Source organism: Polypterus senegalus, chromosome 4 (assembly GCF_016835505.1).
Source record: "Polypterus senegalus isolate Bchr_013 chromosome 4, ASM1683550v1, whole genome shotgun sequence".
NCBI classification, from domain to species: domain Eukaryota; kingdom Metazoa; phylum Chordata; class Cladistia; order Polypteriformes; family Polypteridae; genus Polypterus; species Polypterus senegalus.
Genome location: NC_053157.1, coordinates 223,157,556 through 223,211,213, shown reverse-complemented (window position 1 = coordinate 223,211,213; position 53,658 = coordinate 223,157,556). Strand labels below are relative to the sequence as shown.

The 53,658-nt window shown below is 38.7% G+C and overlaps 1 protein-coding gene across 1 annotated transcript; it reads left to right on the top strand.

Moving 5' to 3' along the window:
* The first annotated feature begins 6,791 nt into the window (after positions 1 to 6,791).
* Positions 6,792 to 33,104, top strand: LOC120528059 (killer cell lectin-like receptor subfamily G member 1). Its single transcript, XM_039752049.1, has 8 exons — positions 6,792 to 6,923; positions 10,488 to 10,586; positions 17,140 to 17,382; positions 25,233 to 25,325; positions 28,912 to 28,956; positions 31,522 to 31,664; positions 32,302 to 32,423; positions 32,514 to 33,104. Exons 2-8 carry the CDS (start codon positions 10,490 to 10,492, stop codon positions 32,641 to 32,643), a joined length of 873 nt encoding a protein of 290 aa, XP_039607983.1. The 5' UTR covers positions 6,792 to 6,923; positions 10,488 to 10,489; the 3' UTR covers positions 32,644 to 33,104.
* Positions 33,105 to 53,658: the final 20,554 nt, after the last annotated feature.

The window sequence follows — 53,658 nt, the reverse complement described above, 5'->3', positions numbered from 1 at the left end:
TTTAATTCACTAACACAACTAATTAAAGACAACATCGGAGAAACTTCATTTGATTTAAATGAAAGGTATAACTGGGTGTCATCTGCATACAGTGAAAATTAACATTATGTTTCCTAATGAGAGATCCCAGTGGAAGCATGTAAAGTGAAAACAGTAAAGGTCCCAGTACTGAGCCCTGCGGACACCATATTGAACTTCTGTGTATAATGATGGAGTACTGTCAGCACATTTCTGTACATACTGGAATCGATTTGATAAATAAGAACTGAACCAAGCGAGCACGGGCCTGTAAGCCCAACATCGTTTTCTAGCCTGTGCAGTAAAATAGAATGGTCAATGGTGTCAAATGCTGCACTTAAGTCCAACAACATAATTACAGTGGAATTTCCTTCATCAGAGGATATCAGAATGTCATTTACAACCCGTGTTAGTGCGTTTCTGTACTATGACCAGTCGAAAGCCAGACTGGAATTTCTCAAATAAATTGTAATGCGTAAGGTGTGACTGAAGCTGACTGGCGACTACTTTTCTAGTATTTTAGAGAGAAATGGTAAATTTGAAATAGGCCTATAATTATTTAGTATGTGTGGGTCTAGGTCTGACTTTTTAAGTAAAGGTTTAATGACTGACACTTTTAGTGCATCAGGTATGTGCCATGCAGTAATGAACTATTGATAATGGTTAGAATAGGCTGCAAGAACATCCATTGCACTTTTACTAGTTTTGTTGGCACTGGATCTAGGGAACAAGTAGTGGGCTTCATTTTAGTAATTAAAGTTAAGACTTCCTGGTGAGTTACAGGATTAAAATTACTAAAGTGCTGAATGCAATGTGCGGCAGGGTCTGCTAAGCTAGTATTTGGTTTGTACTGTGATGCTGAGATCTGGGATCTTATATTTTTAATTTTCTCATTGAAGAAGTTCATAAAGTCTGTACTGCTAATATCTGTTGGTATTTTGCACTGTTGATCTGAATTGCCATTTGTTAATTTAGCCACTGTTCTAAACAGTACCCGAGGATTTTTATTATTGCTATCTATCAATGTAGAATAGTATTCTGAGCGAGCTTTAAAAAGGGCTTTTTTATATTTTTTAACACTCTCTGTCCATGCATTTTGAAAGACATGTAGCTTTGTTGTTCTCCATCTGCGCTCCAGTTTTCGACATTCTAATTTAAGAGCTCGAGTATTTTCATTAAACCAGGGAGAGTTTCTATGTGCTTTAATCACTTTTGTTTTAAGGGGAGCCACTGTGTCCAGAGCATCTCTCAAGGTCACATTATAATGTGATATTAGCTGATCTAAATTGTTTTCCATGTTTACATCTGATGTTAACTGATCTAAATGGTTTTCCACAATTACGCTCGACTTACTCAAGGTATCTATAAATTTTGAAGCAGTATTACAATCTAGATGTCGCACTGTCTGGTTGTTCGGAAATAACTTCATTTAATGGAGTAATATTTAAATTTTGAATTTCAACTTTGTAAGTTATAATTAAATGTAATGTGTGGTTATGATTATGAGTTGGACCTTTGACAATCTGACAAAATCCTACTGAATTTAACAAATAATTAAAACATTAAAAACATTAAAACATGACACCTAGCATGGGATGGCATTCCAGCTGGAATGGGTCAAGGATACTTACATGGTTGGGAGGCCTGTATAAAGGAGGCATGGGGGAGACCAGTCGCATGGACTATTGGTTCCCCCGATACAATAGGTGGCAGACTACCTGGGCTATGGTGCCTGCAGGGAAAGGCTGTGAATTGCAGCCCCATGAGACAGTCCTGCTTAGTTCCAGGGGTGATGCTGGGTTGGACTGCAGGGACTGGCCGACCTTACTTTAAGGAAGTTCCTCCTGATCCCGTAAGTGCTTCCACCATACAGCACTGTAACAGTGGAAAAAATCTCACATCTGACATAAATGGTGTCCAACACCTCACACCAGGGAGTCAGAGTCAGGAGGCAGAGGATAAAGCTCATGTGAAGGAGTGGTAGAGAATTTGAAAATATTCTAGGGGTTTTCAAATTTCAAATTTTTCATTTCTAAAAATTGATAGGTAGCACTGTGAGAAAATGATTTACATAAAAATGTTCAATGGAAGTCTCAACACTTAAAATAAAATTTCAGTTACTGTTCATGCAAAAGCCAAAATAAAGACAAATCTTGGCAGACATTTTTTGACCTTGTAAGTAGCAATATTTAAATAAAAGTTAATTAAAGCAAAAAGAAAAAAAAAACTTGAAATTCCTGTGTCAGTTTTACTCAGCCTCTATCTGACTGCTGCATCTGGATTTTTCAATTTCCTACCTCTGTTCTTTGCAGAAAAGTTCAGTTTCAGTCAGATTGTGAGGGAACTCCCTGTGACTCCCTTCAGGTGAGTCCACAGATTTTGAGATTGAAATGTAGACCCTGATTGGTTAATTTAATCTTTATTATTTTAGTCATTCTTCAGGATAACTGTTCACTATAGTATATTTGAGAACATCAAATAGCTGAATTTCAGATTTCTTGTTTGTTCCTATGATGTTCTTATGTGTATGTCTCCCACTGGACTAATTCCCTTCACCATTTTAAACACTTCAGTCAGGTCTCCTCTTAATCTTTGTTTGCTTAAACTGTAAAGGCTCATCTCTTTTAATCTTTTCTCATAACTCATCTCCTGCAAACCTGGAATCAGCCTAGTCATCATTTTCTGGGGTTGACCCAGCGCTTCTGTAGTTTTTGTAGGCTGAAGACCAAAACTGCACATAGTACTCCAGATGAGGCCTCACCAGTGCATTATAAAGCTACTGTCCTGCTATTGACTTGTACTCCACACATCAAGGTGCTAAACTGTCCTTAATGGCTTCTGAATGCAGTCTGGCAGTTAATAGTGTTGAGCCTACTATGACTCCTAAATCCTTCTCATAAGGTGTACTTTTGATTTTCAGATCTTCCATTATGTATTCAAATCTAACAATTTTACTTCTTATGTGTAACACTTTACATTTTCTTGCATTATATTTCATCTGCCACAAATCTACCCAAGCGTATATTGTGTCCAAGTCCCTCTGTAATGATTCAAAGGATTCTCAATTATCTGCTAATCCTCTTACCTTGGTATCATCAACAAATGTAACCAGCTTGTTACGTATATTCTTATCCAAGTCATTTATATATATGAAAAATAACAGCGGCTCCTTTCACTGATACCTGTGAATGCCACTCTTAACGTCAACCTATTCTGATAAGGTTACTTGCACCATCACCCTCTGTTTCCTGTGTCTGAGCCACTTCTGTACCCAAATACACAAAAACACCCTGAACTCTCACTTCTTTTAGTCTGATGCCCAATCTCTCATGTGGCACCTTATCAAATGGTTTTTGAAAGTTGAGATAAATAATACCATATGCTCCACTTTGATCATATCATTTTGTTGCTTCCTCATACAGTTCTTTCATTAATTTACATGTGATTCATGTTAAGCTTACTGGCCTATAGTTGCTTGGATCTGCTCAATCACCCTTTTGATTTAATGGGATGATATTTGCCATTTTCCAGTCCTTTGGAATTTCCCCAGTGCATAGCAACTTCCTAAAATATGCATCAAGGGTTTATATATGTACTTGTTACACTCCTTAAGCACTTGAGGATTAATATTATCTGGTCCTGCTGATTTGTTTGACTTTGGCCTATGTAATCCAAGCAGCACTTCTTCCTCTTCAATTTTCAAATCTCTCAGTATCTCCTCAATTGTCCCTTTTACTGCTTTGAGAAAACTCACAAAGAGGAATGCCTACTAAAGTTAATTTATTTGGCATCTAACTAACACCATATATTACATTTCTTAGTAAATCATACTTTCTGTTTTTTGCACTTCCTCCTTTTTTTTCTAGTATTTGAGATTAGTTGCTATCAACTCTGCTTGCCTTTGCGTTAAGAGTGTGATATACTGTAACTTTTGTTCTTGCATAGATTGTCCCTTTGTTCAAAATCATATGCACAGAAAATAGAAAATAATATATCCTTTAAAAAATATTGGAGGTGTGACAAAGGGACAATGCAACACAAAGCCAATCTTAGCTGTCTGACTTGACCAGGCTATTACAGATTAAACGTCCCTGGCTATCAAGCAGAGCTTCAGAAATGGATATACTACACTTTCCAGATTAATAACTTACAATTACGTTCTGCTGTCCAGGACAAGGTCCAAGTTATGACCATTGCCATCAAGTTCTTGCATTGCTAGATCACACCTACTAGGAATGCCTGTACTTACAGTAAATCACTTAGGGCAAAATTTATTTCCCTAGGACAGTCTTGAATTTAAAACCACTAATGACATATTAATGGAAGTATTTGGGTTACTACTAAATTATATTAAAGTGCTTTGAGAGAAATCGGTCATCAGGTGCCGCCACGAGTGGCAGCCATTACAGCATTTCCGTGTATTACTTTATCTTTCTAACTTTTTTCTCTATTTCACTGATCCCTCCTACCACTTTCTTTTATGTGGACTCGTTCCCTGGACACTTTTTACTACTTTTACTACTTGGACATGGATTTTTACAAACCGAGACTTGTCTATTCAAGTAGTCAACTTCAAGCACTGAGAACAAATGCTCACGCCGGTGAGATTCCCTATTTACCTGACCAGGTAAGAAGGCGGTATCGTGACAGCAGAGCTGGCGCTAAAATAAAAGCCAAGCGTCTAGCGAGAAAGTGGCTCTACAAAGCTTTGGTGCCTTCTGTGATCCTGGGAAATGTGAACTCACTACCAAATATGATCGAAGAACTGGATGCGCTTGTGAAAAATGTCAGAACCTACAGAGAATGCAGTTTGCTGTGTCTTAGTGAAACTTGGCTAACAACTAACATCCCAGATGCTAACGTGGAGCTACCCAGGTTTAGCACAGTTAGAGCAGACAGAGACGCAAGTACCTGCGGGAAGCAGAAAGGAGGGGGAGTCGCTCTTTATGTCAATACAAAGTGGTGCAACTCTGGACATGTAAATGTTAAAATCTCCACTTGCTGCAGGGACCTTGAACTGTTGGCCGTAAGTCTTCGTCCCTATTACTTGCCCAGAGAGTTTGGACACATCATTGTTGTTATTGTTTACATCCCTCCTCGGGCGGACGTGGAGATAGTGGGTGACATCATCCATTCTGCGGTTGCTAAGTTACAAACACAGCACCCTGAGGCTCTTGTGTTAATCGCTGGAGACTTTAACCATGTGACGCTGAACAAAACATTACCTGCCTTCTCCCAGTATGTGGATTGTAACACCCAGGGAAACAGGACTATCGACCTACTGTATGCAAACGTTAAAGACGCATACAGCGCCACCCCGCTGCCTGCACTTGGGAAAGCAGATCATAACCTGGTTCTGCTTCAGCCTCACTACAAACCAACAGTGAGGGAGCTACCTACAACCACACGCTCATTCAGGAAGTGGTCCCCTGAGGCAGAGTAGGCTCTGAGAGGCTGCTTTGGAAATACTGACTGGGATATCCTGCAGGAATCACATAGTGAGAACATTGAGGAGGTTGTTGACTGCACTACTGACTACATCAACTTCTGTATGGACATTGTAGTTCCAGTAAGAACAGTACGCTGCTATGCTAACAACAAGCCATGGATTACAAGTGACATCAAGGGCCTTTTGAACCAGAAGAAAAGGGCTTTTAAAGGCGGTGATAAGCATGAGCTTAAGCGCATGCAGAAGGAACTCCGAGTCCAGCTCAGGGTGGCATAGGAGCAGTACAGGAGAAAGCTGGAGCAGAAGATGCAGAATAACAGCATGAAGGAAGTGTGGGATGGGATGAAGATCATCACTGGCTGCAGCTTGAAGCGGGGTGCCACCATTGAGAGAGACGTGGACAGAGCAAACCAGATAAACAACTTCTTCAACAGGTTTGACCACCCTAACCAACTCTCACCTCTGAGTACTGCACCCTCCACTCATCCTTCTGCTGATACCAGCATAGGAGAGAGTTTCCCTCAACCCACAATTACAGTAGCCCAGGTAATCAGAGAGCTGAGGAGACTTCGTGCCAGCAAAGCAGTGGGTCCAGATGGAGTATCGCCACAACTGCTGAAGGCCTGTGTGCTGGAGCTGGGGAGTCCTCTACAATGCATCTTTAACCTGAGATTGGAACAGGGGAGAGTCCTGAGGCTTTGGAAAATATCTTGCATCACCCCAGTCCCAAAGGTATCATGTCCTAGTGAGCTGAATGAGCCTGTTGCTCTGACGTCACATGTGATGAAGACCATGGAGAAGCTGCTGCTTCACCACCTGAGGCCACAGGTCCGCCACGCCCTCGACCCTGTGCAGTTCACATACCAGGAGAAGGTGGGAGCGGAGGATGCCATCATCTGTATGCTGCACCAATCCCTCTCCCACTTGGATATCTGGATATCTATCTATCTATCTATCTATCTATCTATCTATCTATCTATCTATCTATCTATCTATCTATCTATCTATCTAAAATCCTCTGCCACACTACTAGCACATCAACTGATTTTGCTCAACTGGAAGAATCCAAATTCATTTTCTATAACTCAATGGGAAAGGGATGTACTACAGATAAATTAACTAAAATTGTAAATAATTAAATTCTTGTTAAAAGATCTCCAAAATGTGTTTCAATGTGTAGCTCAGAGTGTCCATTTTTTCACAATTGGCAGACAGGAAAGAAGAGTACACCTACCAAGGGCTTCAGAAAAGGGAACTTGAGGTCTACTCATCATTAGAGAAACCAGAGAACAGAAAAAGAGAGAAAGGCCAGAGCTTGAAAGGTTGGTAGATTTAGAACCTGAAGCCATTAAAGAGGAGCAAATGCATGAGACTGTTCAACAAAGAGTGGTCTGCTCATCCCTGAAGACAGAAGACAGCCAGTAGAAAAGAAGGGTCAGTGACACTGAGGCCAAAGGTGAGTGTCACGCCAGGTCATTAAGCTTTAAGACACAAGTTGTGTTAATTGTGAGGGACCAGTGTTTTATATATAAATATTAAACATCTAAAAGTATTATGGAAAAAAATAAAAAAAACACTATAAATCATTAAAATTATAGCACAATGTTCTATTTTTCTATGTCAAAGTGTGTTATCTATCAACTATTAAAGCTTTCTGTTGAAACAAACCTTAAAATTTAAGGACTGGTTGGAAATAAAAAATCATGAAAATGAGGAAATGACAGTGCACTTTTACTTACCTGAAGAAGTCAATTGTGAGTAAAAGAATAACCTTTCTGTTGAAATGCATTTAGGCTTTACAGAAACAAAAAGAACCACTGGGGGCTGATCAATTTAAGATAATATTATTATTGTACTCGTTTCACTTCATATCGCTGTCCAGTATACTTCCACTTATAGGTATAGAGCTTTAAAAAGCATTAGAAATAAGGTATAGCTGAATTAAATCATAAAATGACATAAATCCATCCATCCATTTTCTAACCCGCTGAATCCGAAGACAGGGTCACGGGGGTCTGCTGGAGCCAATCCCAGCCAACACATGGCACAAGGCAGGAACCAATCCTGGGCAGGGTGCCAACCCACCGCAGGACATGACATAAATTAAAAATACAAATATCACGTTGACCACAAGAACACCCTGTAATATCTTAACAAGGAAACATCCACAAACATTCTCAGTTCTGTCTAATCCACTACATGGTCTCAGGGCACAGGGACCCCATCTGTCACAGAACTCAACACACATACCTATATAGGACCAATTTGAAATGGACAAACACCAGATACTGTACAGTATATACCGTATATTGAATACTGTGAGGAAGATCTTGCCAAACCAATCTTTTAGTTTTTTTTTTTTGAACAGGCAACTGCAATAGTTGACAAAAACAAAGCTTAGAGCGACATTTTTAAAATGGATTTAGGATTTACGTTGGCACAAAGTTTTCATTGTCTAAGCAAGGTGCAGAAGCAATTAAGAAAGTAAATACTGTAAAATATTAGGTGATATCAAATAAGTCAAGGGATGTTATGCTTAGACTATATAATACACTAGATAGACCACATCTGGAGTACTGTTGGAAGTTAAAAAAGAGACATAGCAGCAGTTGTGGCTGTGCAGAGAACAATTAAAAGTATCCCACGATTTAAGGACATGTTGCACTCTGACAGACTTAGAAATTTAAACCTGTTTTGTCTTGCGCAGAGGAGACATTGTGGGGACCCCATGCCCCCAGGTCTTCAAAATCTTTAAAAGCATTGATAAAGTTGATCCGGCAATTATCAACAGCAACAGCAACATTTATTTCTATAGTACATTTTCATACAAATGATGTACCTCAAAGTGCTTTACAAGATGAGGAAAGAAATGTTTATAAAAAATAGAAAAATAAAAATAAGATTAAGTAATACTTAATAACAAAGAATAAAGCAAGGTTCGATAGCCAGAAGGACAGAAAAAACAAAGAACAAAAAAAAAAAAAAAAAATCTGTAGGGGTTCCAAGGCCACGAGACCACCCAGACCCGATTCTACCTAATATAAGTGATCTCAATCAGCCCTCATGGTTTATAGGCTTCATGTGAAAGAATTAGATGATGATGGTCTTGTGGACATCTGGCCTTCAATCCATCAATGTAGGGACTTCATGGTGCCCTGATCAGGTGATGGTGGTGGCACAGAACAAATCAGAAAACAAGAAAAAGAACAGCAGGAAAAGTAGGATTTGGTAAGGGTTTTGGAGCCTTGATGAATATGATAATTAAATGCATAATCTTTTGGCTTAGGGGTGAATCACATTCTCAAGGACATCAGCGGAAAAGTGGAAGTGAATTTAAAACTGAAGCCAGAAAGCACTTCTTTAGGCAAATAGTTGTGGAAATCTGATACAAACCACCGACACACAGAGTAGAAAGAGAAACTTTGACAAAGTTTAAGCATATGGATGAGATATTAGGACAGTTTAACTACTAGCTTAACAAACAAGTTTGGTGGACTTGAATAATCTCCTCTCATTTGTAAAATTTCATATGATCCCATAAAGAAACAATTATCTGGTGTGTTGACATAAATGCTTACTATACATTATGTCATAGTGAGAAAAAAGATGAAAATGGACAGGCAATAGAGGAAATTGGGGAAAATTTAAATTTGGTCTTTTCAAATGATGGTAAAGATGCAAGGATAATGAAGGGAAAATAAAACATGCTTATATTGATTTAATGTTGTTAAATAGTAGTTTGGCTGGGAACTACTAAATCGGTACAGCTAGCAAATACACAATAGGTGGTGATCATTTTCTTATTTTAGTGAAAAAGAAATTATTCTCATAGAAAGAGAAAAATAGATTTTGTGAAGTGGTGCTTTAAAAGAGAAAAATGGGAAGAATTTAGGGGTTACTGTGACTCAAATGAGCCTGCCAAATTTCAGCCTTCTACCTACACGGGAAGTTGGAGAATTAGTGACGTTGGAAAGTTCAATATGGCGGCTGACAGTGGCATCATACCTCCGAAATAAGTACGTATATCGATTTTGGTTAGCACAGGGAAGCCACCTACCAAATTTCGTGAAGATGGGGCCATAAATAAGAAAGTTCAACATGGCGGACGTTGTCGACCGTTTTCGACTGTTATGACCGTTACGTGTAGAATTTTGAAACGAAACCTGCTTAACTTTTGTAAGTAAGCTGTAAAGAATGAGCCTGCTAAATTTCAGCCTTCTACCTACACGGGAAGTTGGAGAATTAGTGATGAGTGAGTCAGTGAGGGCTTTGCCTTTTATTAAGGTACAATTATTTTGCCTCTGGCCATTTTCTATTTAGGAATATACTTCTCTACTGAGACCAATAGAGTTTTGCACACACACACACACACACATATATATATATATATATATATATATATATATATATATATATATATATATATATATATATATATATATATATATATATATATATATATACATACAGTACAGGCCAAAAGTTTGGACACACCTCCTCATTCAATGTGTTTTCTTTATTTTCATGACCAATTACATTGGCATTTTGACATTTGTGGTCAGTCATAATCAGATGTTAACTTCATGATCTATGAATTTTAACACACGGACTTTACTTTTGTATTTTATCTTTTAATAGGAGTGCTTTAAGTGGCTCAAACTGTTTTATTTTTGTTCATCATGTAAATATTACAAATGTGCAGTCTTACCTGGCTGTTGGCTAGAAATGAAAGAAAAGGCATGTTTTAATCATTTGTCATCTGTCCAAACAGCTAATCATGGATCTTGCTGTAAAGATTCTCATTCACAGAGTGCTTGTGATTCTCTCTCTGTATAATTTGTTTAGCTATAAATATACACCAAATAGCTTGTCTTTCTTCAGTCTGAAGTCTTGATGACTGCTCATTTTCTTTACATATATCAAGTTTCAGCTTCATCCCATTCAAGAGCAATGGAATGTTATTAAAAACACATTGATTTATTAATATTATTAAAATTGTTTCTTTACTTTAATCAAACAGCTATGGAGGTCACTTACTCCCAAGTGGAAGATGGTCAGTCAAGTGGACAATTAAGAAGTCAACAGAAAGGCCCAGCATCAGATCAGCAGAGCAGCAATGGTACTTCTGGTTATCTTTCAGTAACTCGCAATATTTTAAATAATTGCTTGAAAACTTCATTAATATACAAGTTTAAGTAATAAGTCCAGGACAAGGTCAAAAATAACAATAGTATAGAATTGAATAAAAATATTAGAGCTTTACAGTACCTGTGGCTAAAGGCTTACAGTGGTGTGAAAAACTATTTGCCCCCTTCCTGATTTCTTATTATTTTGCATGTTTGTCACACAAAATGTTTCTCATCATCAAACACATTTAACCATTAGTCAAATATAACACAAGTAAACACAAAATGCAGTTTTTAAATGATGGTTTTTATTATTTAGGGAGAAAAAAAAATCCAAACCTACATGGCCCTGTGTGAAAAAGTAATTGCCCCCTGAACCTAATAACTGGTTGGGCCACCCTTAGCAGCAATAACTGCAATCAAGCGTTTGCAATAACTTGCAATGAGTCTTTTACAGCGCTCTGGAGGAATTTTAGCCCACTCATCTTTGCAGAATTGTTGTAATTCAGCTTTATTTGAGGGTTTTCTAGCATGAACCTCCTTTTTAAGGTCATGCCATAGCATCTCAATTGGATTCAGGTCAGGACTTTGACTAGGCCTCTCCAAAGTCTTCATTTTGTTTTTCTTCAGCCATTCAGAGGTGGATTTGCTGGTGTGTTTTGGGTCATTGTCCTGTTGCAGCATCCAAGATCACTTCAGCTTGAGTTAACGAACAGATGGCCGGACATTCTCCTTCAGGATTTTTTGGTAGACAGTAGAATTCATGGTTCCATCTATCACAGCAAGCCTTCCAGGTCCTGAAGCAGCAAAACAACCCCAGACCATCACACTACCACCACCATATTTTACTGTTGGTATGATGTTCTTTTTCTGAAATGCTGTGTTCCTTTTACGCCAGATGTAACGGGACATTTGCCTTCCAAAAAGTTCAACTTTTGTCTGATCAGTCCACAAGGTATTTTCCCAAAAGTCTTGGCAATCATTGAGATGTTTCTTAGCAAAATTGAGACGAGCCCTAATGTTCTTTTTGCTTAACAGTGGTTTGCGTCTTGGAAATCTGCCATGCAGGCCGTTTTTGCCCAGTCTCTTTCTTATGGTGGACTCGTGAACACTGACCTTAATTGAGGCAAGTGAGGCCTGCAGTTCTTTAGACGTTGTCCTGGGGTCTTTTGTGACCTCTCGGATGAGTCGTCTCTGCGCTCTTGGGGTAATTTTGGTCGGCCGGCCACTCCTGGGAAGGTTCACCACTGTTCCATGTTTTTGCCATTTGTGGATAATGGCTCTCACTGTGGTTCGCTGGAGTCCCAAAGCTTTAGAAATGGCTTTATAACCTTTACCAGACTGATAGATCTCAATGACTTCTGTTCTCATTTGTTCCTGAATTTCTTTGGATCTTGGCATGATGTCTAGCTTTTGAGGTGCTTTTGGTCTACTTCTCTGTGTCAGGCAGCTCCTATTTAAGTGATTTCTTGATTGAAACAGGTGTGGCAGTAATCAGGCCTGGGGGTGGCTACGGAAATTGAACTCAGGTGTGATACACCACAGTTAGGTTATTTTTGAACAAGGGGCAATTACTTTTCACACAGGGCCATGTAGGTTTGGATTTTTTTTCTCCCTAAATAATAAAAACCATCATTTAAAACCTGCATTTTGTGTTTACTTGTGTTATATTTGACTAATGATTAATAAAGTATCTATCTATCTATCTATCTATCTATCTATCTATCTATCTATCTATCTATCTATCTATCTATCTAATGGTTAAATGTGTTTGATGATCAGAAACATTTTGTGTGACAAACATGCAAAAGAATAAGAAATCAGGAAGGGGGTAAATAGTTTTTCACACCATTGTATATTATATGTTACAGGCATAATAATGTATTGTAAATAATATAATAATGTATGTATTGCAACTCAAGAGCACAGGGAAATGTCAAACATTTGAAGTTCCAGTTATTTTTCAATTTTCAACAAAGGATGTTAAAAATAATGAAGCAAGAGAATATAGCGAATAATCACTAGGTAATGCCTGAGAGAGGAGGTCAGCTCAGCCTGACATCCTAGCAATAAATGGAGGTCTTCTTGTTGTGACCACCCTTATACTGTATTTGGGTGGCCTGTAAGTGGTGGGATTAGAAGGGACATCAATCATTGTCTGGCATTTCTTCTCCAACCTGGGGTGACAATAGAAGCCATATTAGTGACATTAAAGCCCTGTTCTGTATTGACTATGTCCATCTGTATGTGTATATTTACAGACAACTTGTAGTATCAGCCAGTATAAGTAACAGGTGGGTGACTACTAAAATGGATTTTTTGTCACTAACAAAAAACAAAAAAAGGATTTTCACTGGCTAGGACGAAAATTGGAAAGACAATCATGCAAAAATCTGTGCAAAGCCACAACATGACATTCTCTTTTAAAAACCCCCTGGTACTTTACCATTTGACTGCCTCATAAAAAGTTCTTACTTAACACAGAGAGAGATTAGAGGAGTTAAAGGCAGGCAGAGGGATGAACATTCATAACAGGCCTTGGTTCTTCTCAAATATCTGATCAGTCCAATGCATTTCACAGTGGTTATAAAGTAGACAGTCTTCTCTTAAAGTTCTTGAAAGGTTAGAATTTAATTGGTTTAAAAATTTAAAGCATACAGTATATCTCTTTCTACTAAACCAGACTTTTTTTCACTATGCAACACCCAAAGAATATTGGTAATTAAAATCAGATTATTGAATATAAGCACATTTGAAATGTGACACATGAGAGGAGACCATTCAATCCATCAAGCTTGTTTGTTTAGGTTATAGCTAAGTTGTCCCAATATCTCATTCCGATACGTCTTAAACATTTGTGCTCCTAAGCCATGCCTTGGTGTTTTTTTCCAGATTCCCCCAACTCTTTGAGTAAAGAAGTGCTTTCTGGCTTCAAATTAAATACTCATCCACTTAATTTCAATCAGTGTCCATGAAACTTTCTATTTGCTTGAAAAGATTCGGCTGAATCTACTTTATTTATGCCTTTGAAAATTCTGATGACCTGAATAAAGTCCCCACGCACTCTCCTCATTTCCAGACTCCATCTCCCAAGCACCCTTGCTGCTGTCCCGATGGTTGTCATATGAGGACCACTGTCACCTGGCACAAGGAGAATGGAACCGTTCTCTACTCTTGACTCATTCATACTGGCCGGGTACAAAGGTATTTTCCTGTCAATCCGGCCACTTTGTCTTCATCGTCATACAGTACTATCTTTATTATATCTACTACATAAAAAGTACAAAGATCTGTGTGTCCAATCCTCCTGAGCAATTTTATTGGTCAGTTTGTCTTCGGTGATGCAACAAAAGAGCAAGTGCAAGTGTGAGGAGACATGGTATAAGGGGCATAAAGAAAGTCACCTTTAAAGACAGCAAGTGTAAAAGCGGACATGGGTTGAGCAAGCTGCCCTGAAAATAATGGCAGAATTTGAGAAGCAGGCTTTAGGGGAATGTATTTGAGATAGGGAGTACTAGTAAAGAAAAGCTCAGACACATGCATATACTGAGGAAAGGTGAAGATGGTAAACGTAGGGCAGGAGATAGCAAATATTTTTTAATTGTTCTATTACAATATATATGTATATAGCGAGGTACAAATGATGGAGAGGAGAATTAAAGAAAACTTGGGGTGCCAGCTGAGCCACCCAGTTTATTTTTCATTGTCCCAAACAAAGAACACAAATGAGTGTGCAATGATGCAACAAAAACCAGATACAAATGCATGACTTTTTAGCCACTGTGGTTTCTCAAAATTATCATCTGTCTTGAGCGGGTCTGGATCCAAAAGCTCTGCCATATGGGACTCTGTTTTTTTAGAAAGAGATGCCATCCTCCAAGAGAATCTCATTATGTGAATGGCTGGGGTGCCCTCACTGGATAGCATCTTGAATCTATGGAGAAGAAAAGAATATTAGAACATGAGAATATTAGAAAAGTCCAGAAGAGAGCAAGCTATTCAACCCATACCATACCATTTTATTTGTTGAGCGCTTAAAAACACAGCATTACAACTGACCGAAGTGCTATACAGTTGAAAAGAAGCAGGCCTAAAAACAAAATATTAAAAACAAACATTAAGAAAGAATTAAAACATAGATACTAAAAACAGGTCAAAGGACCCAATAAAATAGAGAAATAGGAAGAAGCAAGTGGAAATGAGACAGGTTAAGAATTAAAAGCCAATGTGAAGAAGTGTGTTTTTAGGCATGATTTAAATGTGGCGACTGAGGCGGCTTGCCTAACCACTAAGGGTAGGGAGTTCCAGAGCCTGGGTGCACAGACGGAAAAAGCCCTTTCACCACGAGCTTTAAAACGTGCCTTGGGAACGGTTAGGAGCAACTGATCTGCCCAACAAACAAACCGAACAAAGCTTTCCAACTCCTCCAAAATAACATCAAGTCTAGCTGGAAAGTCCCTAAAGCCCTATTGTCTACCACCCTATTTGGTAACTTACTCCATGTGTTTGTGTTTCTCCATGTGAAGAAAAAGTAAAGTTTGTGCGAAATTTACTCTTATCAAGTTTCTATATCCCAGTTTTCTTGATGAACTCATTTTAAAGTAATAGTCTCAATCCACTGTACTAATTCCCTCCACATAATTTTAAACACTTCAATCATGTCACCTCTTAATCTCATTTTGCTTAAACTGAAAAGGCTTGTCTCTTTTAATCTTTCCTCATAACTCATCCCCTGCAAACCCGGAATCAGCCAAGTTGCTGTTCTCTGGGATTTTCCGAACTCTTCTGTAATTTTTGTAGGCTGGAGACCAAAACTGCACACAGTACTCCAGATGAGGCCTCATCAGTGCATTATAAAGCCACTGCATAACCTGCCATTAGCTTGTACTCCACAAATCAAGGCGCTATATAACCTAATATTCTGCTCTTAATTGCTTCTGAATGTGGTCTGGCAGTTGATAGTATTGATCTACCCAAGAGTATATTGTGTCCAAGTCCCTCTGTAATGATTTAAAAGATTCTCAATTATCTGCTAATTCTCTTACCTCGTTATCATCAACAAAAGTAACCAGCTTGTTGTTTATATTCTTATCCAAATCATTTATATATATGAAAAATAGCAGCGGCTCCTTTCACTGATACCTGTGAACGCCACTCTTAACGTCAACCAATTCTGATAAGGTTACTTGCACCATCACCCTCTGTTTCCTGTGTCTGAGCCACTTCTGTACCCAAATACACAAAAACACCCTGAACTCTCACTTCTTTTAGTCTGATGCCCAATCTCTCATGTGGCACCTTAGCAAATGGTTTTTGAAAGTCGAGATAACTAATATCATATGCTCCACTTTCATCATATCATTTTGTTGCTTCCTCATACAATTCTTTCATTAATTTACATGTGATTCATGTTAAGCTTACTGGCCTATAGTTGATTGGATCTGCTCAATCACCCTTTTGATTTAATGGGATGATATTTGCCATTTTCCAGTCCTTTGGAATTTCCCCAGTGCATAGCAACTTCCTAAAATATGCATCAATGGTTTATATATGTACTTGTTAGCCTCCTTAAGCACTTGAGGATTAATATTATGTGGTCCTGCTGATTTGTTTGACTTGTAATCCAAGCAGCACTTCTTCCTCTTCAATTTTCAAATCTCTCAGTACCTCCTTAGTTGTCCCTTTTACTGCTTGGAGAAAAGTCACAAAGAGGAATGCCTACAAAAGTTAATTTATTTGGCATCTAACTAACACCATATATTACATTTCTTAGTAAATTATACTTTCTGTTTTTTGCACTTCCTCCTTTTTTTTCTAGTATTTGAGATTAGATGCTATCAACTCTGCTTGCCTTTGCAATAAGAGAGTGATATACTGTAACTTTTTTGCTCTTGCATAGATTGTCCCTTTGTTCAAAATCATATGCACAGAAAATAGAAAATAATATATCATTTAAAAAATATTGTAGTTTACGAAACAAATAAGAAGAAAGGAGTTGTGACAAAGGGACAATGCAACACAAAGCAAACCTTAGCTGTCTGACTTGACCAGGCTATTACAGATTAAACGTCCCTGGCTATCAAGCAGAGCTTTAGAAATGGATATACTACACTTTCCAGATTAATAACTTACAATTACGTTCTGCTGTCCAGGACAAGGTCCAAGTTATTATCATTGCCATCAAGTTCTTGCATTGCTAGATCACACCTACTAGGAATGCCCTGCACTTACAGTAAATCACTTAGGGCAAACATTTATTTCTCTAGGGCAGTCTTGAATTTAAAACTACTAATGACATATTAATGGAAGTATTTGGGTTACTACTAAATTATATTAAAGTGCTCTGAGAGAAATCGGTTATAATATCCTCTGCCACACTACTAGCACATCAACTGATTTTGCTCAGTTTGAAGAATCCATATTTCTATAACTAAATGGGAAAGGATGTACTACAGATATATTAACTAACTAATTACATTTTAGTTAAAAGATCTCCAAAAATGTTTTCAATTTGTATCTCAGTGTCTGTTTCTTCACAATTGGCAGACAGGATAGAAGAGTATACCTACCAAGAGCTTCAGAAAAGGGAACTCGAGGTCTACTCATCGTTAGAGACACAAGACCAGAAAAAGAGAGAAAGGCCAGAGCTTGAAAGGTTGGTATATTTAGAACCTGAAGCCATGAAAGAGGAGCAAACATATGAGACTGTTCAACAAAGAGTGGTCTGCTCATCCCTGAAGACAGAAGACAACCAAGAGAAAGGAAGGGTCAGTGACACTGAGGCCAAAGGTGAGTGTCACGCCAGGTCATTAGGCTTTAAGACACAAGTTGTGTTAATTGCGAGGAATCAATGTTTTTGGAAATATTAAACATCTAAAAATATTACGGAAAAAATATAAAACCACTATAAATCATTAAAATTATAGCACAATGTTCTACTTTTCTGTGTCAAAGGGTGTTATCTATCAACTATTAACACTAGAATTACCAGAGCCTACGAAAAAACTCGTAATTCCGTCCCACCTTAAACTGCTTCTTAAATCCCTTCACACCTCTCCGCCAGCGCCCTTTGTCTTCTAAATGTGCTGATAAAGAGAAGCTTGGAGCAGCCGGCTATTCCATCCCCCCACCAATTTAGAACGTGCACGAACTTCTCTCAGCTCATGCCTTGATTGAGTATCTGGGAGTGAAGTGGAGTTTTAGAGTGAAATAATAGATCGTTGTTTGGAACACACGCATTTCATGTCTGTTCCGTTTCTACAGTAATCTGTGTCAACACATTGTTAAAACAGAAACTTTTTTATATTCTAGTAGTAGATGACAAAATGTAGGCATAAACTATATAATGTATGAAGCCTGAAGTCCAAATAGCAAAGAAACATTTTCACAAGAATAACACAATTGCACTTTTATTCAAACATATAACTGCAGAAACAAAAGCCGCCTTAACATGCGACATTGACACCAGTTTACTATAACTGACTCCGTGGTTCAATAGATACAGCCCCGCTTGGGAATCAAGGGTCACGGGTTCGATCCTGCGCCCTCCCTTTTGAGAAGTAAACTGTTCTTAGTCTTACTGTTTTAGAATAAAAACATACATTTGATTTCAGTCTGTAACAGCCGGTGCAATTTATGATCTTTGTAAAGGTTAGCTTTTTTTTTTATTCACTTTTCACTCTCTCAGTCGCGTTCAGAATCAATCCATACAACCCCATCTGACACGGCTGTTTTCACTAAAGGCGCTATAGCTCTGCAGTGTACCACGATGCATACTAACGCCCCCCCCGGTTCTGACACACAAGCGCTGGCTGCCTTCTTCGTATCTCACCGTCACTTGCTTTTCTTTTTATTCAGTTTTATTGAGTGTTCCTGCCAGTCCCGCATGTTGCTGTATGCTTTTCTTTTGCACCCAGGACATGCAGAAGAAAGAATGGTAAAGACCAACTTCGGCGCTATATGCAATCATCAGACACTCCCCATCTGCCCGTGTCGTTCAAACACAGGAACATATATTGGTGTAAAAGTATAACAAAAGTGCACTTTTATTCAAGTGCACTTTTTCCATCGCCTTTTCCTGTAAGAAGCAGTGTACACACTTCTCTCTATGCTGTGGTTTCTATTACACACCTGAAAGAAAGAGACAATACATATGAACATATCCAGCATACAGCAACATGCGGGGACTGGCAGGAACACTCAATAAAACTGAATAAAAAGAAAATCAAGTGACGGTGAGATACGAAGAAGGCAGCTTCGCCAGCGTCTGTGTGTCAGAACATGGGGGGTGGCGTTAGTATGCATCGTGGTACACTGCAGAGCTATAGCGCGCCTGTATTCTGTTTCTTTTGTACTCCAGGGCACAGAGGAGAGAATAGTAAAGAGCAGTAAGTTCGGCGCTATATGCAATCATCAGACACTCTCCATCTGCCCGTTGTTTTGTTATACTTTTCAATACTTTTATACTGCTCAAACGGGCATGCTCAAAAATACACGTGTAATGCCACGAAAAGTGCACGCAGACACTTCATTTGCAAACAAAACAAGTGCACTTTTATTCAAAACTACCTGTATAACCGAAGAAAAAAGAAAGCAAGATACAGTAGGCGATTGATACGACATCTTGCATGGTGCAATGCTAAGAAGTGCAGATTTTCATTCCGTGCTATATAAAATCATCACATTCAAATATTAACAGTTCCCACACACCCAAGGACCGTCCTTCCTACATTTACGACACGTGTACTTGTTGCCGTGTACACACCTCTCTGTGCTATGGTTTCTATTACACTGAATGAGCACCTGACACTGTACTTTCTTCCCTGGGGGAAGGTCCGCATCAGAGAATTTCCAGTTCCTGCATAAATTCACACCGATCTGACGCTGTTCGTTTTCAAATAATATTGCATTAGTGCGATTATATTTTCACATATATTGTCTTTCTTTCAGGTGTGTAATAGAAACCACAGCATAGAGAGAAGTGTGTACACTGCTTCTTACAGGAAAAGGCGATGGAAAAAGTGCACTTGAATAAAAGTGCACTTTTGTTATACTTTTACACCAATATATGTTCCTGTGTTTGAGCGACACGGGCAGATGGGGAGTGTCTGATGATTGCATATAGCGCCGAAGTTGGTCTTTACCATTCTTTCTTCTGCATGTCCTGGGTGCAAAAGAAAAAGCATACAGCAACATGCGGGACTGGCAGGAACACTCAATAAAACTGAATAAAAGAAAAGCAAGTGACGGTGAGATACGAAGAAGGCAGCTTCGCCAGCGTTTGTGTGTCAGAACCGGGGGCGTTAGTATGCATCGTGGTACACTGCAGAGCTATAGCGCGTCTTTAGTGAAAACAGCCGTGTCAGATGGGGTTGTATGGATTGATTCTGAACGCGACTGAGAGAGTGAAAAGTGAATAAAAAAAAAAGCTAACCTTTACAAAGATCATAAATTGCACCGGCTGTTACAGACTGAAATCAAATGTATGTTTTTCTTCTAAAACAGTAAGACTAAGAACAGTTTACTTCTCAAAAGGGAGGGGCAGGATCGAACCCGTGACCCTTGATTCCCAAGCGGGGCTGTATCTATTGAACCACGGAGTCAGTTATAGTAAACTGGTGTCAATGTCGCATGTTAAGGCGGCTTTTGTTTCTGCAGTTATATGTTTGAATAAAAGTGCAATTGTGTTATTCTTGTGAAAATGTTTCTTTGCTATTTGGACTTCAGGCTTCATACATTATATAGTTTATGCCTACATTTTGTCATCTACTACTAGAATATAAAAAAAGTTTCTGTTTTAACAATGTGTTGACACAGATTACTGTAGAAACGGAACAGACATGAAATGCGTGTGTTCCAAACAACGATCTATTATTTCACTCTAAAACTCCACTTCACTCCCAGATACTCAATCAAGGCATGAGCTGAGAGAAGTTCGTGCACGTTCTAAATTGGTGGGGGATGGAATAGCCGGCTGCTCCAAGCTTCTCTTTATCAGCACATTTAGAAGACAAAGGGCGCTGTCGGAGAGGTGTGAAGGGATTTAAGAAGCAGTTTAAGGTGGGACGGAATTACGAGTTTTTTCGTAGGCTCTGGTAATTCTAGTGTTAAAGCTATCTGTTGAAGCAAACCTTAAAATTTAAGGACTGGTTGGAAATAAAAAATGATGAAAAGGAGGATATAACAGTGCACTTTGACTTACCTGAAGAAGTCAATTGTGAGTAAAAGAATAACCTTACTGTTGAAATGCAGTTAGGCTTTACAGAAACAGAAAGAACCACTGGGGGCTGATTGATTTAAGATAATGTTATTATTGTACTCGTTTCACTTCATATCGCTTGTCCAGTACACTTCCACTTACAGGTACAGAGCTTTAAAAAGCATTAAAAGTAAGGTATAGCTGAATTAAATCATAAAATGACATAAATTAAAAACACAAATATCATGTTGACCACAAGAACACCCTGTAATATCTTAACAAGGAGACATCCACAAACATTCTCAGTTCTGTCTAATCCACTACATGGTCTCAGGGCACAGGGACCCCATCTGTCACAGAACTCAACACACATACCTATATAGGACCAATTTGAAATGGACAAACACCAGATACTGTACAGTATATACCGTATATTGAATACTGTGAGGAAGATCTTGCCAAACCAATCTTTTAGTTTTTTTTTTGAACAGGCAACTACAATAGTTGACAAAAACAAAGCTTAGAGCGACATTTTTTAAATGGATTTAGGATTTACGTTGGCACAAAGTTTTCATTGTCTAAGCAAGGTGCAGAAGCAATTAAGAAGGCAAATACTGTAAAATATTAGGTGATATCATATAAGTCAAGGGACGTTATGATTAGACTATATAATACACTAGATAGACCACATCTGGAGTACTGATGGTGGTGGCACAGTTATTTATCAGTCAGTATAAGTAACTGGTGGGTCACTACTAAAATGGATTTTCTGTCAATAACAATAATAGAAAAATATATATTTTCACTGGCTAGGATGAAAATTGGAAAGACAATGAAGCAAACATCTGAACAATGCCACAACATGGCATTCTCTTTTAATTACCCCCTGGTACTTTACCATTTGACTGCCTCATAATTATTAGAGATTAGAGGTGTTAAATGCAGGCACAGGGAAGAACATTCATAAAAGGCCTTTGTTCTTCTCAAATATCTGATCAGTCCAATGCATTTCACAATGGTTATAAAGTAGACAGTCTTCTCTTAAAGTTCTTGAAAGGTTAAAATTAAATTGGTTTAAAAATTTCAAGCATATATCTGTTTCTACTAAACAAGACTTTTTTTCACTAAGCAACACCCAAAGAATATTGGTACTTAAAATTAGATTATTGAATATAAGAACATTTGAAATTTGACACATGAGACGAGACCATTCAGTCCATCAAGTTTGTTTGTTTAGGTCATAGCTAAGTTGTCCCAATATCTCATTCCGATACTTCTTAAACATCTGTGCTTCTATGCCATGTCTTAGTGGTTTTTTTCCAGATTCTGCCAACTCTTTGAATAAAGAAGTGCTTCCTGGCTTCAAATTAAATATTCATCCACTTAATTTCAATCAATGTCCATGAAACTTGCTATTTACTTGAAAAGATTCGGCTGAATCTACTTTACTGATGCCTTTGAAAATTCTGACGACCTGAATAAAGTCCCCACACACTCTCCTCTATACAAAACTAACAGGAGACTAAACAGGTTTATTTCTATGAGGCTGTCAGAGTATGAAATGTCCTCAAGTCCTGAGATGCACCTGATTGCTCTAAAGTGCTGAGGTGTCGTTTCAGAGGTGTTTCTTCCACAGAGATAGGAATGGAAATGGCAATGTTAAAGCAATTCATGAGAATAAAACAAAGTCTGACCTAAACAAATTTATGCTACTGGAAATGTCAGAATCTATAAGTACATTTTTGTACTAAATGCATTGTTTTATATCTGTGTTATCATTTTTTGTTTGCTTTTTTCTTTGTATTTTTCCTTTGTCACATGTCAGTGACATTATAGATGATGCAGTGGATGGAGTATTTACATAAACTGCCTAACACAACAATATGCATAATAACCTCTAGTCAAATTTCACCAAGGCAATGGGGCAGATTATGTCATAGAGACAAATAATAAATCAACTTTTTTAAAAGGAGAAATACTTGCGTAGTAACAAAAATCTGAAGAACTACTACTTAGATGCTATTATCCAAAAGATGTCAACATAATCAAGTGAAGAGCTTCAAACAAACAACAAAACTAGTTAATCTTTAAGAACCTATCAAAGCCATTACCAAGTAGACAGATAGTCACAAAAGAAGGGAGTCAACTAATCCATGTAGGATAAAGATAGTAGTTCGGATTGAGATAGACTGCTCATTTCAACAGAGAGTTGTTACACATGAAAAGAATCTAGATTAAGATGTGAAGCCGGGCTGAGGTGGCGTCACCAAATGCTGTTCATCAGCAGACCAATGTGCGTGATAAGGATCATAGAATCTTACAAGTGTCTCCAGATACATAGATGCTGACCCTTTAACTACTCTGTAGTCAATCATCAAGGATTTGAACTTAACACATGCCACTGCAGGGAACCAGTGTAGCAACCTGAAAAGACGAGTGCCATTAGCTTGTCTTGGCTGGTTGAAGAACCTGATGTGCCACTGCATTTTGTATCTTCGGCAGCAAGTTGGTAGAGCATGCAAGTACTCCTGAGAGTAAAAAGTTAACAGTAACCCAGACAAAGCCTGCACCAGGAGTTGTGCTGCGTATTTCATAATATATGGTCTGATTTTGCTTATATTATACAAAGTGAATCTGTATAAATGAGAGACAGCTGCAATGTGATCAGTGTGGCTTATAATCAATGTGTCAATGTGAATGTGTCAATGTGGCTTGTTATCAATAACCACCCCAAGGTTGTGTAATAACTTGGAAAGTGCTAGTGATAATGAACCAGTGGTAGGTTGCCATGCTAAGCTGGAGATGGTGGTCCTATATTCAGGTTGAGATATTATCGTGACATGAAAAGATTCTCACTTAGACCGTGTAGTCCTTTAGAGGGAATGATAGGTACAGCTAAAAGTCATTGACATAGCACAAACTCTCAAAACACACACTTATACTGGATGTAAAAAGAGAATACATTTATACAGTAATAATTCAGAAGATAATCAATTCAAAATAAAGAACAAAATTTCTAAAACATATCCCACAGTTCTAGAATTTAAAGAGGACACGTGCATATACTATATTACATATAGTGATTCAATAATAAAAATGCATAAAATTGAAAGGCCTTAAAATCAACATGTCTAACACATATGAAGTTGTTCCAGCTATAAAGAGACCGTGAAATAAACAAACAACATGGTAAATCTTTGTGCATAAGCAAGCTTGACTTCTCATTACATCCATAATGGCTAACACGGTACAACACCCTAGTACTGCATAAGTAAAACATAACATTCACCGCCACACTGTAAGAAGGACTTAATTTGTAACTAGAAATGAGAAAATGACAAGGAATGAACAACATATACCATAAGACTAATTAAAGAAATTAATTTACTATTAGAAATATAGAAGTAATAAAGATGATAAAGACCATAATGGACATGATATACTGATTTCCTTGTATACTATAGAAAGAAACAATAAAGAGCCACTGCGTAAGACTAATGAGGTCCTGAAGCTCAAGATTATTGAAGCATATTAGAACGTTAGCACACCAGAGATGCTGAAGTACTTGTAATAAAGAGTAATCAGAATCTATAAAGAACAAAGAAAAAACATAAGAAAATGATGTCTCTTAAAACATCCCAGCATTCACTGCCCATCATTAAGTAGATGGAACTGAAAGCAAAAGTCATCAGTGACCAAGCAAAGGCTGAAAGTTGGATTATTTTCAAACCCTGTGAATAGTTTTTCCCTTGTGTAGTCTGGACCTTCCCTCTTTAATCTGCTTTTGGTTTTACTTCTACAATCCCAAAGGCGTGCAGGTTAAGTACACTGATGTCTCTGAATTGACCCCATGTATGATTGGGTGGGCCTTGAAGTGAATTGTCTTTTAGAGCTGCATCCTGCCTTACGTCCAGGGTTGACAAGATAGGATGCAACGCCCCTGGAGCTTTATTTAAATAAAGTATTTGTCAGATTTTAAAACAATAAATCATTGCAACAGAAACACTCGATAAAACAAAAATCAAAGAAAACCTAACATTTTGTTTTGTTTGTCATTTTTGATTTTTAGAAAATCATAGAATGCCATTCAAGTGGAAGACCGATTGAGACTTATGTCAACCAAGGAGCAAAGATTTGACATTGATGTGTTTAGGAGTCTTGGCATCATTGAATATTTGGTTTAGTCTCAGTTTGAACTTTGACTACAGCTTTACTTAAATAAATAGTTGTTGAAGCTTTGCTACTCAGTTATTAGTTTATAATTTAATTATTAATTATGCCAATCTGCAGAATAAAGATTTCTGATGTCTGGTACCTGGTATTTATAGTTGTAAAAATCTGTGATGGTCATATTTTAGAAAGTGTACCCATTTGTTATTTTATTTTTATCATTTGGTGTCTTTGACTAATATGACTAAATATCCATTCTATTCCTCTATAGAGCACGGAATCTCCTCATTTTGCTGTAAGCTCTTTATGCTCCTCATAATCCTCACAATAGTGATTGGTGTAGTGATCTATCTGTTGGTGAGAGGTAAGTGTAATGATCCTTCTAGAATTATTATATCCTGTTTTGTCAACCTATTAATGTTCCACGTAGTTCACAAACGATTGGTGCCTTCTGTTTAGGACATTGACACTGGAGAGACTTATGTTGTGAGGACATAGCAGTATGCTGTAGTGATTAAGGCTTTGGATTTCAAACCCTGAAGTTTTTGGTTCAAATCCCACTACTGAGACTGTGTGGCCACAAACAAGTCACTTTACCTGCCTGTGCTCCAATTGGAAGAACAAAAGAAATGTAACCAATTGTACTTCAAATGTTTGTAGTAGTAGGGTGTTGTGTGCATTATGGGTGCAATAAGAAGTCAACCAAATGACACCTTTTATTGGCTAACTGAACAGACTGCAATATGCAAGCTTTCGAGGCAGTTCAGGCCCCTTCTTCAGGCAGTTTGTAATCATTACAAATGTGCAGAACATTCCTCCACATGACAGATGGCAGTGTCCCTCTGACCTAAACCTGATCAGGACACCAGCAGGGTCTGGAAATGCAGCTCTGTCAGGGTCTTTAGAGACCACCATTGTGAGCTGCTGGGGAAGACTGCCCTGGTTTCCACACAAACCTAACCTGAACAGGAGACCAGGAGCAGTTACCGGGTTTGGTTTGAAAGGAAGCCCGCTGCCTTACGTGAATCAAGTCAGAGTTGAGAAGCGGCAGGAAACACTCAACAGGAAATGGAGAGGGGAAAGAATTTATTTGTTCTGTATAATTGTGGCTTATTACTGGAGAGGGGATTTTGTTTAATGGTGCTTGTGTGAATAAATCCCTTTTATTTTATTCATATAACGTCTGGTGTTATACTGTGTCTTGGGTTTGGGGCTCTCTCACACAAAATATTGCAGTATATGACAATATATTATATTTATTTTTGAAATATATTGCAGCACATTTTTAAATATATTAATATTGATTCTAATGTATTTTAAAATATTCATATTCTACATTTTTTTCATTATTGTAAAAGTTATTTAGCTGTAAGAAAGAACACAAGGCACAATGCTTTTGAATGCAGTACTCTTTATCACCGCAAACCAAAAATAAAATGTAAAACCCCAAAAGTCTTTAGTAAGTGTAGTGCTTCATAATTGCAAAATCATATGTAGAACATATTTTAGTGCCATTTTTGCTAAACTGCAGTGGCATGAATCCTACCTGTTTGGCTCATTTCTAGTCACAAGCATATGAGTAGAACATGTAGGAGGACAGAGTAACTCAAGTAAGCCACAAACATATTAAAAAGTAATGCAGCAAACTGACAGGGGAGACACAGTTGAGGGACACAATAAGGCACAGACAGCAGGGAATGGATTTGTCACAAAAGAAGAATGATTGTTGCAAGAGATGAAGGAGGACTTTCAGGTGGAGAAGGTCAAATTCAGTTCAGTTCAATACTGGACAGCTCACCAGATGATTTCATAAAGCTTGGTGATCAGCCGCGTTCACAGCAGTAAGCGGGTCAAGCATTCAGATAGAGAATCAAAAATGACTGGAGAAAATATGAAAGCAGAAACAAGAGAATGAATGAAGAAGGAAGATGGAAAGGGAGATTCATGATAAGAGTGACATTACAAAAGTATGACCTGAGGAGAGGTAAAAGGAGGAAGTAGGAATGAAATGAGAGGAAAAAAAAAACAACTCTGATTTCGGAGACAATTCGATGAATAAAGTCAATAAGAGGAGAGAAAACTTTCAGGATGTGAATAAAGGAGAGACAGATTTATTGGGAAGGATGCATTGGAAGGAGATGAATAACTTACTTTTAAAGAAGAAAGAAAAGCTGCGACAAGATGATGGCTGTGTGTTTACTCCAAACCCTTAAAACTACTAATGCAAGTGCTTTCCTTTAGTGACAAATATGACGGTACCATATTTCTCTGTATAAAGTCATACTACATAACCTCCATTTTTTTTATTGTCTGCTTCATGTCATCTTAAGTTATCTTAAGACATGTCCATTAGTACCTTAAAGCTATTGTAAAGACAGTTTATACATCAGTTCTAAAATTTTAATTGTGCAGAATTTCTTATCTTCTTCTATAATACGCTACTGTGGCTGTTTGTTTGTCTGTCCAGGATTTTAAATCACCTGTAGCTCGTAAACCGTTTCACCTGTTGACTTGAAATTTGGTACACATATACTACGTGACATCTACTATCCAGTTTCAGGGCGATGATTTTATTACTCTTTTTATTCTTATTTTATTTTATTGTAGAATCAACTCTCAGCAATGCGCAGCAGGGCGGCCGTGCGGCACATGCGTACGGGCGCCTTTCTCATTCCCTACCACCTTCACTAATCATTCTTGAAGCAGACTGAAGACTTAAGTGCCAGATTAAGTGAAAAATTAAATGTACTAAGTAATTGCAACACAAAAACTAACGTAATCAGTTTTAACGCGAAAAGATGCCGACGAAAGGAGAAGCAGCAGGCCACTAGGGTGGAGTAAAGAAGAGGTGCTTAGGAAGCCGCAAGCACATCAACCTCTGAGCAAACCAATGATAAACAGAGACAGAGAAAGAGGAGGAAAACTAGGAATGCTCAAGTCAAGTGTATTCACTGCATGTTATCATGCAGTATGCCATTACTGGTATGGTATAACTTGAGAAAGAAAGCAGGGTACTGAGGTGCAATGCAAGGATTTTGTTCCTCCTATCCAGGATTTGATGTCTCACATGATATGCTAAAGGCCTGGATTAATTTCAAGAAGCTTCCCTGTGGTTAGTCTGGATGATTACCTGAACGTGATGCTATTGTACTGTCTGGAAGTCGGAAGTGTTCACATTAAAGGCTTCTGGAGGAGGTCACTAAGCCAGTGGTCAGTCCCTCTAAGCCTTTCAAAAACAGTAGAAAGCGGTAGGCATGTCCTGGGCCACAGTTATGGGTACATAGCCTTTTAAAGGGACAGCTCTATGCTTCCGTGTTTTGTGCAGAATGGAAACTGGATGACCAGTGCTTCCAAGGTCTTTTTTAAAAGGACCTTTGATTTCTCTGAGCTTGGAAATAAAAGTGAAGAGCAGACAATGTCTCACCTGACAAGGTGGTTGAGGAGTATTGAATAACATTATAACTGAGATGAGAAGGAAGAGGCAGGTATGCAGGTTCTACCCTGTTGTATTTTGTATAGTCAGACCCCTGAATGGCTTGTTTCCCTTTTGAGTGTAATTCCAAAAAACAGTTTGTTGCTGGTTTTTAGTATCTGAGTGTCATTCTGGATTTTAGTATGGCACAGCAGTGCCCCAGTGGGCACTTATTTTGGTAGTTAATTACTCTAGTAATACTCACTGATGATTTGAACTGATTCAACACAAAGTTCTTTAAAATATGTACTAGAGTTTTTGAGATTGATATGGATGTTTGTTATTAATTGTTTCCATGCCTGCACTCATTCCTCTGTACTGAGTTCCATTTCTAAGTTTATAGTGCCATTATTGTATGGTGAAATATTTTAGCTGCTGGTTGCAAATGTCATCTTCATCATCACTATGTTTGAACTCATCAAGCCTGTGTAGGGCAAGTCTGGTTAACCAACTAAATGTGTGTTATTTTTGATCTTAGGCAGCAAAAGCGGTGGTGGTGGAAGAAATACATTGAACTCCAATGGTACAGCAATTATTTTTAATAATTAACAAGTTTATTTATTTATTTCTTTGCTTCTTGCTTTGCTAATTTATTTTTTGACTTATTTATTTTTAATTTTTTTTTCTTTGGTGCTTGACTCACAAACCTTTAATTCCAATGTCTAAGTCACATCCTCTATCTCTGAATCCATTTTATGTTTTACGAGTTGACCTATTGGAGACTTCTGATGATATCTTCACTATTGGTTGCAAACGCTCTGAGACACTCAGTAACCTAACCAACAAGCCAGCCACCACATATAGCACCATCCCATGCCTAAGCTACTTTGCCTCAAAATAAATGAGTCATGGGCATACCCAGGCCATGAGGACACAAGGTTTCTCAGCCACCTTATGGCATCACAGATGACTTGTGCATTAATGGAATATAACAGCTTATGGTTAACAAAAGCTGCTTCATTCTCATTAGGTCCTCTTATTGCAATGTGAGTGCAGTATAGGGCTCCGATTACATTAGGAGAAACAAAGAGTACTGCAAATTTCTTTTTTAACATTGACAAAAACATGTTGTGTTTTATACAGTATGTGTGCACGCACACCTTATGAATACTTGATGAAGTGCCTCACCGGTCAGCTAATGGGAAAGATATTCCTGACCTGTCGGTCAGTTCTCTGAGAAGTGACACCAGCTATCTGATATAAACTGGCAAAACAAAATAAAGTTCTTCAGTATGTAGCATTGTCCCTTCTGACGGTGCGAGTTGGTTCCATGCTCCCACTTCCTTCTGCTTAAATCCAATACTGTCAATAACATAACTGTTGAGCCGGCAGATGACACAATACCAAGCAAGAGGTAGGTGTAAGGGCCGGTTTATACTTCACGCTCAGAACGCATATGCGCCCACATCATGGCTGCCACGCGTTCCCAGCGTTCATTTCACACGTCCTCTGAGCAGGTCCTCAGAAATTAAAGTGACGAATGCGCGAGTTGCAGTACCAGCAAAAAGTCGGTGGGCGCAGCGTGCTAAAAATCGGAACGTGACATCAGAGTTTCTGTTTACTATCTACCTCTGACAGAAAGCCTCTATGCGGATCCTACGGGATCGATGTGCGTGCTTCGATGTTTGATGAATCGTTCGATGTGGTGAAGCAAAATACTGACATACAGATGCATTCATAATGCTTTTATGTTCAAGCATCGCATATTCCCGATCGTAATGACACGATACATTTTAAAAGTCTCACATACCATCTTTTGTGCTGTCTTTTTTTTTTTTAACTTCAAAACAGTAACATAATGCACAGAGTTGTATTTGAGACACAGAGAAAAAAATTAAGGACATGGTGAAAACGTGTGTTTTGTGATTAAAGTGGAAATTTCGGCTTTAATCTCGAAATGTCCACTTTAACCTCGTAGTTTACTATATTATTAAAGCAGACCGTCATAAATGTCATCCGTTTTTAATCGCTACAAGCTTCTTGAACCTGTAAGCAGAGGCAAGCAGCAATAGATCGCCACGCAGAACACATTAAATGTATGATATTCCAACTCTCTGCAAATTTAGAATCTTTAGATTTATACTTGATATCACTTGTAGAAAGAAATGCAATAAAATATGTATGTTACATTTTACAGATAAATTGATAATTTTGTTTAAATAATGAATACTATTAATAATTGCACACATGGGGGTAACATGGTGGCAGAGCGGTAGCACTGCTGTCTTGCAGGGAGTCACGTCGCTGGTATTACCTGCCTGGAGTTTACATGTTTTCCTGCTGGGTTTCCACAGTGTGTTCCAATTTTTTTCCAAAGACATGCAGATTTGGGGATTTGGTGCCGCTAAAATGACTCCAGTGTATGTGTGTGCTTGTATTCACCTTGCAATGCCCTGTCCAGGGATTGTTTCTGCCTTGTGCCCAATGCTAGCTAGAATGGACACATCCCTGGACTAATGGATTTAGTCATTAAACATCCTTTCAGAGATATTGTGATAAGGTGTCATCAGAATTGAATGGATGTTCCAGGCAATTCATAACGCAGCAAAGTCGATCCTGTTCTCACCATGATAATATCTCACACTGCCACCTGGTAGATTCCTCCAGATTTACATAAAGCACACAAGCAAATATAAACAGGACAACACTAGGGTAGCAGGAGCGTCCACTGCAGCATGTGTCGCATCACGTGAAGTATAACCCCGGCCTTACAGGTTCTCAGTGCTTTCATGAAAAAACACTCAAAACAGAACAGTGTTCAAATTAAAGTGCACTGCTCTTTTCGAGAAATAAATCATCCTAAAAACAATGTCAGTCCGTGAAGTTAAAATCCATGCTAAAATGAGAGTAAAACAAATCAATGGGAACATTGCTAAGTAGTTCTCTTGTGAAAAGCGGACAGACAGACAGACAGACAGACAATGGATTTTATATATATAGAGATTCCATAATTAATTTTAGAAACAAAACTTTCTCTCTCTCTCTCTTGCTTACTGCCTCTCAGAACTGAAAATACTGAAACATTACTGGAGTTGTGCTTACACAAGCTAACAGGCGCTGACTCTACCACATTGCTTTATCTTTGCAGATTCATTAAAGAAGAGCCTTTTCACAAGACTGGGAGACCACTATTACTATTTCTCTGTAGTGGAAAAAACATGGTTGACCAGCGTGGACTTCTGTGCAAGGCATCAAATACCTCTTGTTGAATTTAAGGATCGAAAAGAGTTGGTAAGGAGCAGACATGATGTGCTATTATCGAGCTGAGGTGTGGGAAAGTTGCTGATGTATCTATGATAAAACAAGACACAAAAGTACAGCCAGAAATGAGTCTTGCTTATGACTTTCATGTAACATCTTTTGTCTTCTGCTTCCTCGCACAGAGCAGTATGTTTAGGAAAACATTATAAAAAGTCATCAAAAGTATGAACATCAAACCTGGCCAGCAGTGTGCGGTCTGCAGAAATGCAATTAGTGATCAACATTTCATTTGTAATTGAAGACTTTGCAGCACCAGTTCATAAATCAGAGTTTGGATTATTTCACCACAGGCCTCAAAGGTCACAGTGCTCTTTGTTTTTTAAAAATCTCTTCAATGAAATGTCAGTTAGAGTGAGCTCCAGTGGAGCAGTCCAAGTCAATAAAAAAGGTGACATAAAGAGTGATGTTTATGTGATGAAATGGTTTAGTGACATTAAGATTAATGTGGCACAGAAGACTGATAAGACTGCAGTGTGGCACAATATCTCACTCTATTACTCCAGTGTCACACTTCATTTACTGCCATTCACCCAAACACACTGGCAGCAGGGTGTTCACTATCAGCAATTCAGTCTATTATGATGTGACGTCTCTCTGTCTCCGGCAGGGCGCAGTTTTACAGCACATGAGGAGCCACAAAATGAAGGACAGCTACTGGATTGGACTGAAGAAAAGAGCCACTGGGTCAGTCTGGAAATGGGAGGATGGTACCCAGTTTAATCCACAGAGGTGGCCTTCTTGTTCTCAGTCTTTTTATCACACATCCCTGTTGTGTTAATTCTTAGGGTGTTTCATAGTCACTCATTTCTCTCTTTGCAGATTTACTTCTAATAGTCACTCATCCCAAGGATGTGCCATGATAAGAAGTGACGGCATCAAAGCTTCCGATTGTTTAAATAAAAACAAATTTATCTGTAAGAGTAGAAGAGTGAAGAATTCCACAGGATGAGAATAAATGTGGTAAAATGTGTCCCCTATTATTTGCAATGTCCTTGTCAATAGTCACATTTATACTTTGCTTATCTAATTCACAATAGCAAATGTCTAAATGACAAACAAAAAGAAATTTCTCTATAAAAATTGGATGGTAAATTATGAAAGAGTTGTCTTTAAAGCCAATCATCACAGATGAGCAAGTTTGAAGATATTTCACAGTAAAAATAGTTTTTTGCTTTAAACACAGCCTACATTTTTGTTCACAAAGTGCACACCTGAAGCCCCCTGGCAATGTTCATTGAGCTAAATAACTTGGTGAGTTCTTCTGATGCCATCTTTTTAGACACATTAATGTCAAGTGCTTGTTTGTCAGTTAAATGGAGGCCTGCTGTTGCAGTTTGTTTGAAGGAGTCTATCAGAAAAGTTTCTAAAATTTGTGAGGTTTGCTTTTTCATTTTAGGATTTTTATTTTTAAGTTTTGTATTTCCTCCTGGTGGTCGCTGAAATAATCAACAGTTTATTCTAAGTTTTAACCACGTGTCAGTGTCATTTCCTTATGAATATTTTAGTAATGTGGTTCAGGAGTTAGTGCTGTTCTATCACAGCTCCATTAGCCTTGGTTCAGATCATATCCTGACCAGCTCACTGTTTCTTGTGGTTACTTTGGCTTCCATCCCAATTCCATACTTGTGTGTGTTTAAGTCAACTGGTCATTCTAAACTGGCCCAGCATGACAGATCATTAGCATAGGAGTCTTTATCACAATGGACTGGCCCCTTGTCCATGATGGTCACTGCCATTATGAGCTCCGGCCTGCTTTACTCTACAACTGGATTATGTTATTTAGCACATAGATGGGTAAATGTTCTTTTATTTTAATTAAACATATACGCCAATAATCTAAAGCAGACCCTACAGCTGATCCTTTATCCATTTCTTATTTCACCTTTAGCTTATTCTCTCATTGATAACTCCTGGCGCTGACCTCAGTGCTTCATTATTCAGTTCACAGACCTAAAATGTCTGCCATTCATTTGTTCAATTAAACCGATGCTGCCCTCATCAGTGCCAATACCCCATTTATAACTCAGTAGTCATATGTGACATTTCTGTGGGTGCGCATGTCTCAGTCAAGTCCACCCAAAGCATTAAGGCCCACTTCTGTTTGTCTCTCATTGTCAGTTTTTGGAGTTTTTAAACTTTATGGACTCTGAAATGCAGAAACCATTTCTAAAGCTGCACATTCCCTCACAGCTCATTTCATATCAAACATCCATCCATCCATCCATCCATTATCCAACCTATCACAGGGTCACGGGTGTCTACTGGAGCCAATCCCAGCCAACACAGGGCGCAAGGCAGGAAACAAACCCCAGGCAGGGCGCCAGCCTACCACACGGCGCACACACACACACACACCAAGCACACGTTAGGGACAATTTACAACCCCAAATCAGAAAGAGTTGGGACAGTGTGGAAAATGTGAATAATAAAAGAAAAAAGCAAGTTATAAATTCTCCTCAAATTTTATTTCATTGCATACAGTATGAACACAAAATAATTTTTTTTTTTTTTGTCAACATCATTTGATTTTTAAATAAATATCCATTTTTGCCATTCAGGCTTGCAACACATTTCAAAAAAAGTTGGGACAGTACAGCATTTATCACTTTGTACAGTTCCCCTGTCTTTTAACAACACTTAAAAGACGTTTAGGCATTGAAGAAATCAAGTGACTAAGTGTTGCAAGTTAGTTTGTCCCATTCTTCCTGCAAACAACGTTTTAGGTGCGCAACAGTACGGGGTCTTCGTTGACACATCTTCGCGCCAAACATTCTCTATAGGACACATTTTTCCTTTCAAAATTCGTCCAAACATTCTCTATAGGAGACAAATCAGGGCTGCAGGCAGGCCAGTCAAGCATCTGCACTTTTGGACTTGTATCTGGTAACAGTCTGGATGGTCCTTTTCCTCTTTGGTCCGCAGCACACGGCGTCCATTTCTTCCAAAAAAGATACAAAAAACCGATTCGTCTGACCACAATACACGTTTCCACTGCACAATGGACCATCCAAGATGCCTCCGAGCCCAGAGAAGTCGACGGCACTTCTGGACACTATTTATGTAGGGCTTCCTTTTGGCACAGTACAGTTTTAGCTAGCATTTCCTAATGTAACTACGTACTGTAGTGCTTGAGAGTGACTTCCTGAAGTAGTCCTGAGCCCACGCAGTTATATCATTTATTGATGAATGACGGTTTTTAATGCAGTGCCGTCTGAGGGCTCGGAGATCACGGCCATTCAGTTTAGGCTTGTGCCCTTGGCCTTTGCGCACGGTAATTTCTCCAGATTCCCTGATTCTTTTCACTATGTTATGCACTGTAGAGGGAGAAATGCCCAAATCTCTTCCTATCTGGCTTTGAGAAACGTTTTTCTTCATATTTCAAAGATTTTTGCCCGCACTTGGTGGCAAACTGGCGATCCTCTGCCCATCTTTGCTCCTAAAGGAGTAGGCCTTTCATCGATGCTGCTTTTGTACCGAATCATGATTGCAATCACCTGTTAACATCACCAGTTTCAAAGCACATCATTATTTAGTTATTACACCTCATTACTACCCCTGAATTGCCCCCATCCCAACTTGTTTTGGAATGTGTTGCAAGCCTGAATGGCAAGAATGGATGTTTATTTACAAATCAAATGATGTTGACCAAAAAAAAACATGAATTATCTTGTGTTCATACTGTCTGCAATGAAATAAAAGTTAAGGGAAATTTGTAAATTACTGCTTTATTTTTTATTCACGTTTTCCACACTGTCCCAACTTTTTCTGATTTGGGGTTGTAGAATCGCCAATGCACCAAACCTGCATGTCTTTGGACTGTGGAAGGAAACCCACGCAGACACAGGGAGAGCATGCAAACTCCACACAGGGAGGACCCGGGAAGCAAACCCGGGTCTCCTAACTGCGAGGCAGCAGCACTACCACTGCGCCACCGTGCTGCCCCTCACATCAAACAAGTCAAACTAAATCAAAGGATCACATTTCGAATTTCATTAAAAGATGTTATCGCTAAACATACTGAATTTGAGTTAATTTGTCTCTCAGACGTGTCGCCTTTGTGTCTATACCAGGAAAGTGAAGCAAGTCCATGGTGTCAAAGATGACAGTGGACATGGTGGGATGATTAACATCCGAACTGGGGGTCAACTGAAGGGAGGGGCAATTGTCAGAAATGTTACAGTTTTAATAAATAGACAGTTTGTAATGCATAGACAAGAAAATTGCAAAGAATAAAGTAAAATATAACATATATAGAACGAAACCTATTTTTACATTTAAAAGAGAAAAATGATGGGTCAGTATCTAATGGAGACATTTTAAACTGTTTTGGTAAATAATAAGTATGTTACCATTTGTTTGCTGTTCATGGTTTTAATTCAAATAAATTCTGTATTTTTCAAGTAAAGGCTTAAAAGTCAAAGCATTTGTGTTATTATTACTGAGGATGCCTTTGAGAATCCCTCTGTTCGGAGGTAAAACTTGGTTTGAAGGTAAAGACAGCCACAGTCTCTAGGGCTGAATATGCGTCATACGATATACACAGTGAGACAGGTTAGAGGTTAATTTTATCTGTGGGTTATTATTATAAAAAAATGAGTTTTTCATCCTGCAACTACATGGTGGTTGAATTAATTAATTACAAAGGTAAGGGACAGCAGGTTTTGACATAAAAAAAACAAAAAGGTAAGCTGCACCATTCATTTGAGATGATCTGAAAGTATATTAAAACATATAAGCTGAACTAATGGAATTTAAAAGGCTGAAGTTGTGTCACTGCAATGTGCCTTATTGTCCAATACACTGGCGGGAATCCTCTACCTTACTTTTGTTGTTCTGTGTGCAGTTTGCATGTTCTCTTTGGATTTCATTTGGTTTTGCTCTTTGTACTCCAGTTTTCTCCCTCATCCCTAAAGTATACTAGTGACTCTACTCTGTATGTGTGTGTCTGTGGGTGGGTTTGTCTGCGTGTGTGTGTGTGCTTTGCTTAGAGCTGCTAGGGCTAGACCATAGAGCTCAATGTCCAGCTTCTCCTGACCACCAGGAATCAGATTAGGTTTGTCTGAGAATGGATGTTTGCACAAAAGTCCACAGAAGAAAACCACACAGTCCTGATAAGCACAAAAACAGATGGGGACTGAAGTAGATTTGAACTGTCTGTTGTGTAATTTGATCAAATTGACTTGGAAATAGCATCACTGAGCATGCTCAATGTTTTATGTTGGCAAAGTCTGAAACCGACTGTGACAGAAGATAAAGCTACACCTTTAATTTCAGGACACCATTACAAATGATTTAATATTTTAATGGTAAAGTAATTTGAATCTAAGGTTCACAGCTTCTTTTCTAGTATGCTCTCATATAACGTGAGAAGCACCTACTGAGGTAGTCCTTTCTGTCTGTCCATTTGCCCACATGAAATAGCTCATCTTAATGTCAACTGATTATTTTAAAATTTGGCACTCTAATATTTCAAATAAATTTGTTGGGATCATTCAGTTTTCATTGGGAAATGTTGAATAGATTGTGCAGTGCAAAGTTTTGAAATTTCAAACTCTCTTGTTGAAAAAAATAGGCAAATATGCAATCCCGTGTGTCTTAAAACATCGAAACATTCTGTGCAAGTTAAGCTACAACTTAGTTTGCTATTTCAATTTTATCTTGAGATAAGTTACTTCAACTTGTATAATTTGTATATTTTTATCATTTGTCTGAAGCTGCCTGGATCCTAAGTGCAACACCAGGGAAAGAGGCTTTCATATAAGCTTTCATATAAGCAGCTCATACAGCAGCAGCCTTCTGCTGTTGCTTAAGTTACATTAACCATAAAAACATTAAAAAAAACACTTCTTTGAAAATTAATGGAATAAGAACGTATTTTCTGAACATATATAAGATGGGATTGACTGAAATAATCTTATCTTTGAAATTATTGTAAAAAATTGAGTTTTTCCACCTGCAACTACATGGTGGTTGAATTATTTAATTACACTGGGAAGGAACCCCCCCTTCCCATGCTTTCCCAATCCGTCTACTGACTTCATAGGAAGAGTTACCAGAGACATGAATGTCACTGCCAAGGTAAGTAAACCTCTTGACAAGATCAACACAATCTTCGCAAACAGACACACTGCTGATGGCCGTGTCCCAGCTGGAAAGGGTTGTGTGGTGCTCCCGATATCTATGCAAAAGGATGAAGGTCCAAGTCTTTAGAGTCCTGGTGCTTCCTGTCTTCCTATATGGTTGTGAGATTTGGACTCTATCCAGTGACCTGAGATGAAGACTGGACTCCTTCGGTACTGTGTCTCTTCGGAGAATCCTTGGGAACTTTTGGTTTGACTTTGTGTTGCTCATGGAGTTCCGAATGAGGCACATGACCTGCATTGTGCTGGAGCGTCAGTTACGGCACTACGGTCATATGACGCGTTTCGCGTTGAGGACCCGAGTGACTGGACAGAGGGGTCACCCACGTAACACCTGGCTGTGGCAGATAAAGGGTAATTTCCAGAGGCTGGTACTGGGGCACGTGTCTGCCTGGGGGAGTTGCCAACCTGGATCCCGAGTTGTTTCGTCATGTAGTGGGTGCGGCAACGCACTTTACCAGTGTATGTTCCCCAACTTGACTTGACTTGACTGGGAAGGGGCAGCAACCCTAAGTGATTTATAGCATGGAGTTAGAAAGTGGACTGCCATTGATCTGCGAACAGAAGATTGGAGCCGTAGTGACTGTTCTGGGGTGTTCAGCTACTGCAGGACGTGAACAGGCTGATTGTTCCCCGAATAACAAAGACAGGCAGGATGACAACTTTCACCATCCTGAAAGAGCTGCTTAGAGTTAATACTTATAACTCTTTTAGCTTCTGTGTATCTTCAGACTAGCATAAACATCAATAAATAATTGTAACCTATGGTATTTCTGTTATACAATAAATCAACTTCTTTCAAAGTTCTTAGTTATTTATATAATTTTAACGAATTACTGTGTTTTAACTATTATTAACAGGTAGATGGGGAACTTCATTCAGTTGTTTTCCTGCTATTGTTGTATAATGCAGATAGTGATTTTATATTAGCACTGTTAATTTTATTTTTAAAGTTATTTTTCATTTAGCAATTTCACTTTATTGTCCATATGAGTTGGCATTTAGTAGGTAACTGACTGGCGCGGTTTAGTTACTATGGCTGACACAGGTGGGATTATATTTATTGTACTAAATACATGTTGGGTGGTTATTGGGATTTTTAGATGTTTGGGATCCTGCAGAGGTAAAGACCCTAAGCAGTATGGTGGGTGCTGACAGAGGGACCTCAGCTGATGTCTCCAGGAAGCTTTCTGCTTTGCATTGTTCACTGCCTGTCTGTGTGTGTCCGGGTAAACAAACTTTTCCTTTAGCTCAAAACGCTGATGGGGGGGCTGCTTCTGAAGGCCATTGTAATACAGAAGTCACGGGTTTGTGGCTGGTCACCAGCTGTCACCTGTTACTACAGTGCAAACCGACATGGCTTGTTGTGCTGGAATGAATCAAAGATAAATTAGACAAATACATATTTTTAAATAAAAAAAATTGCATTAAATAATTATTCAACATTATTCAACTCTGGCACTACAATTCATCAGGAATACTCTTCTAACAAATTTACCTTCAGACATTAAAAGAGATTTTAATTCTCTGCTGGGTGCTTCTTTTAAAAATGTTACATTTAAGAAAATTTCAACAACAGTTAGTCACAGACTCCTCCATTAGCACACACCATTTGTACATCACTTGGATTGGAATCTGCTCAGTGTGAAAGCTAATGAGACGGCACAATCCTTTTAATGCTAAGCTTTTAATTACAGTACATGGCACTGTACAATTTTCAAAATCACATTTAATGTAGTCTACTAACAAATGTAATTACATTCTACTGCATCATCACTGTTATTCTTTTACTAGGACTGTTAAAACATATTTAAAAATGTGATAAATGACTCTCAGATGAAGTAACTAAAAATATTAAATGCTCCAACTTTCATATAAGATAACAAAATGCCCGAAAACATCTGAATGTTACACCACTTGGACATTTCCAACTTGTTTATATTGCTGTAAGCACCTGACTTTATATCTGGAGAATGAGTTTGCATGTCCACAAATAACACATTCAAGCATCGATCCATTTCTTTTAAATAAAATGTCTCATTCATCCTTCACATATGTCATGTACATTGAAAACATTTGAAGGAAACCTAAAGCAGCTCAATTCTGTAATACCTTTAAAGTGCAAATGAATTGATAACTGTTTTTTTCTTCTGTCCATTTTCTAAACCCTCTCAGTCCAGTATTCTGGCCACAGTGAGTTGGGACCTCTCGACATCTTCAAACCCCGGGTGGTGTACCAGTCCATCACTGGGCACATTCACTTACACACCCACAGTCACAAAGGGGCAATTAAGTCCTAAATTAACTTCACTTTTTGATCTTAAAAACTGAGTACTTAGAGAAAACTCTCTGCATACAAGGGGAGAACATGCAAACTGAATGTAGTTTGTAAAAAAAGAGAAAAAAACTCTGATTGAAAAAGTATGTCATGGGGTTTACCTCATAAAGCAAAACATTACCCTTTCCTGAAAGTGTAAGCATGAAATGATTTTAGTGATTGTCTGACTCATTGGCCTTGAATAATCAAAATTTACACCATTTTTAGCAGGCATCTTTTCTGCTTGTAAATGAAAAAATATTATCAGGGTGGCCTGAAAAAGACATTTGAAAAAAGGACCAGGGAATGACCAAAGGGAAAGTAGCAAAAGAAGAGTCAAAGGTGACAGTAGGAAGGTCATTAATGGACAGTGAAATAAATGTGTCACTAAAAGACAAAGAACAATGCATGGAGTCAAAATTACAGATAAGAAAAAGAAAAAAGAAAGCATAATAATTGCAAGGCAGTGAAGATTATATCCAAATACTTGGAAACAGGCAGAACAGCGGCACCATGTTTTATACAGGAGACACCATATGGTATATGCATTGCAAAAGGCAAGGCAACAGAAAATTATGATTGAGAAAATGGAAAATTCAAAATTACATGAAACAAAATGAAAATACAATTTTAAAAAATATATGATGTTACCATAAAATAAAATAAAAAAAAACTTTTTACATTAATAGATAGATAGATAGATAGATAGATAGATAGATAGATAGATAGATAGATAGATAGATAGATAGATAGATAGATAGATACTTTATTAATCCCAAGGGGAAATTCACATAATCCAGCAGCAGTATACTGATACAAAGGAACAATATTAAATTAAATAGTAATAAAAATGAAAAAAATTAAAATAGAATTAATGTTCGCATTTACTCCCCCGGGTGGAATTGAAGAGTCTCATAGTGTGGGGGAGGAACGATCTCCTCAGTCTGTCAGTGGAGCTGCTCCTCTATCTGGAGATGACACTGTTCAGTGGATGCAGTGGATTCTTCATGATTGACAGGAGTTTGCTTAATGCCCGTCGCTCTGCCACAGATGTTAAACTCTCCAACTTTAATCCTACAATGGAGCCTGCCTTCTTAACAAGTTTGTCCAGGCGTGAGGCGTCTTTCATCTTTACGCTGCCACCCCAGCACACCACCGCGTAGAAGAGGGCACTCGCCACAACCGTCTGGTAGAACATCTGCAGCATCTTACTGCAGATGTTGAAGGATGCCAACCTTCTCAGAAAGTATAGTCTGCTCTGACCTTTTTTACATAGAGCATCAGTAATCAACCCTTGTCTTATTTTTCACACATTCAAAGAGGTTTTAAATACTAAAATAATTTTTTAATACTTGCAATTTGGAGTCCCCAAAACTTCAAACAAGGCCTGTATTCAAACACTAGGCCTAAAAACCAAAAGTAGGCCTGGCTCAGAAAGTCTAATGAATGTTGCTCAGAAAAGGCCCTGGCCCTTAAATCCTGATTGGAGGCACCAAAGAAGCAAAAGAAAGTACCTACAGGGCTTTGACTGTTTGTACAGGAATAGCTGGCATAGTTGACATAGTGTGGCAATTAAAACACTTCCTAGTAGAGGGTAGAATCGAATTTAAGACTTTAATAAGTAGTTGGTCGTCTGCATATTATAACAGATGTCTTCTACTTTAGGCAGTTAAATAGATGGATATAAATTTGTATTTGCAATCTGTACTTGCAGACATGTATGTATGGTCTGCAATAAAGAAGTAAAACTATTATTAATACCCTAATTACACATTTCAAAGAAATACAAAAAACATTGCAAATCCTTGAATAAGATATATCAATCGGTTGTAATACTAATAATGGTCAATAGATGACACTGTTGTCACAAAACTACACTACTGATCAGTGATTAACAAAGTTAATGAATATAGATAAAACTTTATTTGCCCCCAGGGTGAAATTTGCCTTTTTGCAGAAACTCAATAAATAAAGTAAAATGAAATTAAATGTCTGACTTGGCTGTCACAGTGAGGCATTATTCAGATGTATTGCTGTTGGTATGAAGGAGCCCCTACTGCATTTCCTGACACACTTTTGCTGAATAATTTATTGGCTGATAGTCCTCAGTTGTTAATGTGTCAGAAAGAGGATGTGCAGTTATTAATGACAATCAGTTTTGTTTTAATATTCTCCTTTGGTACGACCTCCAGGGGGTCCAGAGTGTGTCCTATAACTGAGGTTGCCCTTTTAATTAGTTTGCTAATTCAGTGGGTCTCTCTTGAAGACATCTTAAAGGCCTAGAAAAAAGAACCTGCTCTACCCTTTCTTTTATAGTTCCTCTGTGTTCTGAGACCAGTCCAACTTGTCGTTAATGTGGACCCCCAAGTACTTGCAGTAGTACGTCACATCTACATTCATTTCCTGAACAGTAGCCAGACATAGTGGCACCAAAAGTCAATTACCAGTTCCTTGATTTTGCTGATGTTAAGCTGCAGACAATTCTTTCTGGACTAAGAAGTAAAGATCTCCACCTTACTCCTATCCTCTGTCTAATCCTCTTTATCAATACACCTCATAATTAGAGAATCATCTGAGAATTTCTGCCAGTTACCTGACCTGGAGTTACATTTATAGCTGAAGGTGTACAGAGTGAAGAGATAAGGAGCCATGCCTATTCCTTGTGGTGCTCCAGTGTTGCTCACGGTACTTGAGTCTCACAAACTGTGGTCTGTCAGACTGCTAATCCATTTTTCCAGGACACCATAGACTCATCTACCTGTGTATCTCTGAGTTTACCCCTTAAAAGAAAAGGCTGGATGCTATTGAAGGTACTGGAGAAATCAAAAAACATCATCCTCATAGTGCTGCCAGTTTTGTCCAGGTGAGAATAAGCCTGGTGGAGCAGATAATTGCATCCTCCACTGCAGTCTTTGTCTAGTAGGCAAACTGCAGTGGGATCAAGTGGTCTACCACAAGAGGATTCATATAGTCCCGAGTCAGCATCTCAAAAGGTCTTCATGATGGGAGATGCATGTGCCATTGGTCTGAAGTTATTAGGTGAAGAGGCACCTTCCTTCTATCAGGATGCAGCTGTACTTTCTGGGGCAGTAATCACAGAATGAACAGGAGACAGAACATAATGAGATATGGTCCAAGGAAATGTACAAACTTAAACTAAAATCCAGATCACTCGGGCTTGTGGATATGGGAAGGCATCACCACTGTAGAATGCTCAATATGGAGGTTGAGCTGATTACCTGTTACATGTAGGCCTGGCCTGCTCAACTGTTTTCTACAGGTTGTCAGGTGGAGCACCTGCATCCACAAAGTTTATAAAAACAAACCTGAGCAGAGAGGGATCAAGAAAGTGAATAAAAAGAGACATGCAGGTAAAGAGAAAATGAAACAAATGAAATGTCAGGATCACGGCCAGGCCAGTGCTGTATGGACAGGGAGCAGGTGGTCAGGTTTGGCTCCAAAATGAATGAACTATGGCACTTAAGGGACAGGGTCACTTTTATTGAGTGATCAGGAAGCACAAGTGACCCATCACTCTGAGCGGGCTGCTGCTGGAGGCCATGCGATGGCAACAGGTGGGCGATGGAGCAATGCTTCTATTGTCCCTGCTGACATGATAGTTGGTGATAAAGGACACAAGAACAGCCTGGAGCACCTCAGCGGTAACTGAATAAGATGGCTGGAGTGTTAGCTCTTGTGGTGGTTGACTGCACCTGCCAGGGGATGTCTTTTCAAGCTAAGGGGACCTTAACAGTGATCTGTGGAGACATCAGTATAGAAAGGGAAGCAATATGCTCATGTTGGTTTTAACCTCAAATTTTTTTTTTTTTTGGATTATTTATAATTTATTTAGTTATTTGGTTTTTAACCAGCACATATCACCAATTTTATTTACTGGGTTATGTATTTATAAAGAACGGAGCATTGCACTATTTTGCAATAGGTTGTTTTTGAAGAAAAATAAAATCACATTTGCACTTTGCATCTTACTCTTTAAAAATGCAGTTTTTAAATGATGGTTTTTATTATTTAGGGAGAAAAAAAAAATCCAAACCTACATGGCCCTGTGTGAAAAAGTAATTGCCCCCTGAACCTAATAACTGGTTGGGCCACCCTTAGCAGCAATAACTGCAATCAAGCGTTTGCGATAACTTGCAATGAGTCTTTTACAGCGCTCTGGAGGAATTTTGGCCCACTCATCTTTGCACAATTGTTGTAATTCAGCTTTATTTGAGGGTTTTCTAGCATGAACCGCCTTTTTAAGGTCATGCCATAGCATCTCAATTGGATTCAGGTCAGGACTTTGACTAGGCCACTCCAAAGTCTTCATTTTGTTTTTCTTCAGCCATTCAGAGGTGGATTTGCTGGTGTGTTTTGGGTCATTGTCCTGTTGCAGCACCCAAGATCGCTTCAGCTTGAGTTGACGAACAGATGGCCGGACATTCTCCTTCAGGATTTTTGGTAGACAGTAGAATTCATGGTTCCATCTATCACAGCAAGCCTTCCAGGTCCTGAAGCAGCAAAACAACCCCAGACCATCACACTACCACCACCATATTTTACTGTTGGTATGATGTTCTTTTCTGAAATGCTGTGTTCCTTTTACGCCAGATGTAACGGGACATTTGCCTTCCAAAAAGTTCAACTTTTGTCTCATCAGTCCACAAGGTATTTTCCCAAAAGTCTTGGCAATCATTGAGATGTTTCTTAGCAAAATTGAGACGAGCCCTAATGTTCTTTATGCTTAACAGTGGTTTGTGTCTTGGAAATCTGCCATGCAGGCCGTTTTTGCCCAGTCTCTTTCTTATGGTGGAGTCGTGAACACTGACCTTAATTGAGGCAAGTAAGGCCTGCAGTTCTTTAGACGTTGTCCTGGGGTCTTTTGTGACCTCTCGGATGAGTCGTCTCTGCGCTCTTGGGGTAATTTTGGTCGGCCGGCCACTCCTGGGAAGGTTCACCACTGTTCCATGTTCTTGCCATTTGTGGATAATGGCTCTCACTGTGGTTCGCTGGAGTCCCAAAGCTTTAGAAATGGCTTTATAACCTTTACCAGACTGATAGATCTCAATTACTTCTGTTCTCATTTGTTCCTGAATTTCTTTGGATCTTGGCATGATGTCTAGCTTTTGAGGTGCTTTTGGTCTACTTCTCTGTGTCAGGCAGCTCCTATTTAAGTGATTTCTTGATTGAAACAGGTGTGGCAGTAATCAGGCCTGGGGTGGCTACGGAAATTGAACTCAGGTGTGATACACCACAGTTAGGTTATTTTTTAACAAGGGGGCAATTACTTTTTCACACAGGGCCATGTAGGTTTGGATTTTTTTTCTCCCTAAATAATAAAAACCATCATTTAAAAACTGCATTCTGTGTTTACTTGTGTTATATTTGACTAATGGTTAAATGTGTTTGATGATCAGAAACACTTTGTGTGACAAACATGCAAAAAATTAAGAAATCAGGAAGGGGGCAAATAGTTTTTCACACCACTGTACAATCATGTTTCTGGTCATGTGTACTAAGTATAATGAAACTCTTACTTGCATGTCTCTTCATAATAGCTGACAAAAATACAAATTAAAAACATAAATAAATAAAAATAATACATAGCATGAAAATGTATATCTATATAGACTGTATAAAGCTACATGTCCCTGATGGATTCAATGACTGACTGAAAAGAAATTCTTGGATACGTCGAACAAATTAAGATGAAACATTTTTCATGAATGTGTTCATATCATGGCTCTAAATCCCAGAAAAATCCAACTTTATGAAAAAGTTAATTTAATCATAAAAAATTGTTCTTATGTTTTACATTTAATAGCCATCCATCTTAACTTCTTGTTCTGTGCCAGATGCAGAAGAGCACAAATGGAAGCAGGTCTCATTGTCAGTCTGTGTGACCATGATTTGAGTGTTATCCTTTCTTTATTTCATCTTGATCTTATTGTTGTTTTGCTTACAAATCTGCAACAATTCCAAAATCAATAGCAATACAAAGTAACAAAACATAAAAATAAGGTCCGATGGTCAGGAGGACAGAAAAAAACAAAACAAAAAAAAAAAACTCCACAGGACTAGAGAAAAAAATGCAAAATCTACAAGGGTTCTGAGGTCACAAGACCACCTAGCTCCTTACTGAGCATGCTACCTAACGCAAGTGATCTAAAGCAGTCCTCATGGCTTTTTTTTTGGGACTCCATGAGCAACACAAAGTCAAACCAAAGGTTCCCAAGGATTCTCCGAAGAGACACAGTACCGAAGGAGTCCTGTCTTCGTCTCAAGTCACTGGATAGCATCCATGTCTTGCAACCATATAGCAAGACAGGAAGCACCAGGACTCTAAAGACTTGGACCTTCGTCCTTTTGCATAGATATCGGAGCGCCTCACAATCCTTAACAGCGACCTCATGACCCCCATGCTCTCCCAATCCGTCTACTGACTTTATAGGAAAAGTCAAAAGAGACATGAATGTCACTGCTGAGGCAAGTAAACCTCTCGACAAGGTCGACATTCTCTCTGCAAACACACACTGCTGATGGCCATGCCCAAGAGGTGTACACATGACTGGAAAAATGACGTTGAATTGCAGTATATGAGCCTCTGTCTACAAATTAGAGCAGAATATGCAACACAAAGTGGGATAATCAGGCCTCCACATTTTTTTTAAATGAATGCATCAATTAATTTCTTAATTTTTATATAGTTCATAACTGGGTAAAGCAGGTTTTGGAAAGTGCAGTAATATGAGAACTAAAAGGTACATTTGTGTCAAATAAACATATATGGGTCATGCTAATGTGAACACCCTTAGGACTGCTGTATATTTGACTGTCACCTAAACTGAGACGACTTACTAAATCTCCATACTTTACACATATTTACATCTTTTTTACTTTTTTTAACAAATGGAGCTAAGTTCAGGACTGCTCACGGTAACTCAATGAGTCAGAGATGGGCACTGAACCAAAAAAGACAAAGAAAACTATAGATGAAAAAAGAAAACTTAAAGAAGGATCTGAAGCTGCATGGTAGTTAAACAGAAGAATATGTAGCAGGAATGAAAAACTGAACCTGGGAATTAGTATGTGATATACTTTGTGAGGAGCAGAGCTAAAAGAAATTAATGAAAGAAAGAATGGCTTAGACAGAAATGAACATTCCAAAATAACTTTAAGAAGCACAAAATGGCGCATCTCATGTTACTTAACATCTGTGAAAAATAAGAAAAGATTTTGTAAAGCTTCAAAACAAAAATAAACAAAGCAAGGCTTGTATTAGTCTTTTAAGGACTCAAATTTAAAAAAAATAATGATTTTCACTGGTTTTAGTATTGTCGCTTGCTTTCTCCATTTGGCATGGGTAAAATATTGTGTCAACACACTCCAGCACGAAGAGTTTATTCAGTAATTCCTAGATAATTCTTTTGACATTACCGTCAAGGTTGTGCGGCTTATATGAGGACAGCTGTACCCAAAGCCTGCCTGCCTGTGCCGCACAATGCCACTTAACGGCCTGACGAAATACAGAAGCCCTGATTGGCTCAAGACACCAGCTCTAGACACATGCCATTCATTACAGGATGTTTCTGAGTCTTAAAAACTAAAAACTAATGGGTGCTGTCACGTTAGATAATGTTAATGTTATGAAATCACTACATAGCATCATAATAACATACATTGTTGGGAACCACAAAATGACAGTAAATAAACAGAATAACAGTATAAATAAGTAAAATACAAATGGAAAAATAAAATCACAGTGGTAGATAGATAGATAGATAGATAGATAGATAGATAGATAGATAGATAGATAGATAGATAGATAGATAGATAGATAGATAGATAGATAGATAGATAGATAGATACTTTATTAATCCCAAGGGGAAATTCACATAATCCAGCAGCAGTATACTGATACAAAGAAACAATATTAAATTAAAATAGTAATAAAAATGAAAAAAATTAAAATAAAATTAATGTTAGCATTTACTCCCCCGGGCGGAATTGAAGAGTCGCATAGTGTTGGGGAGGAATGATCTCCTCAGTCTGTCAGTGGAGCTACTCCTCTGCCTGGAGATGACACTGTTAAGTGGGTGCAGTGGATTCTTCCTGATTGACAGGAGTTTGCTTAGTGCCCGTCGCTCTGCCACAGATGTTAAACTGTCCAACTTTAATCCTACAATAGAGCCTGCCTTCTTAACAAGTTTGTCCAGGCGTGAGGAGTCTTTCATCTTTATGCTGCCACCCCAGCACACCACCGCGTAGAAGAGGGCACTCACCACAACCGTCTAGTAGAACATCTGCAGCATCAACCTTCTAAGAAAGTATAGTCGGCTCTGACCTTTCTTACATAGAGCATCAGTGTTGGCAGTCCAGTCCAATTTGTCATCCAGCTGCACTCCCAGAAATTTAAAGGTCTGCACCCTCTGCACACAGTCACCTCTGATGATCACAGGGTCCATGAGGGGCCTGGGCCTCCTAAAATCCACCACCAGCTCCTTGGTCTTGCTGGTGTTAAGGTGTAAGTGGTTTGAGTCGCACCATTTAACAAAGTCTTTGATTAACTTTCTGTACTCCTCCTCCTGCCCACTCCTGATGCAGCCCACAATAGCAGTGTCATCAGCGAACATTTGCACGTGGCAGGACTCCGAGTCATATTGGAAGTCTGAAGTATATAAATTGAACAGGACCGGAGAAAGTACAGTCCCCTGCGGCGCCCCTGTATTGCTGCACACGATGTCAGACCTGCAGTTCCCAAGACGCACATATTGAGGTCTGTCTGTAAGATAGTCCACAATCCATGCCACCAGGTGTGAGTCTACTCCCATCTCTGTCAGCTTGTCCCTAAGGAGCAGAGGTTGGATGGTGTTGAAGGCGCTAGAGAAGTCCAAAAACATAATTCTTACAGCACCACTGCCTCTGTCCAGGTGGGAGAGGGATCGGTGAAGCATATAGATGATGGCATCCTCCGCTCCCACCTTCTCCTGGTATGCGAACTGCAGAGGGTCGAGGGCGTGGCGGACCTGTGACCTCAGGTGGTGAAGCAGCAGCCGCTCCATGGTCTTCATCAGATGTGACGTCAGAGCAACAGGCCGGAAGTCATTCAGCTCACTAGGACGTGATACCTTTGGGACAGGAGTGATACAAGATGTTTTCCAAAGCCTTGGAACTCTCCCCTGTTCCAGGCTCAGGTTGAAGATGCGCTGTAGAGGACTATATGTATAGGACAGCATGGTGGCGCAGTGGGTAGCGTTGCTGCCTCACAGTTAGGACACCCAGGTTCACTTCCCTGGTCCTCCGTGCATGGAGTTTTCATGGTGTCTGTGTGGGTTTCCTCCGGGTGTTCTGGTTTCCTCCCACAGTCCAAAGACATGCAAGTTAGGTGCATTGACGATCCTAAATTGTCCCTTGTGTGTCGGTGTGTGTGTGTGCGACGTGCGGTGGGCTGGCACCTTGCCCGGGTTTGTTTCCTGCCTTGCGTTGGCTAGGATTTGCTCCAGCAGATCCCCGTGACCCTATAGTTAGGATATAGTGGGTTGGATAATGGATGGATGGTATAGTAAGGTATACAAATATTTCTTGTTTGTTATAAAAACGAGTTTTACATTAAGTGGGAGAAAAGAAAGTAGGACAGATATCTTGCTACCTAGTTAGTCAAATGAGAACAAGAAGGAATTATTTTATTTTGATGTCAGAAATCGCTGAAGAGGAGGATGGACTAACAGGACAATAGAGCCAGTGGCGTGGCTGGTGTCAGGATGCAGACAAAAAAAATGTAGCATTTTATTCTTTTTCATTTGATGTTTTGCTTTGTTTTTGTTAATCTTAGCCTTTTATGCATCACAGAATGATGATGTCATCACATTGCCATTTTGGATTTTTGGCTGCTCTGATACTATGAATTGCCTGGGTTGTGGCTGCAAATGACTGCAGAAGATGGCTGTAGTAATTAGTCACTTTTTGGGGCATTTTTTGTCTCATTTGGGGATTGTGTGCATAATGATATTATTTTGGCACTCATTTTTATTTTTGTTTTCATTTTGAGACCCTTATATTTATTTTTGATGCAGGTAATAGGGTGTGAGATCTATGTTTCATATTCCAGCCAGGATGTCAGAAACATGAAGAGATCTGTACAATTTATGAACAAGGTTCAAAAGTCTATATTAACACTTTCACTTTCTCTTTTTTGATTTGAAATGCATCCGAAGACTTGCTTTCACAAATAACCCAGACATGCTTGTTGAAATAAGCAAAATAAAATAACACCATTTGTTTATAACATAATGATAATAAAAGATGGATATATGCAAATATATAGATATACAATATATAGACAAAAGAAACAAACAACACAAATTATAAAATAATGAAAGCCTAGTTTAACTTTCAATTCATGAGGTTAAGATTGTGAAGTTCTCTGGGTGGTTATGAAGTTTCTATTGCCAGCAAGTGGTGTTTTTTTGCTCATAGCAGCCAGTATTTGCCCTGATTCAGAAATCCCCCCAATCCATACACACACACACTGATTTTTCCCTCTCAGTGTGTTTGCGAGGTGCTGCTTGGCCCTTTCCTTTTGGATTTAGGGTGGATTTATAATTGCCAGAACTTGTACTTCACAAGATTATTATCTTCAGTTACAGTTAATACCAATACCATAGTACATTAGCTGGCATTGTCCTTTCTATTATATTACAGTTAATAGTTCATGGAAGCAAAGTAAATTTATGGTTTGAGGTGGACGATGGTTGGTTCCTTTTTGGGTCGGCTTTTGCCAGGCACGTTAAATTATTTTTCAGTTGTTTTCTTTTCCTTGTTCAGGAGGTCTCCTTCTTCTCCTCTGGTCCCACCTTCTGGTTGTGGGTGGTACTGCAGTCTGGTTCTTGAGGGTTTCACACAAAGTGTCTTTGGATGCTAGTAAAGTTAATCCTGCTAAGCCAGCTGGTGATCAATCAGTGACTGTCAATAGCAAGGCAATACATACATTCTCTCTTTCTCTCTTGCTCCTGTCCAAGCTCTACCTCAGCAAGAATGGACTAATGGCACCCTCATCCAAACTCCAGCAAAAATGAGTATTCAACCTTATCAGTCCAGCATGGTTGCCCCTTTGGAGGAAAGGCATTACTTCGACCTCTGTTGCAGCTACACCCTTTCAGCTATGGGTTCTGGTTGTGGGAAGCCAAATTATAGCCAGGTCAAGCTGTAGCGTAGTGAGAGAACAGTAATTAGTTAGGTTGTTAGAAGTTTTTTTATAGGGAGGAATATAAGTTGTGTCATCTGCTTCTTGGATGCACATAAGCCCATCCTTTTGGTTGACCACTGGTGCTAAGTTCTGTTCATCAAAGTTACTCATCCTGGACTTATGGTCCTTTATTCAGAACTTGATTCCATTTTGCACCTTAGAGAGAGATGTCCCTGGTACTTACCTGGTCTGGAATCAATCATCTGATCTGATAAGGTTGCAGATTCTGCATTCCAAAGGGAGTCCCAGTCAGGTAAACTGAGACACTTAGCTGGTCATTGGAGTGTCTGGCAACAGTTCACAAAACCAGGACTTACAAGGAAAATTTTTGTATGTATGTCAAGTAGAATGCCCAGTGGAGGCTGGGTGGTCTTTTTGGTCTTGGGACTCCCTACAGATTTTTTTTTTCTCTAGCCTAACTTGAGATTTGTAATTTTATTATTTATTTTTTTGTTTGTTTTTCTGTTCTTCCATCCGTCTTATCTTACCTTGTTTTTTTGTTACTTATTCTTTAATATTATTGCTTAATCTTATTTCTTTCACTTTTCTTGTAACTTTATCTTTTACATCTTGTAAAGTACTTTGAGGTACATTGCTTGCATGAAATTGTGCTATATAAATACATGTTGTTTTTGTTGAAGGTTTTGTTACTTTGGTTTTCACTTTTGCTTCTTTTTGACTTCCAGCATGGTTTTGCTTTATTGTTTTTAGCTTCCAGTCTTTGAAATGATTCTGCTCAGTCTTCACTGCCCTACAAATTAGACATTTATATAAATGAAAGACCAATGAGGGTGTGTGTGTGTGTGGAGCAGTCCGCTCTGCTCATGCTCAACCACAACCACTAGATGGTGCATGTGTGCATCTCACTTCTTACTACGATAGATGAGTGTGTAGCAAACGCCAACCCGCAACAATGACATTGTGCTAATGATGGAGATGAAGAGTCACAACACTGAAACTGCCGCGGCTCAAATGAAGTGAAACACCAAGTGAAAATGTAAAAACATGCAAGTGAAGCACCGCAGCAATGGAGGGCAAAGCTTGAAGTTTTCACTAAAAATATTGTCTAGCTGGAGGTATTTTCTCAAGACAAAGATTAATTGGACTCATATGCCAGCAACATGGCTGAAATACGGTATCGCCAGTGTCTTATGAAAGGCAGTGCGGCAACAAGAACAGGCGGGTCCACATCCTCTCCAAATTCACTAATGTAGTAAAACTGCTAGGGAGTCTTCGGGTTGTTTTTTGTCCTGAAAAATGCACAGAGTTAGTGCTCTATACGTGTAAAATTAAATAACTTTTGTGTCTGTCTTTCATGAAAGGTCAAACAGCTGGGTAAGACATGAAAGGTTAATTGGAATAGCACAGCTGTTATTTGACTGGGCAAGATCAAACACTGAAATAAAAATGTCTCAAAGTTCATTTTTCTTAGTGCTCCTACCCAGTTCAGAATACCAGGTCCCTCAGTGTGGGAAACAAAAAAAGAATAAAAGGTCAATTAATTTTAAAACAACCCATGTCTGTTTTATATACCACACTTGTACATGAATACAGTGATGTACTACGATGGGTTTTCACATTTGGAGATCAGGCTTGTAAAACAGGCCACAAAGAGAGTCAGTATCAGAGACAGAAGAAGGAGTTATAGGTATGAAGTTCAATGTCTTAGCCACTACACTAAACTTTTTTTTTTATCCTAAGCAAAAAAGCCTCTGCCTCTCTGTTTCTTTAAGCAAAGAAGGACTTTATTTTTGTGTTTGCTTTTGTTTTTGGCAATGTCATCTCATCTCCAGTTTTTTATTTTTTAAGACAAAGAAGAGAATTCATTGAAGTCCTAAAATACACCAAGATTAGGGACACAGACAAATTTTATTAAGAGCATGCTGAGGTTTTGTGATTTATTTGCAATGAGGGGCTCCAATTCTGTCAAGTGCATGTAGACCTCAGTATAAAAGTTTCATAGAAATTCAGTGATGTGAAGTACATGACTTATGCGGATGTACTGTGTGTTGTGGCCCAGATGGATGAATAAAACTTCATTTTACAGACTAGTAATAAAACCTGATGGGGTTTTGTACCATTTCCTAATTTTTGTCTCCCTATTGCTGCCAAAAACCAAATTAGTTACTGACATGTATATAGATTGTCACACACACAAACCAAGGATTTCAGCAGGTGAGAAAGAAGAGGAAGAAATATATTTTGATTTTTCTCTTTGGTTACTCCCCTTATGTGTTGTTTTTCATTTTAAACCATTTTTTT

Bases quoted from the DNA above. Each gene is read 5' to 3' on its own strand.
- LOC120528059 (XM_039752049.1), top strand. From the start codon at position 10,490: ATGGAGGTCACTTACTCCCAAGTGGAAGATGGTCAGTCAAGTGGACAA. The intron at 17,383-25,232 runs GTGAGTGTCACG...ATTCCTCTATAG, and splicing joins CAGTGACACTGAGGCCAAAG to AGCACGGAATCTCCTCATTT. The intron at 28,957-31,521 runs GTACAGCAATTA...TTATCTTTGCAG, and splicing joins AAATACATTGAACTCCAATG to ATTCATTAAAGAAGAGCCTT.